The following is a 61,626-nucleotide window of genomic DNA, read 5'->3' on the forward strand; positions in this document are numbered from 1 at the left end:
TTCTGCTGGAGTTTGTAAATCTGTCTGGTGTCTTAAGTCCGCGAACCTAGTCTGCGAACTTGAGAAGGTTATATATCTAAAGATGATCTCTGAACTTAATCTTAAAAGACTAAGGAATGATTTTGAAAACCGTGGCTATTAAAGTTCATGAACCAATTCTTGGGAATCAAAACATATTTGCTTCAATTGTGTCTTGTGTAGTTACATAAGATTTCCTTGCAATTGAACAACTCTCTTAACTAGTTCATTTGAGTCATTTGAACTAGTTATGGTGAAGAAGAACATGGTTGGTATGAAATGCTCTCATGGTTAACCTTTTTGGTAAATTATTGTTGAACCAACAATGTACACGTTTGGGTGCGGTTAACAAACCTAGAAGCGTACAGTCATTTGTGTATGACAAGCTAATTTTTTGATCTAACAATTGAGAAATATTAGCTTGAATCTAAATCAAGTTTTCATCTAACGGTGGATATTGATTGCTTTGTAACTAAGGCAAAACCCTGATTTGAAAGGTTATATAAGGGGACATCTAGCAACTCTGTAAAACTAATCCCCACACTTTACGTGTGCTATTAGTTTGCGTACTAGAGTCGGTTCTCCTTTAACCTTTGGTTTTCTTCTTCTAAAACCGGGTTAACGACTTGAAGACTTCATTGGGATTGTGAAGCCATACCGATACTACTTTTATCGTAGTTGTGTGATCTGATCTTGCATCTTCTATCGTAATAATACAATCATATTGATTGGCTAGAAATTGTTTGATTTCTCCGATAGGCAAGATATAAAAAGTAATCACAAACACCTTCGTCTCATTGTTTGTGATTCCACGACATCTTGTTTCGCTACTATACGATTAAGATTGTTGTGAGGTGATTGATTAATCTAGGATGTTCTTCGGGAATATAAGACTGGATTATCAATTGGTTCCTGTTCACCTTGATTATTATCAAAAGACGGAACAAAAACTTTAGGGTTTTTCTGTGGGAGACAGATTGATCCATTGATAGACTTGTTTGTGTGAGACAGATTTGTTTATTGTTAAAGCCTACGATTTTGGGTCGTAGCAACTCTTAGTTGTGGGTGAGATCAGCTAAGGGAATCAAGTGCGCAGTATCCTGTTGGGATCAGAGGCGTAGGGAGTACAACTGTACCTTGGATCAGTGGGAGACTGATTGGGGTTCAACTATAGTCCAGTCCGAAGTTAGTGGAGTAGGCTAGTGTCTGTAGCGGCTTAATACATTGTGTATTCAATCTGGACTAGGTCCCGTGGATTTTCTGCATTTGCGGTTTCCTTGTTAACACAATTTCTAGTGTCTGTGTTATTTCAGTTTCCGCATAATATTGTTTATCTTTATAATTGAAATAATACAGGTTGTGCGTGAAGATCATCAATTGGTATAATCCAACCTTTGGTTATTTATTGTCATTGATTGATCCTTGGACATTGGTCTTTGGTACCGTCCAAGTTATTCCTTGTGTTTGATTAGGACTCGTTGATTTCTATTAGCTTGAGTAAATCAAAACAAGAGAGAGATATTAATTCCTTGAGATACTTTTACCTAGATTGAGTCTGACTGTCTAGTTGATTCTCTATAAAGTATTTCGGAGTTAGTCCATACAGATTGCTAAGAAAAATATTGGGTGGTGTTGTTAGACCCCCGTTTTTTCAGTTGTTCTTCAGGAATATAAGTCTGGTGTATCAATTGGTTCATATTCACCTTTATTTATCAAAAGACAGAACAAAACTCTTAGGTATTTTTGTGGGAGACAGATTTATCTATTCAATAGACTTTTTTGCATGAGACTGATTGGTTTATCAAGTCTTCGACTTTGAGTCATAGCAACTCTTAGTTGTGGGTGAGATCAGCTAAGGGAATCAAGAATGCGACTGTACCTTGATCAGTGTGAGATTGGTTAGGGCTAAACTACATTCCAGTCTGAAGTTAACTTGGAGTAGTCTATAGTCTGTAGCGGCTTAATACAGTGTGGTGTTCAAATCTGAACTAGGTCCCGAGGTTTTTCTGCTTTTCCGGTTTCCTCGTTAACAAAATTTCTGGTGTTTGTGTTATTTGTTTTCCGCATTATATTTTCTATATAATTGAAATACCATAGGTTGTGCGTAGTTCAATCAATTAGATAATCCAACCTTTGGTTGTTGATATAAATTGATTGACACTTGGATATTGGTTTTTGATCGCCGTCCAAGTTATTTCTTATATTCAATCGGGCTCACAAATTCCTATTTGTTTGATTGCAGATTGAATTGAGAAATTGAGATACAACTTTTGGATATACTTTTCTTAAGATTGAGTCTGATTGTCTAGTAGATTGTCTTGAAAGTATATTGGAGTTAGTCCATACAGATTGCTAAGCGAAATATTAGTTATGGTTGTTAAACTCCCGCTTTTTTAATTGGTATCAGAGCAGGCAAACACGTTTAAGACCTCATAAGTCTGTGTTTGTAGCGATATGACTCTATGGACATAAGTGTTATCTCTATAAACATACCGCCAGTCTTCGATGGCTCGAATTACTTATGGCGGAAAATTGCTATGTGTGCCTTTCTACAAGCGTGTTCTTTTCAATCATGGGTTTATGTTGTTAATGGCTATAATCCTCAAGTTGTTACAGAAGGCGATGTAACTGCTCCAAAGGATATTGATGATTATGGTGATGTCGAGATTCTTGTCGTAAAGCAACATTCTGACGGATTGAATGCAATCATCCATGCCATTACCCCAGATATTCAACACCATGTGACTATGTGCACTCAGTCTAAAGATGCGTGGGATATATTAGAAACCGTAATTGAAGGGAATACCTGTGAAAAAGAAGCTAGACTTCAAAACCTAAATTTTGATTGGGAAAACCTTCGTATGGCAGATGAAGATTCATTTGATGAGTTTAATCACAAAGTGTCTGAAATTGTTAATACATCTTTTGCGTTGTGTAAGAATATTCCTGAAAAGGACATTGTGATGAAAATTCTCAGATTATTTCCATCTAGATACGATTCTAAGAAACATGCCATCGTTGAAGGAAATAACCTTGAAACTCTTTCCAGAAATACTCTTGTTGGGAAGTTAAAGATTTTTGATCATGAGAATGTATCCAAATATGGAAAGGATATTGGTTTCAAAGCACCAAAGAACACTAAATTACTTGATAAAAGGAAAAGTATTGGAATCTCTGGAGATGATCCTACTGAGACTGATTCATCAGATGAAGATCTTGACAAGTCAGTCTCTTTGATCACAAAACAGTTCAGAGATCTTGTTTTGAAGAGAACTAAACGGTTCACTATAGATAAACCTAAGTCATCAGTTGAACCTCATAATTGTGTTCCTCCTAAGAACAGGAATACTGACGATACTGATGATGAGGATATGCCACAGTGCTTCAAGTTTAAAGGGTTTGGTCATTTTGCTAACAATGTCCAAATCGTAGAAAATACATTGGGAACAAGGGTCTTGCTACAACTCTTGATGAGATGTCTGATCATTATGATTTAGATGAAGATGAAAAGCCAAGTGTTGCACTCCTTAGTGAAAATATTGATTTTGATAATTGTATCAATACGTACATCAATCTTGATATTCTTCCTGGAGAAACTTCGTCAACCACATCGGAGGATAAAATGGATTTTTCCTTGAATACTGAAATTTCTATTTCACATGTTTCAGGTACAACTTTTTGTTTAGCAGCATGCTCAGCTATGGTGTCTGAACTGTCCTCCACATTGACATGTTCTTATTGTACTTTTACTGGTCATGAAAACTGTTTATGTGTTACAAGTACAAAAATAAATTAAGATATGTCAACAAACTTCAATGGAGAGCAAATCGATTAGCAAACAAGCTTAAACTTGTTCAGAAGTCATCTGAGGTATGTAAACTCAATTCCTCTCCGAAAAAATTAATTTCCTAAAGAACTAATTAGACCTCTCCGGAAAAGAACAAGGTATAAACATTATATGGAAGAGGTTTTTAGGAACTCTTTCCAAAAAGTTCATGGTGGACAAATTATTATTCACCCCAACACAGCTTAATTGTGTTGGCTGTGCATCTTGTCTCAAGCGCATGATTCCAAAGAGACAAGAGCTAAGCACTCATAGGTTTAAAGAAAAAGAAAAAAGTGTTTTTGTTTGTTTTTCTTTTCTTTTTGTTTTCGGTTGATCTTTTCATATCCTAGATTGGTACTGAAAAGAGGTTTCCATGTTTGATCAATAAAAGAAGGGTTAAAATCGACAATTATGCCTTCTTTAGGGTTGAGAATTGTGCATACGTGAATCTTCTTTTGTATAAAGGTTCTGTAACCCTGCATTCCTTTTTCCTTCTCTGAAAAACTCTTTTTATCACAAGATAGCTTGTTGAGCCTGATTTGTGAATTCCCTTCACAATCACATATATGGAAACTCCAAGCATTACGTCATCTGATGGAAAGATGTTAATATGATTGTTAAGCCATCAATCATAAAGGAAAAAGATAAATCTCCTGCACCTTCAACTTTGATAAGAAAAAGAAGGAATGTGAGAGAACTAAGGGTTGTTCCTTTAAATCTTCAGAAGTTTTCTGGTGTTCTTGAAGAGTTAAAGGAAACAAGAAAGGAGATACAATAAATAAAGGCTATTGTTTTCAGGACTCTTGAAATTTAGAAGGCCCTGGTTCGGCATCAGTCAAGAAGGTTTGTTGGAATTGACTCCTTTCTTCATGAACCTTATGTTCCAATGGCTATCGATGATAAGGAGTTCGTGGACGATAAAGAATTTTTCAAAGGTCTTAATGTCTAGGAAACTTCTTATGAGAATTTATTCTTGCGTTTTAAGAAGGATAATTAGGGTTTAGAATAGAAATTATTGTGAGTACACATAGCTATCGCCAGCGATTTTCATCTTGTAATGTTTTTAGATTTATTTATTTAAATTCTAAAGTTTATTTGGAAGATGATTTTGCAGTATTAATCTTTATTGGTTTTATATATTGCAAAAAATTGTTATGGGATATGTGTATTTACGTCCGTGAACTATGATTTTCCCATATATGTCAAAAGTTAAGCCTATTATGTCATTATGCAAATATTTATGGAAGATAGGATGAACTTTTGATTACAAAGATTAAGTCTATTATATGTCTTTATGCAAATATTGATGAAAAATAGAATGAATCTTTGAATATTCCGCAATATTGATCTTTCCTTGATCCACTTTTATGTGAAAGTACTGTGCGGCTCCGTAAGTTCTCTTATGTTGAGCATTTTCGATTAAATTAATCATGGGTTCTCTTGTGGTTAATTTACTTGAGATTTATGGATACAAATACATGTTTCATGTAATTTTTTAATGTCCAAAGAACCTGATTTTCTTGTAAAAGTAAGGTCGCTCTTGTTGTTCTTTCGGGAATGACATTTTATGGGGGGAGACTTCTTATTTGAACTTGAGCTTAATTGCCAAATCTTTATGGGGAGTGCGGCTGTGGAATATTGTAGGAGTTTTCTTGTATCTTTATAAACTCCTTGATGAGTACACTAAGTTTCAACTATGTGAAATCATAGAAACAAAGTTGATATGTTTTTTTTAGTCATGAAGTATCTCTATGAGAATTTCATTATGATCCCACTAGTTTTTTTACCTTTGGCAATTTATATTGACAAAAAGGGGGAGAATTAATGTGTAGTTCATACTAGAAATACATATGGTTTACGGATAATTATGTAAGGTGGAGTGTTTTTCATATGAGATGAAGTATTGACTAAGGGGGAGCGATACATATCACCATAGTATTGTTTTCAAAGTTGTGATACAATTGGACTTTGATGTTGTGTAATAATACTATGACGTTGTATAACAATGATTGAAAGCTACTGTTTTTTCATTGTTATATCTACGGATCTTCAACAACTATGATGTTGAGTTGAACACGTTCAAAATCATTGGAGTACTTGGAAGTGACGAAGATTTCGAGTAATGTTGAAGAACCAAGGAAATCAAGCATTCGGATGAGAAGCTACAAAGTTTATTCATTTTGTAATCCATATGTATTGATAGTTTTGTCACTAAAATTGACAAAGGGGAGATTGTTAGAGCGCTGCTTGCTCGAACTCGCAAGCGTTGCTATCTCAAGCTTGTTTGTCAAGTTTAGTTGCAAAAACTACAAGTCTTGATTTCTAGTCTACATATAGCTAAGTCTCGGATGATGATAGAAAGTGTAGTTGAGCATTAGACTTCACGGCATTCATCAATTGATGACAAAGAATTGCTAAGGGGAGCTTGTGGAACTTCATCAACAAAAGGTATGTGGAGACTTGAATTCATCTATCACTCAAAAGTCTATCTACTCTATCTCATATTTGAGACAAAAGTCGTATAGCCATATAGACTTCGATTATAAACATTTGATATTCCGAGCTGAGTTTAACTCGCTTACATATTTCTCGAAATATGTGTTGGTAATCTTTCGCGTTAACCAAGTTCATCTTATATTCCTGACGAAAGTCAAAAGATGATCATGTGAAAATCGCCTGGTAACATATTACATGATTTGTGTGAGATAGTCATTTGATATAGACTCGAAATGTTTAGTATTGATCATTCAATCACTAGAAAATTGCTTTAGAGCTAATAGTTTGTGTGAGACAGCTATTGTCGTCTTTCACGAATGTTTCAATGATTGAAATGGGAGTTTAGAAAAATTAACCATGATTAGATATAACACAGTATGCGTACTTGTATGCTAACTGTTGCAAGTTATTCCGAGTCTGGGAACCATAGTATGCATACCCGTATGCGTACTGGTTGGTTAGTTGAAAGTCCGGGAACTTAGTATGCATACCGATATGCGTACTGGCGTGAGTTTCAAGTTCCAGAAATTCAACTGAGTTTAGAAGGTATGCGTGCCCGTTCGCATACTGGCGAACCCAAACTTAATCCGTCCAATTAGATATGCGTACCCATTCGCATACTTGAGTAGGTTATGTTCTAAAATCGGTTTGTTCATGAACTAATATTATAATAAGGAATGCAATATTTTGCAAACCGTGGCTATAATGTTCATGAATTGATTCGAGTGAATCAAAATCGATTTTGCTTCAATTGTGTCTTGTATACTTCTATGAGAATATAAACAATTGAACAACTCTAGAACTAGTTTCATTTGAGTCATTTGAACTAGTTATGGTTAAGATGAATAAGGTTGATATGAAAGTGTTCATATGGATAACTTCGGTTAACTATTGTTGAGCCAAAAAGGTGCACACGTTTAGGTACGGTTACTCATATTTAAATGAAGTCACTTTTCATTTGTGTGTAACAAGCTAAGTTCAATCTAACGGATGAAAGATATTAGCTTGAGTCTAATCAGGTATTCATCTAACTGTGAATATTGAATGCTTTGTTACCAAGGTAGCATTGATTGCAAACCCTGATTTGAAGACTATATAAGGGAGAATTCTAGCAACTTGGAGACCTAATCCTCACACCTCATGTGTGATACTAGTTGCGACTAGAGTCGATTCTTCTTTAAACTTAGGTTTTTTCCAAAACCATGTAGGTTAACGACTCGAAGACTTCATTGGGAGTGTGATGCCAGACCCAACTATTTTCTCTGTAGTTGCATGTTCTGATCTTGCTGTTTTCTATCGTGATTGAGTACTATCTTATCTAAGATTTTCTCGAGATTTAATCTCCGATAGGCAAAATAAAAAGTAGTCACAAACATCTTCGTCTCATCGTTTGTGATTCCACAATATCTTGTTTCGCGACCATACGATCAAGATTATTGTGAGGTGATTGATATTACTAGGTTGTTCTTCAGGAATATAAGTCCAGTGTATCAATTGGTTCTTGTACACCTTGATTTATCAAAGACGGAACAAAACTCTTAGGTATTTCTGTGGGAGACAGATTTATCTATTAAATAGACGTTTTTGTGTGAGACAGATTGGTTTATCAAGTCTTCGACTTTGGGACATAGCAACTCTTAATTGTGGGTGAGATAAGCTAAGGGAATCAATTGCGCAGAATCCGTCGTGGTTCTAGAGGCGTAAGGAACGCGACTGTACCTTGATCAGTGTGAGATTGGTTAGGGCTCAACTAATTCCAGTCTGAAGTTAACTTGGAGTAGGCTAGTGTATGTAGCGGCTTAATACAGTGTGGTGTTCAAATCTGGACTAGGTCCCTGGAATTTTCTGCATTTGCGGTTAACAAAATATCTGGTATCTGTGTTATTTCTTTTCCACAATATATTTTATATATAATTGAAATATCACAGGTTGTGCGTAGTTCAATCAATTCGATAATCCAAACTTTGGTTGTTGATATAAATTGATTGACACTTGGATATTGGTTTTTGATAGAGTCCAAGTTATTTCTTATATTCAATCGGGCTCGCAAATTCCTATTTGTTTGATTGCGGATTGAATTGAGAAACTGAGATACAACTCTTGGATATACTTTTCTTAAGATTGAGTCTGACTGTCTAGTTGATTCTTTTGAAAGTATATTGGAGTTAGTCCACACAGATTGCTAAGAAAAATATTGGGTGTGTTTGTTAGACCCTCGCTTTTTCAACTTCATTTAGTTATGGGTTAACATACCTAAATGTGTACACCTTGTTGGCTCAACAATAGTTGACCGAAGTTAGCCATATGAACACTTTCATATCAACCTTTTTCATCTTAACCCAACTAGTTCAAATGACTCAAATGAAACTAGTTATCGAGTTATTCAATTGTTAATATTCTTGTTAGAGCATAACTCGGTTGAACCCACCAAGCGTTGGTATGTCTAGTTTGGTTGTCATATTTTAGTGAATCAAAACTCATTTAAAAATTCGCTAGATTATAAACTAGAGTCAACTTCGTATAGGTTAGCTTGAAAGTATTAGGATATGAGACATTAAAAGTATTACGAGAAGACTTGAAGAATGTGAAGAAGTAAGGAGCTACAACGACGGCATCATCCTTCCACTTGAGGTTAGTAATATTTGACTTGAATTGTTTCATTCCCTAACGTATCTTTCAAGCCATGTTATGAATCGAAAATGAAATCGCTAGGCTTATTGGTATTGTTATTCATTGCAAATCTTTTGAATTACCAATATGTGTGTTTAGTATATATAACCGCTCATGACTTGCTTATGTTCTTGGTAGAACTATTCACAAGGCTTAACTTTTGTACTGGTATGACTTTTATTAGTGAAATCGATCTTAAGTAATCACCTGAGATGGTATGATCGATTTGTTGTAATAGGTATGACCAACTCTAGGCAAAGGGGAACCGATCCTAGTAAGAGGTGCAAACGATTACAAAAGGGGAATCGATCCTTGTACGAGGTGCAACAAGTTTCTAGTTATTTGGAACCGATCCTATGAACACGTGCAACACATTTTTAGACATTGGGAACCGATCCTATGGACATGTGCACCAAATACAAGTTATATACCATATATATGTGGGAACTGATCCTAGTACCTAGTCAACCAAGTTTTGGTAACTAGCGTGACTAATTCTAGTACCCACATGGAGGTAGAACCGAAACTTGTTTTGGTAGAACCGTGAAACCCATGTTTGGTGATTTGATAGGATAATCAATCACGTACTTCTTGGAAGTCAGATGAACCAATTTTAAACTTTTTTGTAAGTGTGGAAAATCGGTTCCAAGATTGTAAGTATGAAAAAGGACTTACAAAGTAAAGATGTCGACATACTTTGAACATGTGCAGTAACGCTTATCTTTTATTGTTCAAAGATATTCCTTAATAGCTAAAGGAGAATCCTGGATCGAAAATAAATTGAGAATCTTTTAATTAAGGTTTTAATTTTATATTTGGAAAATAAAAATTAGTAATGTGCATTTACTAGTTGGAAATTTTCTAAGAGATTTCGGTCAATATTTGGACAGTGCATTTCCAGGAATTATGGAAACCGAATTTGGTAATATATTGCATATCTTGAGAATATTTTCGGTTTTGGAAATTCCTTGGTGTCCAAACTTCCTTGGTCTATAAATATTCAAATTTTCATTTCGAGCAAACTGATCCTCAGAGCCAGCAAAACTACCTAGTTGTGTTTTTACTTGTGTAGCCGCCTATTCGGAGAGGAAAGTAGCCTAATTAGGAGAAATCTCTTACGGTCGCTCGATTTAAAGAATTCGTTGGGATTGAGAAGCTCTGTTAGTACCGTTGGTGGGAAACTAGATAATTGCAGTTTATCTTTTGTTTTCGATTGATTTGATTGACTAAAAGTTGTGGAACTTTGATTGCACCTAGTTTGTTTATGCTTGAGAATCTTCTATTCTGGTATAAGATTCACTCAAACTAGATCGAAGTTTCGACTGGGATCTTTAGATTGTTTGTAGATCTAAAGACGTCTTGTGATAATCCATTGTTAACAGAATCCGTTCTGTGTGTGATTGATCACAAGAGATTCAAGTTGGAATGTGTGCAGGAGTTTATTAAAGATCTAAGAAGATTTGAAGACGAAAAAGATTTTTGATTTGGGTTCATAATCTTTGGTGTACACAATACTTGTTTCGGGTAAAGAGGATCCAACTATAATCGGTTTATCTTTGTGATAGATCGGATTGATTAGTTGAGTAGATCGACATCAATACAATTCTTTGTGATTAAAAGTATTGATTGCAAAATCTTGACAATTACTTTGGTAGTTGTTATTGGATAGATCTAAGGACCTGACAAAGGAGTTTATTGGGATAAACGGAAGAGCCTTTTGTCGAACTCATATCACTTGGTTGAAAAGAGTTGTTACTGAACAGATTTGTTGTTCCTTTACTGTTTGGAATATGAACCAAAGGAATTGTTCCAAGTGTGCGACTTACTGCAAGTTGGAGGCGCAAGGATACAAACAAAACTAGGTGAACTATAGGTTTAGTTGCTTGGTCTCAACTATACGAAGTTGGTTTGATTTTGTATAGCGGCTTAATCCTGAGAGTATTCACTTCTGGACAAGGTCCCGGGGTTTTTCTGCATTTGCAGTTTCCTCGTTAATAAAATCTTGTTGTGTCATTTACTTTTATTTTCCGCAATTATAATTGTTGTTATTATAATTTAAAGTAAATTACACAAACGTTAATTCCTATTTACTTGATAAGCAATCCTATTGTGTTTGGTTAATTCCGAACCTTTTATCAAGTAAACATAATTTGTTGTTGTATTGTCTCGATCTCGTATCCCTAGACGATCACACGAAGTGTGAACCGATTTGTTGAATTTTCTCGACTCGGTCCATAGACAATCACTTTCGCAGAAAGGACTTATAGGTGGAAAAGTTTTAGATTGAGGTATATTTGGGTACCCTCGTCTTTTCAAGGTATCAGATCAGGCAAACACGAAAAGATCTAACAATCTGTGTTTGGTGCGATCCAACCTATAAGCAATGAATTCGAGTTCTCATGAATCGACTTCAATTAACGTATCGCCAATATTTGACGGAACAAACTATCGATGGTGGAAAGCTGCTATGAGATCTTTTCTTCAATCACGAGACTTTAATACATGGCTATTAGTCGTCGATGGTTATATTCGTCCAAAGATAGAAAATTCGGAAACTGAGTTTAAACACTTAGTAGATTTTTCAAACGAAGAAAAGGCTCTTGCAAAGCAGAATTCAGATGGTTTGAATGCTATAATACATGCTGTAAGTCGTGATCTACAACATCATGTATCAACATGTCAAACTTCGAAAGAAACTTGGGATAATCTTCATATCGTATTCGAAGGAAACACTTCAGAGAAAGAAGCTAGACTTCAAACTCTTACGTCCGATTGGGAAAACCTTTAAATGGATGACAACGACACTTTTGAAGAGTTTCATCTTAAACTCTTTGAGATAATAATGCTTCTTTCTCTCTTGGAAAGACTATTTCTGAAAAAGATATAGTGTGCAAAATTCTCAGATCCTTGCCACCTAGATACGATTCTAAGAAGAATACAATCATAGAAGCAAGTGATTTCTCAACTCTCTCACAAAGCACACTCGTTGGAAAGTTAAAGATCTTTGATCATGAATCACAGTCTATTCAAAGTAAAGGAATCGCTTTTAAAGCTGCAAAAATTCCGAAATCTCCAATGGAGAGGAATAGACAGATGGATGATTCAGATGAACAGATTGCAGAAAATTCTGATGATGAAATTCAATAATCATTATCATTGATTACTAGACAGTTTCGAGATCTCTTAAAGAAACGAAATAAGAGATTCATAAAGGATACTCATCGACCTTCTCGCCCACGTGGTCGAGTTCCTGTCAAAAAGGATCATGAAGAAGATGATGGATATCAGCCGCAATGCTTTAAGTGTAAAGGGTTTGGTCATATTGCTAAAGACTGTCCCAATCTTAAGAAATACACTGGAATCAAGGCTTTGGTTGTAACTTTATATGAGAGCTCTGATTCATATGATTCTGAAGAAGAGGAAACAACTAATATTGCATTAGTTGTCAATCTTATTTGTTCCTCCTCCATTAGTGATTTACCCATTTTAAAAATGGACAATGTCTTCCGATGTTATTAAATCATCTAATGGTCAAGAGAAAAATAAAACAAGATGCAAAAACTGTCTCAAAAATAGAATTGTTAAAAGTTGCATAGGCAACTCAAGTCAATCTCAAGATACTTCGCTAGTTCGAGGTAACGTGAGGAGAATTTCTCATACGATACTAGATCAAGGACACTCTGGTTGTTCAAAATTCCATAATAAGATAAAATATCATACTAATACCACCTGATCGGTATTAGAATTCTTTTCTCACCATGTGTGCCAAATTTTGAGTGAGGAAGAAGAAAAATCGAGGCACTTATGTGTAGATTATGGAAATAAAATCTAGTATTTGAAAATATTTAAGATATTCGTATTTACAGGAATATTATATTTTCGGAAGTATGAAAAATATAAAAAGATGAGTCTCCTTCTTTGGTCATTCCTTGTCCGAACCATGAGTCTGGATCCAACATCTTCTCTTGGTAAGATGCTAGATCAGAAAGATCAACTTAAGAATAAGTCTGCATCTTCTCATGATATTAAGAGTAAAATCAAAAAGAGATATTGGCTTAGCAAGAAGGAAAGAGAGAATATGCTTAAGAAAGATCAGTGTATTGAAGCACTGACACACTTCTGTGTTCAATCAAAGACAGAATTACATGCTCTTGCAGAATCCTTCACGAAAATTTCACAACTGCAAGAAATTATGGTCAAGCAACAAGGTTATCTACTTGAAGAAATTCAGAAGTTGAAGAATGAAAATAATAATCTACCTTCTTTTAGCACTGATATGGAGGATTAAGTTGCAATGAAAATAAATATCAGTTTTTGATTTCTTTTAATAATTGTATAAGGTCTATTATGAATAAAACTATCTTATGAATAAAATTATTATTTTATAATTTTTCTTGTGATAGTTTTCGATTACATAGCATGTGCTTGAATGTTTTATATTGTTGCTATGTATGTTTATGGGATGTTTGGTTTCGGTTTTTCATAACCTTATTATTCGATCTCATATTGTGTGAACCCTTATGGTTTGGGTGACTTTTTGATTTAGTGGGATTAAGTTCTAGCCCATGTTGGTAGGCTTTATCAAAGGATCATGAGGGGTTCTGATTGAAACAATATGTGAAAAAGTCACAATATGTTGAATCGTTTTGTTTAGCATAAAAGCATATGTGTTTCGGGGGTTTCAAATTTTGTTATGCATAAGTTAAAACCGGTTTTCAACCTTTCTCTGGTAAAGGTTGGTTGTTGTTGTTCTTTTGTCTTGCAAGAGGATGACAACATAGTGATATTTTGGTATCAATTCTCCCTGGGAAGATGCAAACATTAATGGAGAAGAGGATGCGGAATTTGAGGTAACGACTTTGTTAGTTAATCGTTTTCCTTTTTAAGAAAAGCCTGATTTTATTGCATATATTTATTGCTTCTGCTTAACAAAATTTCGGTGCAATTGATGTTTTATTCCATTATTTTTGTACGGATGTGTGTGTGATTCAATTGTTTCCTATTAAGAAAAACTATTGTTATCTTGCTTTATTGTCTGGTATCAATTGTTTAGGCTTACAAAATTTCGGTGCAATTGTTGTACTTTAATGTCTATGTTGTTTCAATTGCTTCCGGTTGAGGTAAATAATTATGCAAGTTGATTTACTTGGTTTGTATGAATTGTTTATGGCTTAACAAAAGAGTTTTTGGGATTTGTTTAGTCCAATTCGATTCCGGATAAGAGAAACTAAGTTAATTCTGATCTTAGTTAGACTTACCAAAGTGGAGGTTTCGGTTATTCAAGTCTAATCGAATGCCTTAACAAGAAATGCTAGTTAACTAACCTAGTACTTGTCTTGTTTAAAATTTAAAGGTCTATGCTATTGATGTGAATAACTAGAGCTTGATGAGAAAAATAGATTTAATTCTGATCTTTGGTTGTATTTGTACAATCGGTTTAGCAAAGGAACTAAGTTGCTTAGTCTATTTTTGGTTTGCTAAACTATTAGGGAAAATTGCTTCGGGCAATTGTTTCCTTGGTAACATATCAAAACAAAATTACTTTATAGTTTCGGTTTTGATATTGGTTATCAAAAATGGTGTGTGGAACCCTCGTGCTTTACTCTTATAGGTTTGCAAGTCTATTTTGAGATTTGTAAGATCCTTTCGGTTTGTCCTTTATTTGCTCGTACCTTTGTCATTTTATGACAAAAAGGGGGAGAAATATATGGAGTAAACAAGTGATACTGGTATTGATTTATATTGATTGGTATCACTAAGGGAAAGGACAATGGTGCTTAAACGTTATATCTAACGAAAGAGTAAAGCATAGACTAAGGGGGAGTAACATATCATATGATGATAATAACAAAGACGTGCGGATTAAAAATCTACCTATCTTACCTTTAGGGGGAGTATTATCTTTGTTATTATAATATCAATAGTGGCATTTATGGATTGAATGTATACAGATTATTGTGATGTTGAATTTGGGAATCAAGCGTATGTCTAATGAATTCTTATAATTTGTTTATCCATATGATGTAAGAGTTTTGTTACTAAAATTGACAAAGGGGGAGATTGTTAGAGTATACCTCGATTGAACGCACCAAGCGTTGGTATGTCAAGTTTGGTTGTCATATTTTAGTGAATCAAAACTCATTCAAAAAGTCGCTTGATTATATACTAGAGTCAACTTCGTATAGGTTAGCTTGAAAGTATTATGATATGAGACATTACAAGTATTACTAGAAGACTTGAAGAATGTGAAGAAGTAAGGAGCTACAACGACGACATCATCCTTCCACTTGAGGTTAGTAATATTTGACTTGAACTGTTTCATTCCCTAACGTATCTTTCAAGTCGTGCATCTTGAAAACATAACTGCGAAGCTATGAATGATTATACTCTAGTTAGACATAGTATTAAGGAATACAATACGAAGTATAACACTTATCTTTTGAACTTCGCATAAAAGACACTGACATAATCATATGAATGCTATTGTGATTATAGTATGGGTATGAGGTGAAGATTTCGTCCTAGGAAACAATGTGTTTACATTCGTTTAAAGGAATTACAATTCATAAACTTATTTTATGAAATGAAAGGGAAGTCGCTAGGCTTATTGGTACTGTTAATCATTACAAATCTTTTGAATTACCAATATGTGTGTTTAGTATAACCGCTCAAGACTTGCTTATGTTCTTGGTAAAACAATTCACAAAGCCTGACTTTTGTACTGGTATGACTTTTATTAGTGAAATCGATTTTAATAATCACCTAAGATGGTATGACCGATTTATTGTAATTGGTATGACCAACTCTAGTGAAAAACCCCGAGACCTAGTCCTGATTTGAACACCACACTGTATTAAGCCGCTACAGACACTAACCTACTCCAAGTTAACTTCAGACTAGAATGTAGTTGAGCCCTAACCAATCTCGCACTGATTAAGGTACAGTCACGTTCCTTACACCTCTGAATCCCAACAGGACTCTACGCACTTGATTCCTTTAGCTGATCTCACACACAACTAAGAGTTTCTACGACCCAAAGTCGAAGACTTGATAAACCAATCTGTCTCACACATAAAAGTCTATTGACTAGATAAATATGTCTCCCATAGAAATACCTATGAGTTTTGTTCCCTATTTTGATAAATCAAGGTGAACAAGAACCAATTGATACATCATACTTATATTCCCAAAGAACAGCCTAGTAATATCAATCACCTCATAATAATCTTAATTGTATTGTAGCGAAAAAAGATATTGTGGAATCACAAACGATGAGATGAAGATGTTTGTGATTAATTTTTATATCTTACCTATCAGAGATAAATCTCGAGCAAATCTTAGAGAAGATAGTACTCAATAGGATATAACAAGTAAGATCAGAACACGCAACTACATAGAAAATAGTTGGGTCTGGCTTCACAATCCCAATGAAGTCTTTAAGTCGTTAACCTATAATGATTTTAGAAAAACCTAGGTTAAAGGAGAATCGACTCTAGTCGCAACTAGTATTACACAGGAGGCATGGGGATTAGGTTTCCCATTGCTAGCGTTCTCCCTTATATAGTCTTCAAATCAGGGTTTGCAATCAATGTTACCTTGGTAACAAAACATTCAATATTCACCATTAGATGAAACCTGATTAGACTCAAGCTAATATCTTTCAACCGTTATATTGAAATTAGCTTGTTACACACAAATGAAAAGTGACTTCATTTAGATATGGGTAATTGTACCTAAACGTGTACACCTTGTTGGCTCAAAAATAGTTAACCGAAGTTAGCCATATGAACACTTGCATATCAACCTTATTCATCTTAACCATAACTAGTTCAAATGAAACTAGTTCTAGAGTTGTTCAATTGTTTATATTCTCATAGAAGTATACAAGACACAATTGAAGCAAAATCGATTTTGATTCACTCGAATCAATTCATGAACATTATAGCCACAGTTTGCAAAAGATTGCATTCCTTAATTTATAAATGTATTTGTTCATGAACAAACCGATTTTAGAACATAACCTACTCTAGTGTACAAACGGGTACGCATACCTAAGTGGCCGGACTTGGTTTGGGTTCGCCAGTATGCGAACGGGTACGTATACCACCAAACTCAGTTGATTTCCCGGACTTGAACTTACGCTGGTATGCATACTAAGTTCTCGGACTTTCAACTAACCAACCAGTACGCATACGGGTATGCATACTATAGTTCCCGGACTTGGAATAACTTGCAACAGTTAGCATACAAGTACGCATACTGTGTTATATCCAATCATAGTTAATTGTTCTAAACTCCCAGTTCAATCATTGAAACATTCTTAGAAGACGACAATAGCTGTCTCACACAAACTATTAGCTTCAAAACAATTTTCAAGTGATCGATAGGTCAATACGAAACATTCTGAGTCTACATCAAATGACTGTCTCACACAAATCATGTACGATGTTACCAAGCGATTTTCATATGATCATCTTTTGACTTTCGTGAAGAATATAAGATGAACTTAGTTAAGCGAGTTATACTCAACTCGAAATATCAAATGTGTATAATCGAAGTTTGTACGACTTTTGTTTCAAATAGGAGATAGAGTAGATAGACTTTTGAGTGATAGATGAGTTCAAGTCTCCACATACCTTTTGTTGATGAAGTTCCACAAGATCCCCTTAGTAGTTCTTTGTCTTCAATCGATGAACGACGTGAAGTCTAAAGCTCAACTACACTTTTTGTCCTAATCGAGACTTAGCTATAAGTAGACTAAAAATCAAGACTTATAGTTTTGGAAACTAAACTTGACAAACAAGCTTGAGATAGAAACGCTTGCGAGTTCGACCGAGCAGTGCTCTAACAGATACTAGTTGCGACTAGAATCGATTCTCCTTTAACCTAGGTTTTTCCTAAAACCATTATAGATTAACGACTTTAAGACTTCATTGGGATTCTGAAGCCAGACCCACTTATTTTCTCTGTAGTTACGTGTTCTGATCTTACTTTGTTTTATCGTATTGAGTACTATCTTCTATAAGATTTGCTCGAGATTTAATCTCTGATAGGTAAGATAAAAAGTAATCACAAAACTCTTCGTCTCATTCTTTGTGATCCCACAATATCTTGTTCCGTTTCCATACGGTTAAGATTATTGTGAGGAGATTTATATTACTAGGTTGTTCTTCGGGAATATAAGTCTAGTGTATCAATGGTTCCTGTTCACCTTGATTTATTAAAAGACAGAACAAAAACTCGTAGGTATTTCTGTGTGATAAAGATTTATCTATTCAATAGACTTTTCTGTGTGAGGTAGATTTGTTTATCAAGTCTTCGACTTTGGGTCGTAACAACTCTTAGTTTTGGGTGAGATCAGCTAAGGGAATCAAGTGTGTAAAGTCCTACTGGGATTCAGAGACATAAGGAACACGACTGTACCTTAATCAGTGTGAGATTGGTTAGGGCTCAAATACATTCCAGTCTGAAGTTAACTTGTAGTAGGTTAGAGTTTGTAGCGGCTTAATACATTATGGTATTCAAATCTGGACTAGGTCCCGGGGATTTTCAGCATTTGCATTTTCCTCGTTAACAAAACTTTTGGTGTATGTGTTATTTCTTTTCCGGATTATATTTTCTATATAATTGAAATATCACAGGTTGTGCGTAGTTCAATCAATTTGTGAATCCAACCTTTGGTTATTGATTGAAATTGATTTATGCTTGGATATCGGTCTTTGGTACCATCCAAGTTATTTCTCATATTAATTCGGCTCACAAATTTTGTATCTGTTCGATTACAGATTGATTTGAGAAATTGAGATATAACTCTTGGATATATTTTCCTTGATTGAGTCTGACTGTATAGTTGATTCTTTTGTAATTATATTGGAGTTAGTCCATACAGATTACCGAAATGAAATATTTGGTGTGGTTGTTAGACCCCCACTTTTTCATCTATAAGATCACTATCAAGTATTGTGGAGCTAACGTACAAGTGTAATTTACTTTTAATTATAACGAAAACAATTATAATTGCGGAATAGAAAAGTAAATGACACAACAGGATTTTGTTAACTAGGAAAACTGCAAATGCAGAAAAACCCCGGGACCTAGTCCAGTTTTGAATACTCTCAGAAATAAGACAATATACAAAGTACAATACCAACTTCGTATGGTTGAGACCAAGCAGACTACCCCTAGCTACTTAGTTCCCTAAGTATCCATGCGCCTTCGACTTCTAGATTTACGCATGTGAATTGCAAGTCCTTTGGATCATATTCCAAATAGCAAAGGAAGAATCTGTTTGGTAACCACTCTAATAAATCTTGCTAAAGATATAGATGAGTCGTTGACAAAGGCTCTTCCGTTTAATCTAATAAACTCTTTTGCCTGATTATATCAATCTAACTTTAACTATCGAAATTGTCAAGTATAGATTCGCACTCAATCAACATGGATCTTAAAGAGAAATATAGAGAATGTCGATCTCACACAACTAATCAATTAGATATATCAAAGATAAACTGATTATAGTTGGAACCCAGCCTATTAAGGTTTGTGCTCAAAATTCACAAGATACGAAAACTAATAAGAAATCTTCTCCGTCTTCAAATCTTCTTTTATCTTCAAATATCTGCACAACACCACTTGAATCTCTTATGATCAATCACGCACAGAACGGAGTCTGTTAACACAGGATTATCACAATATGTCTTTAGATCTAACAACAGTTCTAAAGATCCCTTCGATAGTATGATCTAGTTTGAGTGAATCTTATATCAAAAGAGAAGATTCTCAAGCATAAACTAACTAGGTGCAATCAAAGTTTCAACAACCGTTAGTCAATTAAATCAAATTGAAAACTAATAACACTGCAATTATCTAGTTTCTCACCAACAATACTCATAGAGCTTCTTGATCCCACAGAATTCTTTAAAAAAGCGGTCGTAAGAGATTTCACCTAATTAGGATATTTTCCTCTCTGAATAGACGGCTCCCCCATAAAAAACAAGAAATGAAGTTTGCCTGGCTCTTAGGATAGTTTGATAGAAATGAAAATTTAGGTATTTACAGACCAAGGATGTTTGGATACCAAGGAATTTCCAAAACCGAAAATATTCTAAAGATATGCAATGAATGCCAAATTCGGTTTTCCTAATTCCAATAAATGCTTGTCCAATATTTAGGAAATATCTCAATAGAAAATCTCCAATTATTAAATGCACATTACTACTTATTATTTTCTAGAGCTATGCATTAATTGCTGGTAATTAAAGCATATAAAACCAAAAACATTAATTAAAAGATTCTTAATTTATTTCAACACAGGATCACCTTGAGTACCAAGGAGTATCTTTGAACAACAAATGATAAGATCTACTGCTCATGTTCAAAGTATGTTGACATCTTTTCATTGCAAATCCTTATTTCATATTTACATGGATTTGCTTTCTTGGAATTGGTTATACCATACTTTCAAACAAGTTCAGAATTGGTTTGCCAGTATTCCAAGACTACTATGTGATTGGTCATACCAAATCACAATGGTTACTTGTGAACTTATCAAGTCACATACATGGGTTCAGATCGGTTATACCAATCACTAGGATCGGTTATACCTAAATATTGTACCTACTTGTGATCGGTCACACCAATCACTAAGATCGGTAACACCAGTTACAAGGATCAGTTCCATCTACACACGGTATCTACTTGTGATCAGCCACACCAGTTACCAGGACTGATTACACCAATTACAAGGATCGGTCACACAACACTTATGATCGTTCACACCAATTACAAGGATCTGTCATACCATCACATGGTGATTACTTAGGATCGGTTACACCAATTACCAAGATCGGTCATACCAAATCATAAGTCTAGGCATTGTGATCAGTTATACCAAGATACATAACCTGAGTTAAGATCAGTTCTACTAACTCACACATATTGGTCATCCAAAGATTTGCAATGAATAGCCGGACCAATAAGCCTATTGGTTTCCCTTTCGATTCATGAAACAAGTTCATGAATGTACATCCTTTAAACAAATGTAAAACATTGTTTCCTAGGATGAAATCTTCACCATAACACATTCACATAATCATAACACTATATACAAGATTATGTCGATGTCATATCTACGAAGTTCAAAAGATAAGCGTTATACTTCGTAGTCTAATTCCTTAATATTATGATCATACTATTATAATCATGTCACATCATTAGAGTATTATATACAATATGTACAGTATATACAGCTTCGCAGTTATGTTTTCAATATAACACGACTTGAAAGATACGTTAGAAACGAAACAGTTCAAGTCAATATTACTAACCTCAAGTGGAAGGATGATTTCGTCGTTATAGTTCGTTACTTTTTCACATTTTTCAGGTCTTCGGAGTAATACTTGTATGTATCAACATTCCTAGATTTTCTAGTCTAAACTAAACGAAGTTGACTCAAGTATTTAATCAAGCGACTCTAGATGAGTTTTGATACTAAAATATGACAACCAAACTTGACATACTAACGCTTGGTTAGTTCAATCGAGCTATGCTCTAACAAATTTTACACAAGTAGAGAATGCAAGACCTTGCAGAGGGATTCTGTGGAGCAATTGTGTGTATACACAATACTAAAAAGTGGACCTTGATCTAAGAATCTAACTAATAGGTGGTTTAGAAGAATTTAATCTAATAGTCGAGAACTTCGTATCCACTGACATAAGGTTTTTTGGGGATAACACTGATCTAGCTGTTATTCCATGATAGGTAAAAATTTATGATTAAAAACGAGTAGATAAATATAATAATGTATTGATGGTCTAGTAACAAAGAAGGATTCTTCGATCATCTCTCTCTCTATGCTCACAACTCAACTTTAATTGCTTTCTTGTTTACTTTATTTAAAATTCTAAAGCAAAAATCCCTTTGTGACATTTTTTGAAAATTAAAACTCCCCGCTCTTCATAGGAACGACCTTGACTTACATTAATTGAGTGGAAAATAAGATCACTGATCTGATTGCACTAACGACAACCATCATTTGGCGCCAGTGTCGGGTAATAGTTGGTAGCTTTAGTTGTTTCTTTTAGTTTTATTTTATTATTTAGTTTTAGTTTTTGATTTTTGATTTTTGATTTTTGTCTTTTAGATTTCAGGTTTTAGGTACTTAATATCTGGCATCGAAACAGTGAGATTACCCGAGGTGTGAAATTCAAACCCGTAAGGGAACGATACTAAAAGCACACCTGCAGCCACGACAAGAACCATCCACATCAGAGATGGTGAACGACACACCACCACCTGCAGCTCTGGAGAAAAAGTCGTGAGAGTTGACATCTCCATGCCTAGATTCACAACCATTGTGTATTACTCTACCTGACATAGTGTAGCTTAAATCGAATCTCATTCATCATTTATCGAAGTTCAAGTGATTTCCCGGCAAAGATTCAAACCGTTATCTTCAAGTATTTCAGCACAAGATAACAAGTATTAGGCAAGGTAACGAACACAGTGACAGAGTTATACCGCAAGCCTTCCCATATTTATTAATAGGTTTTGAAAAAAATGGTTGTATCACTTTCCTCGAGGGAGTGTTATAACATGGAATGAGATGAAAAAACTATTTCTAGAGAAGTACTTTCCTTCTTCTAAGGCAGTCACTGTTCGTATAAAGATTAGTAGCATTCTACGGATTAATGGTGAGTCTCTTTATGAAAACTAGGATATACAAGAGGTTATTCGCAATATGTCCACACCACAGTATATCCTCAACCCTCATTATTCAATACTTATATGAAGGATTACTTCTAGAACATAGGAACTTGATTGATGTAGCTGTTGGTGGTTCACTTACTGAGAGGACAATATCTTAGGAAACTAGTTTGATTGAGAGTATGGCTTCGAATGCTCAACAGTTTTACACAAGAACGAATCAAGTGTCAGAAAAGTCACAAGGTAGGGGATTTCTCACACATAGAGCAACAGATGGGTATTATGGAAAAGATGTACAATGTATAGCTTTTGCAATTCTTCCTTTATATGAAATTGATGCCTAGGAAAATGATATTTTCCTAATCATAGGCCAAGATATGATCCCTACTCGATACTTATAACCCCGGTTGGAAAGATCATCCTAATTTCAGTTATACCAACAAGCAAGAAGCAATTCCTAATCCTTATGGACAACAAAATGGTCTTCAACAACCACAACTTCAACAACCTCAGAATCAATGATCTAATCTTGAATATTTTCTTAAAACTTACATGTAGAAACAAGATACGATTCTGCAAAGACAGGATAAGGCGATAAAGTACATTCATACACAGATTAGTCAATTAGCTACTTTAACAGGTAAGCTAGAAGCACATGCAGCTGGGAAATTACCGGCTCAAACTTTGGTGAATCCAAGAGAACATGTCAATATTGTAACTCTAAGAAGTGGGAGGCAAGTTGAAGTACCATAACATTAAAAAGAGGTTAATAACGACATCGAAAATGAAGTAGAGGTGGAAATTGTGCCAAAGGACCTCAACCTGTCAACCTAAGGACACGGTTCTCACTTTTAACATACCACCTCCTTTCTCTGGTCGGTTTTCCAAGTCTAAGAAAGAAGTTCAAAACAAGGAGATCATGTATATTTTCAGCAAGATACAAATCAACATTCCATTTATTGAGGCCATCAAAACGATAACCAGATATGCCAAGGTTCTGAAGGATTTTTGTACCAGGAAAGATAGGTTGATTGCTAACGAGATTACTTAGGTAGGAGAAAGTACTTCAGCTATGTTACTGAATAAGATGCCTACAAAGTGTATATATTTGGGTGGTTTCATAATGATTATTGTTGGTAACTGATGATTTGAGCGTGTTTTACTTGATTTAGAAGTATGCATAAGTGTTATGTTAGCTGATATTTATGATTCTTTGAATCTTGGACCTTTAAAGGAGACAACGGTTAATATTCAATTAACAAAAAATTCCAATATATATCCTAAGGAACTCGTAGAGGACGTCTTAGTTCAAGTGAATGAGTTAATTTTCTGGTTGAAATATATATTATGGATATGCAAAATGGTGATAATTGTTCATTTATTTCGTTGCTTATTGGGAGACCGTTTATGAAAACTGCAAAGATGAAGATTGATGTTGATAGTGGTACACTCACTATAGAATTTGATAAGGAGGTAATTCACTTCAACATATTTGAAGTCATGCGTTATCCTAGTGAAGTTCACTTTGCTTTTTCTATCGGTGTTATTGGTTCATTAACACAACACATTCTTGATTTGAACAATGAAGATAAACTTGGAGTTGTGTAACGCAATAAAATCAAATTATACGGTCATGGAAAGCCGAACTTGGATGTTGAAATTTCTAAAGAGACGGTGGAGATGTGTGGTGCTTAGCGATATTACAAGAATCTCAAACGGGTATTATCTCTTGTATTTCTTTACCCATGACTAATGAGGTTCATTTACCTTTTATTATGCAGGAACCTAAACTAGAATTGAATCCTCTTCCTGATCACTTAAATTATGCTTACTTGGCTGATAAATAGGAGCTTCCATTAATTATTTCAAAGAACCTCACTGCTATATAAGAAGAACGTTTACTTTGAGTTCTGAAATAACATAAAACGGCCATTGGTTGGATAATTGATGACATCAAAGGCATTAGTCCATTCATGTGAATGTATAGAATCCTTATAAAAGATGATATCAATTTGGTACATGATGCTCAGCATAGGCTTCACCCCCTAACGATGGAGGTCGGGAAGAAAGAGATCCTCAAATTACTAAGTTTGGGGGTGATTTATCCTATTTCTGGAGAGAAAAAAGGGTTAGTCCGGTACAAGTAGTGCCTAAGAAATCAGGTGTTACTGTTGTTAAAAATAAAGATGATGAACTTTTTCCTACAAGAGTTCGAACAGGATGAAGAGTGTGCATAGACTACGAAAAGCTTAATACGGCAACTAAAAAGGATCATTTTCCTTTACCTTTGATTGATCAAATGCTAGATAGGTTATCGGGACATTCAGGGTATTGTCAGATTGTTATTGCACCGGAAGATCAAGAGAAGACTATTTTTACTTGTCCTTTTGGTACGTTTTCCTATAAATGGATGCCATTTGGTCTTTGCAATGTGCCTGCCACTTTTCAGAGATGTATGGTTAATGTATTTTTTGACTATGTGGAACGCATCATTGAGGTACTTATGGATGATTTTAGTATTTTTGGCAATTCATTTGATATATGTTTAGCAAATCTTTTACTTGTGCTAAAAATATGCATACACATACCTTGTTCTTAAGAGAAATGTCACTTTATGGTAAACCATGGTATAGTGCTAGGTTACATCGTGTCCTCTCGAGGGATCGAAATTGACAAAGAAAAGATAGACTTGATAATAAACTTACAATACCCACTTCAGTGATGGATATTCGCTCGTTTCTTAATTTACATGCGGTTTATCAAAGATTTCTCCAAAATATCAATGCCAATGTAAAAATTATTGCAAAAAGAGGTTGTTTTTAATTTTAACAAGGAGTGCAAGGATGCCTTTGATACATTTAAAGAATTGTTGGAAACCGCACCAATTATCAAGTCACCGGATTGGAGTTTATCATTTGAATTGATGTGTGTTGCAAGTGATTATGCAGTTGGAGCCATTTGAGGTCAGAAAGTGGAAAAACTGTCCCACGTTATCTAATATGCATCTAGGACCCTAAACTATGCACAAATAAATTCTTTTACTACCGAGAAAGATTTGTTGGCTATAGTGTTTGCACTAAATTTTTTTAAATCATATTGTGGTTGTATAATACGATCATGCAACACTTAGGTACCTAATAAAGAAGAAAGAAGCAAAGCCATGACTTTATACGGTGGATACGATTATTGCAAGAATTTGATACGGAAATCAAGGATAAAAAAGGTATTGAGAATACTATTGCTGATTTTTGAGAAGGTAATTTGATATTAGATCTACCCGTCCAGGTCACAACAATGACAACACTTTTTCCAAGAATAGTAAGAGAGACAATTTCCTTTCCATTGTACTTCCTTCCTCCTTTTATAGGCTTTCCTAAAGTTTCCCCTTTCTATGACATCATGCCACACGTCTTTGGAATCTTCTTATTTACAATTATTGCTACCCCTAATATGACCTCTAACTTTCTTTTTTATTCCTTCCTTCATCCTTCCTACTTCATGGACCTTCCCATGGGGATTTGGGCCTTAGTATCAAATTCCCCATTCACCCCATGGGCATATCTTCCTGTTAGGGGCTTCCTAGCACTGTTAAAGGGTAGTTATTTTTCATGTATCAACATTAGTTCCTTGGGTATTGGAATAATTGTCAAATAGCCCGATAGATATTTAGTTTTCATCGTAAAAACCCTTGCTTTCAACAGGACTGGGCGAATTATAATTTGCACATTGTTGACCAATCCAAATTCTGACATGACTCTCATGAAGGGAAAAAATGGAGAGAAACTCTTATGGTCTCCATTTATTGCAGAACTACTTTTACACGCTAAATCTTTGATTAGACGAAAATCATAATTAGTTTTATATGGAAATGAAACTACGAGAGGTGGTATAGAGAACTGTTAGAGCAATGCTCGATTGAACCCCACAAGTTTTGCTATCTCAAGCTTGTTCTAAATGTTATGATCAAAATTATTTTTTGATTTTTAGTTTACTAAGTCAAGTCTCAAACTAGGTTAGAATTTGGTAGTTGAGTATCAGACATCACCCTCGAAGACTGAAGATCGACTAAGACATTTGAAAAAAATGGTATGTGAAAATTATACCATTATATTTTACTCAATATATTACCATTCTATCTATTGATATTGTGTCGTATGACTTCTAGTAGATTTACAAAGAAGAAATTTTGAGTCAAGCTTATCTTGTTAAAAATCTCGAAATATGATTCTTGCATACATGTTCAAAGGTCCTTGACAATATTCATTTGAAACAATTTATTGTTTGAGGGTTCATTTGTGGATCAATTGAAAATAGCCCATACAATTGATTTAATCATTTAGGAATGTTTCAAACATCATAAGAGGGAGTTTCATGAACTTCTGATATCTCTGTCCAGGGTAGGTTGGCAGACACGTTTGCAAATCATAAATATATGATTTTAGAAACACATGATGGTTTTCCAACCTCAAGTTCAGTTTGGAACAGTTCACGAACCAGGTTGGCAAACCTTGGTGAACTAATTTTTTATAAAAGGCTTAAGGTTGGCTAACTCAGTTAGTAAATTATGTCCATCTGAGTTCATTTAGCGGTTGGAGAACCCAGTTCGCAAACTATGTCCATTTGAGTTCTCGAGCCGAGTAATGGTTGGCGAACCCAGTTAACAAACTGTAACTCCCTGACTCGTGCACTAGCCTTACGGTTCACAAACCGCTTCACCAACTGTCCCAGTAAGTTTAGCAGATGTTCAAAGACTTATTTTGTTTAAATATGTTTGGCATTTCTATGACTCTCTTAAAAACTTCTAAGACTTCATTGATCATCTAAACACTTATGTGTGTATATCATGATTAAACTCTTAAGCATTCTATTGAACATTATATTGCTTATTGTTCACATGGCATATTTTCCAAACTGAACGATTCATTATACACTGTTCCGTAACCGGACCACTGTGTATATTCTTCTATTCAATTTTCAAGACCTAAAGTGTTTGCTTGATTCTTAAGTTATCTTAGCTTGAATTCTAAGCAACCCTTAGTCTTGAAAATCTATAAATAGGAATGTTTTTTCACATGGGAAATTCAATCCCTAACACTTTGTGTCCTAGTTGATCTGGAGTCGTCTTGTATGAACCTAGGTTTCTTCTGAGAAACATAATTAGGTTTACGATAAAAATACTTCGCTTTGGGGATTCGTGAAGTCAGGTCCGACTATCTTTTACCTTGATTGTTCGTGTATCCTGATCTTGCTATCTGTTATTGAGGTTTTCGTAATCACTTTCACCCAAGAAAAATGGATATCGCAAAGTTCTTTTCGTCTCAGACTTTGTGATTCCTCAAGATAGATATCTGATAATTGATCTGTTAGAGCATTGCTCGGTCGAACTCGCATGTGTTGCTATCTCAAGCATGTTTGTCAATGTTAGTGATCAAAACTATAAGTCTTGATTTCTAGTCTATTATAGCTAAGGTCTCGGACTAGGATAGAAAGTGTAGTTGAGCTGAAGAACTCCATGGAAATCATCATACAAGACGAAGGACTACTCAAGAAACAGGTGGATCTTCATCGACTAAAAGGTATGTGGAGACTTGAACTTATCTATCACTCAAAAGTCTATTTATCTCCTATCTTGAGAGAAAAGTCGTTTTGCTATATAGACTTAGATTATACACATTTGCTATTTGGAGCCGAGTTTATCCCGCCTATCTATTTCTCAAAATATGTGTTGGTAAGCTTTCGCTTTAACCAAGTTCATCTTTACCTAGTGACGAAATTCATGACAAGTTTCAATCACTTTGAAAATTGCTTACTTTGACGAAAAATAGTTTGTGAATAACAACTATAGAATATCAACGTCCTCTAAGAATGTTTCAATGATTGAAATGATAGTTTAGATTATATAACCATTGGAGGATATAAACGTTGTTGTGGAAACACATATATGTATAAGTCCTTATTCCTTGAACCGAAGTTTGCGAACTTTTTTGATCAAGAGAACCGGCATGGTGGCGTGAGCCAACTCCACGAACTCAATCCACGAACTGGCGGAAGTTCTCATTCCGAGAAATGCTGCTAGAGTTTGTGAACTCCGTCCGGGAACTTAAGTCCGCTAACCCAGTCCGCGAACTTGAGTAGGCTATATCTAAAAACGATGTTTGTGAACTTATTCTTATATAAACTAAGGAATGCAAATTTCAAACCATGGCTATATAATTCATGAACCGATTCGAGTGAATCAAATCGTTTTTGCTTCAATTATGTCTTGTGTAGTTACATAAGATTTCCTTGCAATTAAACAATTCTCTAACTAGTTCATTTGAGTCACTTGAACTAGTTATGGTGAAGAAGAATATGGTTGATATGAAAGTGATCATATGGTTAACTATTTGGTTGTATATTGTTGAACCAACAAATATACAAGTTTGGGTACGGTTACACAAGCCTCGAAACGTGCATTTCATTTGTGTGTAACAAGCTAGTTTTCGATCTAACGGTTGAAAGATATTAGCTTGAATCTAATCAGGTTTCATCTAACGGTGAATATTGAATGCTTTGTTACCAAGCTAACATTGATTGCAAATCCTGATTTGAAAGACTATATAAGGGAGAACTCTAGCAACTGGGAAACCTAATCCCACACCTTCTGTGTGATACTAGTTGTGCTAAGCTAGAGTCGATTCTCCTTTAACCTTTGGTTTCTTCTTTTAAACCAGGTTAACGACTTAAAGACTTCATCGGGATTGTGAAGCCATACCGATACTACTTTCTCGTAGTTGTGTGATCTGATCTTGTTGTTTCTATCGTACGAGTACAATTGTAATAACTGTCTTGAGATTGATATCTCCGATTGGAAAGATGTAAAAGTAATCACAAACACTTTGTCTCATCGTTTGTGATTCCACAATATCTTTTTTTGCTGCGTCAATTAGGATTATTGTGAGGTGATTGATAATAATAGGTTGTTCTTCGGGAATATAAGTCCGGTTTATCAATTGGTTCATGTTCACCTTGATTTATCAAAATACGGAAGAAAACTCGTAGGTATATTCGTGGGAGACGGGTTTATCTATTACCTAGACTTTTATGTGTGATACAAATTTGTTTATTAAAGTCTTCGACTTTGGGTCGTAGCAACTCTTAGTTGTGGATGAGATCATCTAAGGGAATCAAGCACGTAGTATCCTGCTGGGATCAGAGATGTAGGAGCATAACTGTACCTTGGATCAGTGTGAGATTGATTGGGGTTCAACTACAATCCAGACCGAAGTTAATTTGGAGTAGTCTAGTGTCTGTAGCGTCTTAATACAGTGTGTGTTCAATCTGGACTAGGTACCAGGGTTTTTCTGCATTTTCGGTTTCTTCGTTAACAAAATTCTGGTGTCTGTGTTATTTCTCTTCCGCATTATATTTTGTTATATAATTGAAATATCACAGGTTGTGCGTTGTTCAATCAATTAGAATATCCGACCTTTTGGTCGTTGATTTAAATTGATTGACACTTGGATATTGGTTTTTGGTACCATCCAAGTTATCTCTCTAGTATTTGATAAAGACTCGCAGATTTCTATTTGCTTGAGTATATATCAAATCGAGAGATTGAGATATAAACTCTTTGATATAATTTTGATCTAGATTGAGTCTGACTGTCTAGTTGATTCTCTGAAAAGTATATTGGAGTTTGTCCATACAGATTGCTAAGAGAAATATTAGGTGTGGTTGTTGTACCCCCGCTTTTTCATGATCTTTTGACGATTGTTCTTGAGAGGTGGTTAAGTATCTACGCTGCTCTTCGGGAGTCGTAAGTTCTGGATTTATGACATTTGCTATCTTCTCTATTGCGAGCAGATTTTCACACCTTGATCCATCGGTTTAAATGGAAATCAAATAAGCTTATCTGTTAGAGGAAAATTGGTATCAAAAGTCTTCACTGCGTCCGAGACAACTCTTAGATGGTAAAGGACGACAACTAAGGGAGTCAAGTGTGTAAAGCTTGCGAGGTTCAAGAGACATAAGGAGTGCGGTTGTAGCTGAATTGTTTGGAGAGATGATTCGGTCTCATCTACATTTCAGTCTGAAGTCTGATAGTGGGCTAGTGTCTGCAGTTGGTTAATACAGCTATTCAAGGACAACAATTTATCCTTCGTTTACAGAAAAATTATCTAGAGAGTTCAAGATAACAAGCACTTATTGCGGAACTTATGAATAGGCCATCCGTCTTCTTCCACCCCCAAATCATCTTTCCATCTTGTTCTGTTTTCTTTAACTCCTTTTCTATTAGCTTGGAATAAGTTCCAATATCAGGTCCATCTCTTTTATAATCCAACACCAATTCATCCAGAGTTTAAGTACAACTATTCTCTATATAATAACCGAGTTTTTTCGAGCGCTCTCATTCACTGGAGCTCCTGGTTAATTCTCGCTCTTGGTTGATTCTCGCTTCTGGTGAATTCTGGCCTCACTTTTATTATTATTTTGGTAATGTTTTAATATTTTCGCTAATAATATTTCAGGAAAATATCTTTTTGCCCAACAATATATTTTTCGCCGATTAATCCAACAAAAATATTTCCCTGAATCTAATAAAATCTTATAAAACTACCAAAAATACAAAAAAAAAATGTCTATAATATATCTAATTCTAAAGCAATTATCTCAAAGACTATAATGTTGCCAAAAATACATTAAATCAAAAACAATCAATTTCATCATAAAAATCAAAAAGTTAAATCAATCATACATCATAATCAATCACATAATTAATGAATGTAAAAAATGTTAAAAAAATGTCCACTGTCCAGTTACAGCTTTCAGAATCATTCTTTTTTTTAATTACAACTCTATTGTATCAATTAAAATTAAAGAATAAAATTATACTGAATTACTTAAAATAAAACAGATCGTGGGTACTGACCTCTTAAACGACGTTGCGTCTTTCTTGCGAATATTTATTTTCGGTGATGTTGTCTAAAAGCAAAAAATCACGGAATCGTTAGAATCTGAAACAAAAGACTAAAACAAGATTAAAATCTAAAGCGAGCCAATACAAAAACGATCATACAAAAATTTAATTAATGACAAAATAATAAACCTCATTTCCATATTATTTTTCTTAATTTTGTTCATACCATAATTTAAAAAAAATCTAAAATATTTTTTTTTTAATAAAGCCAATTTCCTAATTCTGTTATGTTTTGATATGTAATATATTTACAAAAATATTTGCAACCACTAAATATGGTGATATGAGAATAATTTTGTTATCCAAACAATTATATTACTAACAATAATAATAATCTTATCCAAACTATCCAAAAATAAAATATTATAGATATTTTCATTTCATATCATTTAAAAGAAAAAAACCTAGATTAATCAAGTTCCTAAACAGTGTGTGATACTCAAAAATATGAAATATTTCTTTCATACAAAAATATTTGTTACCACTAATTATGGTGGTATACAAGAATAATTTAGCTATCCAAAATTAAAAAATAGTCGTATTTTTTGGGATATTGTTTCCTAAAAAGAAAAACTTCAACAGCCAATAGAAAAATGAAAGCTTCCTTTTTCTATTGAAATAAAAATACTTATAAAATAAAAAAAATAATAAAGTCAATTTCTAATTTTTTTTGTGTATGAAAGAAAAAAAAGCCAATTTCCAATTTCTAATAATAAATCCAATTTCTAATTTTTATATGTAATAAATTTTTTATAGAGAAAATATTTGCAACCATTAATTACGGTGATATTAGAATAATATTGCTAACCGAAATTGCATTTTAGGAGAATTCAATAACAATATTATAGATATTATATTCTAAAAATAATGTATAAACATTTTCTATCTTTGCCTGTAAAAAGATCCACAAGATTTTTCCTTCCTAATATGAATTTGCAGCTTGGTCGCTCCTTATATAAAGCACTCAAGCCAACCCCGTCAAAGTTCGAGAATTTTTTTTTGAATTTTTCCTTCTTAATATGAAATTGCAGCTTGGTCGCTCCCTATATAAAGCACTCGAGCCAACCCCGACAAAGTTCGAGATTTTTTTTTGCTAGGGTTTGGTTGTTTTTGATTTTATATTTCTTCTTTCGGTTGTTTCGTTTTTTAAAATTTTTTCTTTTTGTTTTGCATGAAGCTCTAATGGCGCGACGCTTTTGGTTATGCACGAAGCTCCAATGTGTGATCAATGGCTGCTAAGCTCCAAGGTGTGGTCGATTGCTGCGACAACTAAGCTAAAAGATAAGATATCGGCTATTTTATAGCAAACTCATTCAAGGTATATATAATGATGAAGTCATTTTTCTTCACAATATTCTTGGTATTTTTTTTGGTATTTACGAAGAGTCGGGGTTATAGGATGACCCTAAACCATTCATTTTTAATGATACAAATTCAAAGGTTGATTCAATTGTTAAACCCTAGCTTAGGATTTTCTTCCTTCTTATTGTAGTGAAAATATAACTTCATGTATTCTAAATCTTCTTTGGTTAGAATTTTACATGTTAATCATCCCATTCTCATTAATTCTTGACATATTTGCTTAAAGTTGTTAAAAACCAAAAACTTCAATCTTTGCATTGATAATCACGATTTTCTTTGTCGATTATATTTTTGGCCAGATTCATTTAATTTCGTATCGAGTAGTTTTTTTTTTTTTGTGGATTGGAAAATTCAATTTTGAGGGTCATATTTTTATATGAGATGAGCTAAATGAATGACTGCTAATACTGACAACAAGTGAGTTTTTTTTTGTTTCTTAAGTAATTATATGTTTGAATTGTTTTCAGACGTGGTTTCTGATTTACTTTTGTTATGTTTAAAGTTTGCAGTTTAAGAGAGCTAAGTAAACCAGGTGAAACTCCAAAACTCATGTCTTAGATTTTGTATTTGGAGTAATTTTTATTTTATTTTTAATGCTGATGTGGTTCAAAAGAAATGGTTTTCTTTATTTTTTGGTTTCTCTTACTAATGAAGTTTTTCATTTAAATGCAGTGTTTATAAAGAAAGATCAACAAATCTTAATTCCTTAGAATAATTAAGTTTACAGAAGAAAGTTATGTTTCTTTTGTTTGATATGATACTTTACTTTACTGTCTTGACTTAATAATTTCTCGATGCAAATAAGAGTTCATGATTAGCTTCTTTTTAGTTATTTTGTGACTCAATTTTTTTCCCCATCTGTTTGTACCAGCGGTACCTGTTGCGGATATAGAGAGGTTCATCTTTTCTTTTACCCTTTTCGGTTGGTGTTTGTTTGTTGTTAGATGGCTTGGTATGCTCTTTTAGCAGTCTCAGTGTCGGGACTATGAATCCTACATTGATCACCGATGAGGAGTGGATGTGAAATAAAAAAAAAGAACTACACGATGTGGGATCAACGACACTTTAGTAGTTTGAAAATATTAATAGGATGCAATATGAAATTTATTGAAATTCGATTTTATTATATGAGAGTGTTCTAAAATACGTTTTTTTATTGTTTGTTACATATTTTTTGGGATGCAAATATATTTTTCTTTGATACGCTTGCCTGTTTGGATAGGGACAACATCTCCCTTTTTTAAATATGGTGGACTGAAATCGAGATCGATGGAAAAATCAGTATGGTGAATACATGCGAGACAACAAGTGTTAAAACGCACTTAGATAAGTGCCATTGAATTTGGTTCGAGTATATAAAAAAAGTAAAAAAAAATTGATGGTTCAAAACGTTATAGACAAATATAGGACATTCTTAAATTAATAAGGGACGTAATATGATAGGAAATTTGGTAAGTATCATCATGAACTAATAATGTATTAAAAATTGACAGCCAATTGGGAGTAATCTAAAGTGGCCCAGATGTTATTTATTTATTGCATATATGTAAGAAACAAACCCGTGCATGGCACAAGTGATAAACTAGTCTCGGTAATAAGAGTTCCTTCTTCGTTGGTGGAAGGGAAAAATACGGTTTAGTCCAAAATCCCATCCAAATATACTAGTTAGTCCTAACCCATTTAACTAGGTACAAATTAGTCTTTTTTTATGGAAAGTACACAAATAAACTTCCTGGTTTATAATTTAGTCCAAATATTTGCATTTTAGTCCAAAGTGACTCATGATGATGTCAGCAGTTTTAAATAGTATAAAAAATAATTAAAATCAATTTATCTTTCGAACCGTTTGTCCAAAATTCGCAAACTTTATATATTCGGAAAGCTCTTTCAGAAAGCTACAAAAAGAGTACCCATATGACTATATAATTCTCATTATATAAAAAACTTAGTTTACATTGGTGGCCAAACATGTAAACATCTACAAAAATACAACCTGTTTACAACCCAAACTCATTACCAACATCAGCTCCAACGCTCAACCACTCTTAACCTACTGCTTCAAACAACTACAACACCTCAACCATTCAACTCAAATTTTTTATCCGTTTCTGTAGCTTTCCAATCTTAGCTGCACTTCTCTGCAGCAGTACTACCCATCCAACAACAACATAAATTCCTGCTCCTCAGTACCACCAACATCACACATTTAAGATTTTATCTTTGCAATTTTATCGGCATTTCATATTTATTCACTAGATCACCACTTCAGAGTTCTACCATCTCAATAGAACCAGTTATTCAACTTGAAAAAAAAGTGATAACCTTTCACCACCAACCACATAAGAAACAAAGGCAAAAAAAAGAAAGAGATGAAAACGAAAATTTAGGCAGCTATTAAATTAAAGAGACACAGTTCATTTGGGCCTAACTGCACAAACCCAAAGTTTCCATTCTTGACAAATCAGTCACATGATGCAAACCAAATTGAAACATATTAGAATTCAATACAACTTCCACAGAAAAACATAACTTTCAAAACATGCATAAAGCCGATCATTCACTATCACATACAAACCTATTTTTTCATGAAAATTAAATAGGTGCACCAATATGTACAGCGCTGTAAAACACGACAAACCTACCTTTTCATGGAATATACACAGGTACACAAATGTGTTAACCACACACAAACCTACTTTTTCATGGAAAATATATACACAGTTGCACCAATATGTACACCACTACAAACATGCATAAAGACGATCATTCATAACCACATACAAATCCACATTTTCTTGGGAATTTCACTAATGCACTAATATGTACACCCCTCCAAATTATGTATAAAACCTGATTTTCAGCTAACATATCATAATGCATAAAATCATATTATCAACTGAGACCAACATTAAGGTGGGCATTAAAAAGAGAACTAAGTATAAATTAGCGACCAAATACCTATCACCATGTTGCAACATCTTGGGGTGCAAGCATAGAAGCATGAGGCGAGGACCCATCTTTATCATCTTTAACCTTCATTCCCCCTGCAATTAAGAGAAACAAAAAGTTTGAGAATTTGAGACACCCATATCTTACTAATGATCTAATGCCTAAACAATCATTTGATCCCCATTCGCCTCAAAAAATTTAAGATATGAGATAAGAAAAAGACAAGCATAGAAAGAAGGCTCTAATATTTCTTGGTGAACATATATCTCATAATAACAACATAAACATAACTACATGCATAACACTCAAAACTACTAGATAAATCAAGTAAAATTGTGAAATAATTAGCTAAAACAAATTCATACCAGAAATAAGAATCGTAGTTTCCCTTCCTACCAAATCTGTCACATGCTGCAAACCAAATTGATACATATTAGAGCTCAATACATGTGTACAACTATGTTAACACTAAAATCAATGTGTGAAAATATGTGCACAATAATGATCAATAGATGTACAACTATGTACACATTAACTAGAAGGTGTACAACAGTGTGCGCATAAAATTCAACATATGTACAATAGTTGAAAGTAGTTGCACAGATAAAAATTAGCAACTACTTTCAAAATTCAAAATTCAAAATTCGACATATGTACAATAGTTGCATAGTTGCATAAAATTCAACATATGTACAATAGTTTAAAGTAGTTGCACAGATAAAAATTCAAAATTCGACACGTGTACAACTATGTACACATTAACAATTCAATATAAAAATAGTTGAAAGTCAGATTTACGTGAGATTTCCACTCAAAACACATATTTGGACACACCAAACTTGTATATTATATAATTGCATATATAACAGTATCTTGTTAGAGCATGCATACAAGTATAAGTTTAGGAGTAAGAAACCACGTAGTACTTTTCATTGCACGGATAAAAATCATCCTTTCAAGTATAAGTTTGCACTAGTTTGTACACCTTAGTTGTACAAGAACTACATAGTTATACACAAGTCATATATATTATCGATATTATACAGTGGTGTACAACTTATGTACGCACATATGAAAATCCTTGGTCATAAAATCATGAGAGAACATCTGGTGTACAACAATGTACGCCTACAAAAATCCAACATTTATTCCAAAAACACATGCATATATTATTGAGATAGCACAATGGTGTACAACTATGTACGTACTTATAAAAAATCCAACATCTGTACACCTTAGTGTTTTTCCAAATTTTTGGTTTGTATACATAAAATATAGTTATGCAGGTGTACAACTATTTACACCTAAATAATCAACATGTGGAAAACTATGTACACCTAAATAAGATAACATGTATGTACAACTATGTATACATTAGTGTTTTCACTAATTTCTTAGACTTATAAATGAATAACATGTGTAGAACTATGTACACCTAAATAATCAGGGGATGCTTATGCACTACATGCCAAATGCGTTGTTAAGCCGTTTGATGCTTAAAAATTAGTGAAATTAAGGGTGGTACCTCTGGATACGACGCTCATCAATTCCACTATATCTTCCCCTTCATTATGATCTACAACCTCATCAACGCCGCTATATCCTCCTCTTCCTTGTGATCTACCAAAGCTACTGCCTATATCATTTCTCCGATACGGTAGAGGTGCAGGAGTCGGTGCACGAGGACGTTGTATATGCCAAATGCACCATGAAAAGAATCAATACAAACATAAGAAAAAAAATTAAGGCAATCCAAATTAAACTATTTATAGTAATGAAGACAACTTAAAAGAAAACACCTCTAACTCAGCCATCTGGCAGACCCATTGACACCATTTCCATTCTTGCTAGCGTTAGTCTTCTACCATTTATCATAGGCTGCGCTACATATCAAACCCATTCCATGAAATTTTACTAGATTTGTTTGTACATACTTTGACGAGGAACAAGTGTACAACTAAGTACACATTAACGATCAACAAGTGTACAATTATGTGCAAATTAACAATCAAAAGGTGTATAATTATGTACACATTAATGATAAATAGGTGTATAACAATGTACACATTAAAAAGCGACATGTGTACAACTACGTGCTTTACCCATGATAAACCTGATCGGAACTAGCCTACCTGGTATCTCAGATACTAGCATATCTTCATCTTAAATAACAATAACACTAAACCAACGTCTAGTAACTGTATCAACCAAAATTACGTTATCACTACTATCAAAAATGAAAATAGCTTTGTTTATCGAAATATCCAGGATAAATTCTGAATCAATAACTTCATGTTGATAGTCAGTAATCATTCCTAAAAATGTTGGGATATATATGTATCGGAATCCAATATACACGCTCTAATCATCAAGTTGAATCCAAATAGGACAAATTTTTTAGTCATAATTCAAACCAAATTAAATCAGCAATAGTGTTTCGTGAATTAGGTAAGGCTTTCGTCTACTAAAAAAATAAGACCATTTAAATAGAAAAGGCTGAAAGGTTGTATCCATTCAAAATTGATTCATAATACTCCAGATCATCAGTTTCTCCAAAAGAGTAGTTGGACTACTTCGTAAGAAAGTTCATGACCAAAATTTTGAAGTAATGAGTCACTATTTCCTCTCAGATAGCTCTACAAGATGAGACCAGACACAGAAAACCTGATACCATCATCTATAATGCACTAAAAACCGAAGTATAAATGGATGCATAAGATAGTGACAAATTAACTTAAACTTTGATGACAAACTAACCACGACTACCTGGTTGATCAAGGATGTACAAAATTTTTTGTAGAGTATATATAATACGGGCTGGCCTACCTTAACAAAGAGTGAGCCATGAAATCATTTTTTTATTTCCATGTATGGTATTAGAAAATTGTACGAGAAGTGTTTAAAAACGGTGTTCTACAATTAAAAAAGAGTATATGAAAGGAAGTATGAAAATGGTTCACATCATGCTCTTAAATTTTATGTTAACCCACTTGAGTGGCAAACAAAGAAGTATAACTGGCTCGACTTGACAAATTAGCAATTTCTAATATCCAGAAATGAAAGGTTCGCATGTTGAATACCAACAAATCAGTCTATATAAGATCATTCAATACTAAACAGATTATATGGGGGATAATACTCTAACTCCTTTTCATGGCGATGTAAAGAATCATTAGCTACCCCTATAACTTAAGTTTTCTGGAAATGATAGGTGTACAATTATGTACACGTCAAGAATGAACAGGTGCACGACTATGTCCACATTAACAACTCGATAACAAAAGGTGATTGCTGAAGTTCAATCACTATATAATTTGAGAAAATGAAAAACACAAGAAATAAAACAAGCATACACAACCATATACAAATTATAAACTTGCAAATAAAATAATTGCTTCAAAATGGAAGAACAGGAGCATAAAATGTCACTCAACACCATTCTTAAACAACAGTTCATGACTAAATTGTTTGAGAATGTGTTTTGATATTCTAGTACTCATGACTAAATTTGTCAAAAAATAGTGAGTAATCAACACCAAACTAAAAAGAAACCCCACCACTTGAAAAGTGTATATTCAAACGAAAGTGAAGTTGATCATTATTACTTCCACTACTAAAACTATCATATAATCATCTTTACCATTCTTTAAATATTTTTACTGTTCTATATCACTTTTCAAAGTTCTGTGTCCCTATGACACCTATTAAAAAACATGCAATTCAATGGCAAACGGGAGAATATGAGGTATAAAATGCGAAAGTAAAGTTGCAGACCCAATCCAAGATAGAATCAATGGGTGACGATAAATACCATACAATGGAAAATGAGAGAATATGAGGTATAAAATTTCACCCGGTTGTTATATCGATAATCAAATGCTAAATTTCCTCATTGAATGCAATCACTAAATGTTGCTACTACTACCTTATCAAGGGGATCAAATCGGGATATTTTGGAACAAAGAAAAGTTATATGAACACTAGTATTTGCTTCTCCATGCATTCTGTTCAGTGACCCTGTTCCTTAATCTCATCATGTCATTTTTGAATTTGTTCCTTATGAATTCTCTATAGCAAAATTAATATTTGAAAAGAAATCTCAAAATTCAAAACCACTAAAAGAGCTCTCTCTTAATCTTTGAATTTCTTCAAATTCGTTACGAAGATCTTTGAAAAGTATCTTTGTCTTCTTTAAGCATCTATAAAACCTAGGGAGAAATTGAACGGAAATGACTTAAAAACATCTAAATAACAAAAAATTAGGGCATAATTATATGAAAAAACAAGCGAAAAAAGACCATTACTACTACCTGTTGAGTCAATCGCTCAATTTTTTAAGAATTCCGTTGATAAGCTTTTCCGTCTCTTGAGATCCTGCTACAAAAGTTTCAGCTTCTTCCATTACTAAATTGTCTTTATTTTTCCTCCTCTTCTACCATCTAGCCCCTAAATAAGATTTGGAATAAGAAAATCAAACTAAGATTCTTCCTCAATAGATCGATGGAGACGAGAAGTAGAGAGATGTGAGAAAATATTTGATCACTATCATTTCTAATCACAAATCAAACACCCACAATCGTTAAGAAATCGAATAAAATACAAAATCGAATGAAAAATAAATGAATAAAGAGTAATCAAAGTGGAAATACTAACCTGAAATCTAATAGATGAAATGAAAATTCTTCTCATATAGGGGTTCCGAATCTCCTATTATTGTTGCAGAGATCTGTTGGTGGAGAAATGGAATGAAAAACTGGTTTGCGAACAAATCAAGATACGTTTCTGTATGTGGGGTTATTTTAGTCAGCCAAAAATACAATTTGGACCGAATCGTTAACATTTAGACCAACTCGTTATGGATTTGGCAAATTAGGACCTCCTATTATTAGGCTTGAAGGGACAGGACTAGAGCGTCCAAAGTCCATTAACTTTGGAACTAAATGTCAATTTCTACTTGGGGGAATTGGACATAGGTCCGCTGGAAAAAAATTTGGGCCGATAAGGAAATCCGGAAGCGGAACATACACCCCGTTTATTAGGGGTGCCCAAGTTTGGAGTTTGGACTCCAAAAATATACCCCAACCGTTGCATAATCCGAAGTTCGAATCCAACCATAGCTGGCGACTGGTTTGAAAGGAATATCAATATGTCGCTTCTTTATTCTAATTCTTTTCTATGTTTCATAATTGTACTATGACTCTTGTCTTCTGTTTGGGATGCCACAATCTCTCTGGCTTATGTTACAGGACTATAAACTGTCAGTGTTTTTGGAGATGTACAATGTTTAACTTCTTCGTTTCAAACTGTACGATGTTCACTAATTTACCCACATTTTTAAATCTGTATCCTTTCTGGACTACATCAATTATCAAATATCAATACCATATACGTAAATGCCAAATACACCGTGATTGCATTGTGTGATAGGGAAGGGTGGGGCTTACTTAGCCCTTCTCAATCTCGATGCTAAGCACGCGGCTTTCTGTTCGTGTGATTCTCTCGATGCACATTTTCGGTGTATTTGTTCGGTGTGTCTAGCAAAGCCCTACCATATAACCATTCCTATTATCATTACACGGCGTAGTTGCCTTAATTAACAACTGATAACTATGTGGCGAAAAATGTCGTGGTTATCTGTCCCTGCAAAGTGATCGAGCCCGAACGAAGAAAAGTGCTCCACGAGGCCCCACAATTTGACGTAGTACCACTTGTTACTGCGGAGGTAGAATTATTGTAGTAGTACCATTTCGCATCCATATCTGGATTCTAGCCAAATTTGGTATCTCAAGTAACATGGTCCTCATTAAAGCCTAGTTAGTAGCTTCCGTCGTAGCATCGCTAGCACTTGGCTCGGTTACTATATCCGATGTCACACATGCCTTTTTCTCTGCAAGTATCAAGAATTACCTAAAAAACTACATATATAATGCACGTAGACTTTGTTTGAGTTAAATACATCACAACCAACTTACCCACATCACAAAGATAATCAACTTCTTGGTATAGTTGTTAAAGAATTAAAAAAAAAAAAAAAATCATTTGAGAAATCCTAAATTCCATTTCATATTGTCCGCTCTGGTTTCAAAATACTACAAACTTGTGTCCACTTTCATGAAACTTGCCTCCCCTCCATCCATGCTATCTCTATAGTCACCTACATAATATGTCGCTTAAAAAATTCTCAAACGTTAATCACAATTAATGATTTACACGACTTTCCTAATATTGAATTTGAAATGTCCAAACACTTGGATAATGTGATCCACATTTAGTTACCACAAGTGGCAAATCTCGAGGTGGTACGCCTGATTTCATCATCAAAACGGGTTTAGGTACAATGTATTTTAGATTTTTAACCATGATAATAATTGGCCATTTAGAATGAATTTAATGGAAAAAAAATTAATGAATGAATTACCTAAAACAATTACCATGAAAATCTCACCCAATCCAAAATCCACGTCACCTCCGTTATATGAGAGGTACCAGACCCCCACCGTTACTTTTTATACAAAGTCACACTCATCGTCACTTCTCTCTCTTATTTTCTTCTGTTCCATTCCATTCTTCTTTAAAATCGTGTTAGATTGAGAGACTGAGTGAAAAAAAAAAGATAGATAAAGATAGACATGGGAGAAAGCCATGGATCATCATCAACACCATCATCGTTTTCAAGTTTGCGATCATATGGAAAAGCAATAATTGAGATCCCGAAAAGATTACACCGAAGGGCCGGTTCGGTAACAACAACATTTGAAGAGATGAGCCGAGTTAAAGCACGATCCGGCTCAGACATGCATAAAAGTTTAAGATGGTATGATTTAGTTGGGTTTGGAATTGGTGGTATGGTCGGTGCTGGTGTTTTTGTTACTACCGGTAGAGCGACTAGACTTTATGCTGGTCCGGCTGTGATTATTTCTTATGCCATTGCTGGTCTTTGTGCTCTTCTCTCTGCTTTTTGCTATACTGAATTTGCTGTTGATATGCCTGTTGCTGGTGGTGCTTTTAGTTATCTCAGGATCACCTTCGGTATGTACATTTTTATTTCAGTTTTCTTTTCTTTTTCTATTAATATATTCCGCCGGTTTTAGTGATTTATTTGGGTTTTGGGGGTTTTTTACAGGGGAATTTGCAGCGTTTTTAACTGGTGCAAATTTGGTAATGGAGTATGTTTTTTCTAATGCTGCTGTCGCTAGAAGCTTTACTGCCTATTTAGGAGCAACTTTTGGGATATCTGCAACAGAGAAATGGAGAATTACTGTTTCTGGACTTCCTGATGGGTTTAATCAACTTGATTTCATCGCTGTTGCCGTCATTTTGATCATTTCACTCATCATTTGTCACAGGTAATTCATGCAAAACTTGGGTTTCAACAATTTCTCGAAAGAATTCAGAGAATTTATTCAATTTGAAACTTACTCTGTTTGTTTTGTTTTTGTTTTACAGTACAAGAGAAAGTTCAGTGATGAATATGGTGTTGACAGCTTTGCACATACTGTTTATAGGATTCATTATAGTGATGGGATTTTGGAAAGGAGATTCAAAGAATTTTACAGAACCAGCGAATCCAGATAAAAACCCAAGTGGGTTTTTCCCATACGGAATATCAGGAGTTTTTAATGGAGCGGCAATGGTTTATCTAAGTTATATCGGGTATGATGCTGTTTCAACAATGGCTGAAGAAGTTAGAAACCCAATAAAAGACATCCCAATTGGTGTTTCTGGTTCTGTCTTCCTTGTCACCATACTTTACTGTTTGATGGCTGCATCAATGTCTAAACTTGTGCCTTATGATGCAGTAAGTAACTAAACAACCCTACTTTCTATCTTCCTTCATCACTTTAGAAGAAAAAGGAAGAAAACGCCATTAATGTCTATGTTATCTCTTCTTATAACCTACACTACATAAGCAGGCTAATCCTAGCTAGGTTTCAAAAAACATTTAATTTTTCAGAACGGTTACACAGTCCTATGTTATATGGGGTCAATGCAAAAGACAATTTTACCCTTAGTCATACAATTGTGGAAGGAAATCCTTATTTGTTGGTTTGATGTGAAATGTGCAGATAGATACTGAAGCTCCATTTTCATCAGCATTCAAAGGATCAGACGGCTGGGGATGGGTTTCAAATGTAATAGGTGGTGGGGCTAGTTTTGGTATATTAACATCTTTGATGGTTTCGATGTTGGGCCAAGCTCGTTATCTATGTGTAATCGGGCGGTCTAATATCGTTCCATCTTGGTTCGCGAGGGTCCACCCTAAAACGTCAACTCCTGTCAACGCTTCGGCTTTTCTAGGTAAAGATGACGTTTGCGAAAAACACTCCGTACGCCTCTTTTACGCTTTATCTTTTCTTTATCTAACGTAAGCGTACCGTAGTTCCCCACATCTTTTGTCCACATAAGCTAAGGCCGTTTGGCCGTTACGCGTGGGCCCCACCTTTCTTTTGTTACTTTCACTTTCTTCTGGGAACAGTGAAATGAAATCGAATAGAATCGTAGGATTACTCGTAGAATATTTTCGAATATTTTTTTTTTGGATTAGTCACTAATCAAAGGAAATCCTAATGAGCTGTGACCCGTATTATTAAATTAACATGTGTAAATAATATGGCCACTTTCTATAAATTGGTTATATTATGATTGAATGTTTGATTAAGCGAATAAATATCTCTGGAATTTGCATGTCATTGTCAAAAGTTTCTATGAAGAATTCAATCTAACGAATAAAATAGGCTTAAGCATTTCCTTTAAATTTTGATTGCATTTTGTTTCTTTTTTCAATTGGATTTATTTGTGTTTTATTAAGATAATTTTTTTTTAATGTGGTATCATTTTCATTATTTTTGCAGGGCTTTTGACAGCAGTGATATCCCTGTTTACGGACCTCAATGTCCTCCTAAATCTAGTATCGATCGGTACACTATTTGTCTTCTACATGGTAGCCAATGCAGTAATATATCGACGATATGTTTCAATTGGAACGACAAATCCGTGGCCGACATTTTCGTTTCTTTTCTCCTTTTCTTTCATTGCCATTTTATTCACTTTCCTTTGGCAATTTGCTTCACCGGGGAAGACAAAGTCAGTCATACTTGGTACTTGTATGGGTATCTTGGTTGGGATTTTACTAGCTTTTAACATGCTTGTTCCTCAAACCCGTAAACCTGAGTATTGGGGTGTTCCTCTGATGCCATGGATTCCTTCTATTTCCATCTTCTTGAATGTTTTCTTGCTGGGTTGTCAAGATGGTCCCTCTTATATCAGATTTGGGGTTTTTTCGGGCGTCGTCATTCTTTTCTATGTCTTTTACAGCGTTCATGCAAGCTTTGATGCAGAAGGACAGTGTTGTGCCCAAAACTATAAGGAACTCGAAAGAAATCCAGAAAATATTACTGAAAATGGAAGTATCAGTAAGGTGTAAAAATGTAGATTCTCAGTAGATTTGAAGGGTGAGATAACCAAACTTGGGCAGATGAGTTACATCATTTAAGCTAAGCTAGATTGATGTATTTTGTAAGTGAAAAATGTACATTTTCTAACGAGTAATTAATCTGCAAATTAATTCATTTTCAATTAATAAAAGAAACTAGCATATTACTCTCTGATATTTATTTGAGTATAAATTCCAATAAAAGAAATGAGTTTGAGTATAAATTCCAAAAAAAAAAATGCTTTCATTGAGAGTTGAACTCAAGACCTCCCGCTTACTAAACGGGTGCTCTAACCAACTGAGCTATGAAAGCTGCCTGCCTGATAAAACAGTTTTTTCAATCTCGTTATTCTTTCCTACCAAATAAATGAGTTCCTCGTTACTCTTGCCTAGCAAATATCAAATGAGTTCTTTATGCCAATGGACAAAATTGCGAACTCCACTCTAATTATTTTTTTTGAAACAACTACACTCAAATTATTATTCAAATGACTCAAAATCAGAAAGTACAAAAATCTGAGTTTACGTTTATATAATTTTGGAAAAGGCAAAATCCGATTTGAAAGTGTTGAGCTGCTTTTTAAAATAACCATACAAAACCACCAATAGGTACGTTCTTTTTGCTCTTTGCTCACCTGTTTAGATACATTCTAATTACACTAACTTCTTCACTAACTTAACATCCTATTGTGTTTCGCATATATATAATTCAAAGTGTGGAGGGTATATTCTCTAAATATGCAGTGTTCTTCATTGTTAATTATAACTCTTAGGTTCTTAATCAAGCTACTAGTTCAATGACCTTGACACAAAATGATAAAAAAAAAATTATAATTAAAGATTGTTTCTAAATTTAGGACGAAGAATCTCTTTCTAAAAACCAGTAGTTGTTATTTGGGGGTAAGTGACTCCTCCCTTCATAAAACATGGATTTAATAACACTTGGGTCAAGGATTCAATGCCAGGCAGCCAGGGTACCCCCAATGCGATGCAATATACAATAGCTAATTGGCCCTCTTGCAATAAAAACAGCGATGCCCATTCCGGGACCTTAACCAGTATTGGCCATTGGGCTAAGTAGTGGTACCATGGAATATCCATCAGTTTGATACTTCGATAAGAAGGGACCACGGAGGGGCTAGTTATATTTTAATACAAAAATGTTATGTTGGTCGTGGATTGAATCCCGCGGTTTATCTCACCCCTTATTTAGTAGTGACCCGTATTATAAACTTCTTCGGATTAATTTACGGTTTGGGAAAAAGTTAAATAAATAGTTTGGTCCATTTTAATAAGGGCAATAATTGCCTTTAAATTTGGTGGTGCTACTAAAATCCCAAACACCTCCTGATTCTCCTCTTTATCCCGAGGATATCCAAGGTCTTTCTAAGGACTTCAATTTAGTTACAAACTCTTACATGGAACGAGATGCCAACGGCATGGCCCATAATCTCGCACAACACGTAGTGCTAAACCATATCCAAACTGTGTGATCTTCGTCCAATCTCCCTTCGTGTATTACTTCCATCACAAGATTTTAGCTCTTAGCTTTTTGCTTGTTTTATTATTTACTTTCTCAGTTACTTTTTAATAGGCCAGTTCTTTTTTGTTGAGAAAATTAAGGAAATTAAGAGAATCATTTTCGAAGATCATTTTGTAGTTGAATATTAGTTTTTTCACCCTTAAAATCTAAATCACAGCCCATTGATTTATTCAATGTACAAAGACTGGGTCAAGTTATATTTAACTATTTGAATCTCATTGTAGGCTGATATATATCATGCTTTTTTGCACAGTCGAAATTTGATTCGAATCGATGCATTAATCCATGACTTGGGGTAAAACTGAAACACTGAGTTCCCCCTGTTGGTTAAACTTCAACATAGAAGTCACTAACAAGCTGGTTAGGACAAGATTAGGAAATTGATGTAATCCTAAGGGAATTAGAAGTCATCTAGTTCTAAGAAAAGGAAAGACATGTAATAAGGTAATAGGACTAGGAAAAGGAATTCATAGTTCTATATATATATGATCACCAAAGTTGTGGTTGATCATATGAGCAAGATTAGAGCTTGTGTTTAGTTTTGAGAGATTTTCTAAACATCAATAAAGAGAGTTGTCTTTATATATGCTAAGTTTCATCTTGCAGTTGTCATTAATTGGTATCACAGCTTGTTTCTGAGCCATGGAAAACGAAACCACCATTGTGGGTGCAAAACAGTTCACGCCACCATCAATACAAGTTCCAATCCCAACGCCACAAACTACACAGTATGGGCCATGAGAATGAAGGTACTGATGAAAATCTACAAAGTTTGGGAAACAATTGATCCTGGTACATTGGACCCAGACAAAAACAATGTTGCCATTGGATTACTCTTTCAAGCAATACCAGAATGTCTTGTTCTACAAGTTGGTGAACAGGAAACTTCAAAGAAAATTTGGGATGCAATAAAGGCACGTAATCTCGGAGCTGATCGAGTTAAAGAAGCCCGTCTGCAAACCTTAATGTCTGAATTTGAAAGAGTGAAGATGAAAGACATTGATATTATTGATAGCTTTGCAGGAAAGCTATCAGAGATAGCCTCAAAAGCTGTGTCACTTGGACAATCCATTGATGAAGATAAACTGGTAAAGAAGTTTCTCAATAGTTTACCAAGATCCAAGTATATTCATATCATAGCTTCTCTCGAACAAGTCTTAGATTTAAAGAAGACTAGCTATGAAGATATAATTGGAAGATTGAAAGCATATGAATAAAGAATCCTTGATGAAGAAAACAATGGAGAAACTCAAGGAAAACTCTTGTACACAAACTCTTACCAACAAAACTCTGCGACAAGAGGAAGAGGTCGTGGAAGAGGTGGTAGAGGAAACAAAGGCCGAGGAAGGGAAGGAAGGTTTAACTCACAAGATAGAACAACAAGTCAGAATGATCAAAACCAAGGGAAAGAAAAGAAGGATATATCAAACATTATTTGTTACAGATGTGATAAACCAGGACACTTCTCCTCTGTATGCCCTGAAAGAATACAAAAGATGGAAGAAGCAAACAAGAATGAAACAAGGGAAGCAGATACAACTCTTTTCATGCACGAAGTTGTATTCTTAAACGAAGGGAAACTAATACCAAAGAACTACGAATCAAAGGATGGTGAAGAAGGAATCTGGTATTTAGATAATGGAGCCAGCAATCACATGACTGGTAAGAGACACTACTTTTCTGAACTCAATGAGAAAATCAAAGGACAAGTGAAGTTTGGGGATGGATCTTCTGTAGAAATTGAAGGGAAAGGATCAATTCTATTTCAGAGCAAGATCGGAGAACAGAAGCTTGTCACAAACATCTACTTCATCCCAAACTTACAAAGCAACATTCTAAGTTTAGGACAAGCTACAAAAGTTGGATGTGATGTTAGAATGCGACAAGATTATCTAACAGTTCATGACCCAAGTGGAAGACTTTTAGTTAGAGTCTCACGCTCACAGAATAGACTCTACAAGATAAGTCTCATGATTGGAAGGCCATTGTGCCTGAATATGAGACTGGAAGATCAGACATGGAAGTGGAACGCAAGGTTAGGACACATAAGCCTTAGAACTTTAAAGGAAATTTCTCATAACAAGATGGTTCGAGGACTACCACAGATAAATGATGACGCAAAAATCTGTGAATCATGTTTAGTTGGGAAACAAACTCGTCAAGGTTTCCCAAAAGCAACAACATTCAGAGCCTCAAAGTCATTAGAGCTTCTTCATGCTGATTTATGTGGTCCTATTACACCACAAACCCTTGCAAATAACAAATGCATATTTGTTATTATAAATGACTTCTCAAGATATATGTGGTTTATTCTTATGAAAGAAAAGAGTGAAGTATTTGACAGATTCAAAGCTTTCAGAAATCTGATAGAAAAGGAGTTAAAAGAGGAGGTCAAAATGCTTAGAACTGATAGAGGAGGAGAGTTCACTTCCGTAAAGTTCAACAAGTTCTGTGAGTCAAATGGAATCAAAAGGCAACTCACATCATCATACACACCACAACAAAACGGAGTGGTGGAGAGGAGAAACATGACTCTAATGGAGATGACAAGAAGTTCTTTAAAGGCTATGCAGATATCTAATTATCTATGGGGAGAAGCTGTACGACACTCCACATACCTAATAAACAGGATACCTACGAAAGCTCTGAAAGACATGACTCCATATGAAAGTTTGCAAAAGAGAAAACCAAACATAGATCATTTAAGAGTGTTTGGTTGCAAAGCATACACAAAAGTTGATTATGCAACTCTTAAGAAACTAGATGATCGATCTCAGACTCTTGTGCATCTAGGAATTGAGCCTGGATCCAAAGCTTACAGATTATTCAATCCAATAACGGAAAGAGTAATAGTGAGTCAAGATGTGGTATTCGATGAAAAAGCAAACTGGAACTGGAAAGAAACTAATGATGGACCAAGTAGGGATCCAGGAATGTTTCACATGAGATGGGGTCAAGTAATTGATGAAGGCGAAGGACCCATAATCATCAATACCAATGGAAACAATGATGTTAATCAAGAAGAAGAAGAGAATAATGAAAACACTGAGAATAACGAAGAAGAAGAAGAAGAAGAGATCGCTGAAATAACTCAACCCATTCCACTGCGAAAATCAACAAGACAGATACAAAAGCCACAGTATCCGGAGGATTATGTTCTTCAAGCTGCAGAAGAATGTGAGATTATGCCACTTTCTGTTAATGATGAACCAAGGAATTTTCAGGAAGCAAAGGTCTCGACTAAATGGACACAAGCATATAGAGAAGAAATTATTTCAATCAACAGAAACAAGACTTGGTTTCTAGTTGATAAGCCAGGTGGCGTAAAAGTGATTGGTCTTAAGTGGATCTTCAAAATAAAACGGAATGATGATGGTATTGTCAACAAATATAAGGCAAGACTTGTAGCTAAGGGATACGTTCAAGAATCAGGCATAGACTTTGATGAAGTTTTCGCACCAGTTGCTAGACTAGAGACAATTCGTCTCTTAATAGCAGAAGCAGCATCAAACTCATGGGAAATTCACCACTTAGACGTTAAGACAACATTCTTACATGGTTAATTGCAAGAAGATGTGTATGTTGAACAACCAGAAGGTTTTGAAGTAAAAGGACAAGAGCATAAGGTTTATAAGTTATCAAAAGCTCTATATGGTCTAAGACAAGCTCCTCGAGCCTGGAATACAAAGTTAGATCAAATCTTAAGAGAAATCAGATTTGTTAAGTGCTCTAAAGAAACATCATTATACAGAAGAGAAGAAAAGGGAACGCTTCTTGTGATTGCAGTCTATGTAGATGATTTATTTTTGACTGGCAACTCCTTTAAGGTGATCAATGAGTTCAAGAGATAAATGTCATCAAAGTTTGAGATGTCAGACCTCGGAAAACTCACTTATTACCTTGTCATAGAAGTCCATCAAGGAGTAGATGGGATTCATATTAAACAAGAAGCTTATGCAAGGAGAATTCTGAAAGAAGCAGGACTTGAAACTTGTAATCCAACTAAGATACCAATGGAGTTTGGACTTAAAGTTTCAAAGGCACAAAAAGAAGAAGAGATTGATTCAACGAGTTATAGAAGAAATGTTGGATGCCTAAGATACTTATCACACACAAGCCAGATTTGGCTTTCTCTGTGGGAGTAGCAAGCCGTTATATGCAGAGTCCACGCAAGTCTCATGGTAATGTAATAACACAGATATTGAGATATCTAAGAGGAACAATCAGCTGTGGATTGAAGTATGGTCGAGGAGGATTAAAAGGAATTTTTGGGTATAGTAACAACAATCATAATATTGACCAAGACGATGGAAGGAGTACGACAGGTCATATCTTTTACCTAGGAGATGCACCTATCACATGGTGCTCATAGAAGCAAGACACAGTAGCTCTCTCATCCTGTGAAGCTGAGTTTATGGCTGCAACAGAAGCAGCTAAACAATCAATATGGCTTCAAGAATTGTTGGGTGAAATCAAGGGAAGAGAACCTGAAAAAGTTTTCATCAAGATTGATAATAAGTCTGCAATTGCACTCACTAAAAATGCAGTGTTTCATGGGAAGACGAAACACATTCACAAAAGGTATCATTTCATACAAGAATGCATCGAGAAGGAGGTCATTAACGTTGAACACATACCAGGAACTGAGCAGAAAGCAGATATATTGACAAAGGCATTAGCTCGGATCAAGTTTGAAGAAATGAGACAATTGATTGGAGTACAAGATATGTCACGGGTAAGGTTGAAGCTTAACAGGGAGAATGTTGGTTAAACTTCAACATAGAAGTCACTAACAAGCTGGTTAGGACAAGATTAGGAAATTGATGTAATCCTAAGGGAATTAGAAGTCATCTAGTTCTAAGAAAAGGAAAGACATGTAATAAGGTAATAGGACTAGGAAAAGGAATTCATAGTTCTATATATATATGATCACCAAAGTTGTGGTTGATCATATGAGCAAGATTATAGCTTGTGTTTAGTTTTGAGAGATTTTATAAACATCAACAAAGAGAGTTGTCTTTATATAAGCTAAGTTTCATCTTGCAGTTGTCATTACCCCCTTCTTTGAACGTAGATTAAAATGATCTGGTTCGATTAGATTGTAGCTCATTAGTGTGACTTTGAAAAACTCATCTCAAATTTAAGTGCTTTGCAAACAGTTGCAACTTTAGGTATTTTTTGTCGTGATCTTATGCTAAAAATAAGTTTAGATACCAATCAAGGATTCACAACAACATATACGAGGAAGATATTCAAGGACAAACACCTCATATACGACATAATAAATGTTGTTAACACTTACAACATCCCACATTCCCACCTGAAATGTTAGCATTTACAATAACTTGTACGTGAAAGATATCCAAGCACAAAAACCTAAATTGTCTGAATAAATGTTGTCAACATTTACGGCGCACTCTGCGTGAAATGAAAAAACCAATTTTAAGAAGAAACTCCTTTGGTCTTCTTTCAAGCAATTTATCGAATAATTAAGATGTACTTTTTTGCTGCTTTCGAGATGTGTTCTTGCTAATTTTGCAGCCATTTTTATGACTTAACCTCCTTGCATATTCAAAATTCATACACACTCAACATTCCCAGTCATACCGAAACTTTAAAAACTAATTTAACACCCACCTTTCATCACCCTAAAATTGCGGCAAACACTTTGAGGTTGTGTTATGCTGAATTTTAGGCTAAAAACTTTACTCCAAATTCAAGTCAAACTCAATAAATTTGAAAAATCATTCTTCTGGCAATTGTTTCAAGGTTAACCGCCCATCTTAAATTAATCTTAAGTTTTTTCTTTATTTTCTCCCTTAAAAATAAAGCATAAAAATAAAAAGAAAAAAAAGAAAGAATAAAACCCCTAACTCTATAGTTTGATCCATTTGTGGATTGTATGGAATTGTTAATATATGCGCTGCTAATTCTGATGTGCAAATAATGTGGGGATTGAATGAAGAGGGGTGTACATTTAGATTTACGGGATGGGAAAAAGAATTTCCTTTTAATTTAATAACGAGATAATAAATTATTAAAATCAAAATGCATGGATTTCAAATTATGTCGATCACATTCAAAGCAATTTTTCATTTTAAACTAGATTGTTATGGTGAAGAATTTGCACAATCTTAGTGGGCAAACATGTACTGCGGTAGGCCTTGGTTGTATTGTTCGAGTGGTAGAAGATACTGATTCTCTGTCATCAGATGGTTTTCATCCCGGCCTGCATGAAAGTAAGAAAAATATGCTAAGTCTTTTTTTCCTTTTCCTTTTTTTTTTTTGAGCAAAGAAGGAGATTTATTGATAAAACTAAGACAGAAATACAAACTCAAGACAGACACAGTGAAAAAGAGGGGGTATAACAACCACACCCAATATTTCGATTAGCAATCTGTATGCACTAACTCCAATATACTTTCAAGAGAATCAACTAGACTCAATCTTAATAAAGTATATCAAAGAGTTATATCTCTCTTTCTTGATTCAATTCTTACTCAAGCAAATTTAAATCTGCGAGTCTAATTGAATACAAGAGCAATCACTTGAATGGTACCAAAGACCAATGTTCAAGTATCAATCAATTTCAATCAACAACGAAAGGTCGGATTTCCCAATTGATTGATTCAAACGCACAACCTGTGCGGAAAAGAAATAACACAGATACCAGAAGTTTTGTTAACGAGGAAACCGCAAATGCAGAAAAACCGCGGGACCTAGTCCAGATTCAACACACACTGAATTAAGCCGCTACAGACACTATCCTACTACAAACTAACTTCGGTCTGGACTGTAGTTGAACCCTAATCAATCTCACACTGATCCAAGGTACAGTTATGCTCCTACGTCTCTGATCCCAGCAGGATACTACACACTTGATTCCCTTAGCTGATCTCACCCACAACTAAGCGTTGCTACGACCCAAAGTCAAAGACTTCAATAAACAAATCTGTATCACACAGAAAAGTCTACGGTAATAGATAAATCTGTCTCCCACAGAAATACCTACGAGTTTTGTTCCGTCTTTTGATAAATCAAGGTGAACATGAACCAATTGATAACCCAGACTTATATTCGCGAAGAACAGCCTAGTATTATCAATCACCTCACAATAATCTTAATCGACGCGGAGAAAGAAGATATTGTGGAATCACCAACGATGAGACGAAGATGTTTGTGATTACTTTTATATCTTGCCTATCGGAGATATCAATCTCAAGCCAATCGTTACGATTGTACTTAATACGATAGAAACAACAAGATCAGATCACACAACTACAAGAAAGTAGTATCGGTCTGGCTTCACAATCCCAATGAAGTCTTCAAGTCGTTAACCTACAGGGTCTCAGTAGAAACCTAAGGTTAAAGGAGAATCAATTCTAGCTTATACAACTAGTATCGCACAGGAGGCGTGGGGATTAGGTTTCCCAGTTGCTATAGTTCTCCTTTATATAGTCTTTCAAATCAGGGTTTGCAATCAATGTTAGCTTAGTAACAAAGCATTCAATATTCACCGTTACATGAAAACCTGATTAGATTCAAGCTAATATCTTTCAACCGTTAGATCGAAAATTTAGCTTGTTACACACAAATGAAATGCACGTTTTAGGTTTGTGTAACCGTACCCAAACATGTACATTCGTTGGTTCAACAGTAGTTAACCAAATGGTTAGCCATATGAGCACTTTCATATCAACCGTATTCTTCTTTACCATAACTAGTTCAAATGACTCAAATGAACTAGTTAGAAAGTTGTTCAATTGCTTAGATCTTATAGAACTATATAAGACACAATCGAAGCAAAAACGATTTGATTCACTCGAATCGATTCATGAACTTTATAGCCACGGTTTGCAAACTTGCATTCCTTAGTTAATATAAGTATAAGTTCACGAATAATCGTTTTTAGAAAATAACCAACCTAAGTACGCGGACCAGGTACGCGGAATTAAGTACCCGGAATAAGTTTATAAATATTTCACAAACTCCAGCAGATTTTCTCGGGAAGAGAACCTCCGACAGTACGCGGACTGGGTTCGCGGACTCTGTTCCGGTTTCCTGAGCAGAAAAGTACGCATACTTTGGTTCAAGGAATAAGGACTTATACATGTATGTGTTTCCACAAAATGCTTATATCCAACAATTGTTATATAATCTAAACTCTCATTTCAATCATTGAAACATTCTTAGAGGACGTTATATAGTTGTTATTCACAAACCATTTTTCGTCAAAGCCATTTTCAAGTGATTGAAACATAACATGACTTTCGTCACTAGGTAAAGATGAACTTAGCCAAAGCGAAAGCTTGCCAACACATATTTAGATAAATAGATAAGCGAGATAAACTCGGCTCGAAATAGCAAATGTGTATAATCAAAGTCTATATAGCAAAACGACTTTTGTCTCAAGATAGGAGATAGAGTAGATAGACTTTTGAGTGATAGATAAGTTCAAGTATCCACATACCTTTTAGTCGATGAAGTTCCACCAGTTCCTTGAGTAGTTCTTCGTCTTGTATGATGATCGCCATGGAGTTCTTGAGCTCAACTACACTTTCTATCCTAGTCCGAGACTTAGCTATAGTAGACTAGAAATCAAGACTTATAGTTTTGATCACTAACATTGACAAACATGCTTGAGATAGCAACGCATGCGAGTTCGACCGAGCAGTGCTCTAACACACAACCAACAGGCAGACTCAGCTCCTACTTTCTAATTCTAAGACATTTGCAATGATACTTGGTGGAGCACCAAACCAAGTTTGATTCCTAATAATAGTTCTAGCCAACTTTGCAAGCTTATCAGCTGCAATGTTACAAGTTCTTTTCTGAAGAGTAACCTTACAAGACTCTAGACCAACTAGGATTTTCTAACAATCTGAAATGATGTTCTGATATTCCCAATGAAAATCCTTTACTCTACCATTACAACAGTTAACAACAGACCTATTATCTCCTTCAACAATCACATCTGGTACTTCATTAGTTTGATCCATTGAAGAGCTTTAAGAAGTATCAGAGATTCTGCTTGATTCACATCTCTGACTCTTGCTGAGTAGGCCATTGCTGCCACAAGTCTCCCTGCATGATTACGAACAATCAAAGAAAAACCTGCATTAGAGTTGTGAGAATAAAATGAAGCATCAATATTAATTTTCAGCCAATTTTCAGGAGGTTTTTTCCAATTCTCAGCTGGAGCAATGTAGTTTCTAATGTGATTTTTATGATGGGTTCCTGAGCTATTCAAACCAATGCAGTTAGTGTAGGCAATTATTTTTTGCACAATACTTCTAGGATGATAAGACTTCTTCTCAGAGATTTTTTCACATCGAGCTTTCCAAATGTGCTATAAAGAGCAGGCTGCTATATTAGCAAGATGTTTATTATTTGCTTCAAGGGAGCCATCTTCAGAGAACCAAGAGCTTATCCAATCCTTGAGAGAAGAATGAGCCTGTTTTGACTGATGTAAGGCAGCAGAGATGCCAAACCAAATTGTGTCTATATAACTGCAATTTCATAGTAGGTGAGTGGCAGTTTCTTCTTCTCTACTGCAGAAAGTGCATAAACTGCTTATATCCTGTTTGTACTTGCTTATCTTTTTGTTGACAGGCAGTATTTCATGACATCACTTCCACAGGAATTGTTGGATCTTATAAGGAACTTCCATGTGCTATAACTTTAGCCATTGGTGCTCCTCAAGAAGATTATTTTGTTGATGCAGACCTTGAGCTTTTATTAACTCTATGTAAAGGGAATTAGTTGTGAATCTCATACTTCTGGTTAAAGGCCATCTTATTTTATCTTTGCTTGAATCAGGAATTCTGATGTGTACTATCTGTTGAATTTGATTGTTATTGTAATGCTCACTCAGTTTATCCATATTCCAAGTCCTGACTTCAGTGTTTATATAATCTGAAACTTTTGAAGTATTATCCATATGAGCTTGAGTTGAGGCTGAGGAATGATACTTTCTTTCTTCAGTTGTATGGAACCAAAAGTATTTATGAGCCAGAATTGAACTGCCATCTCCTACTTCCCATATATAATGTTTCTTTATAAGTTGTAGACCAGTTTGGATGCTTTGCCAGATCCAAGAGAATTTCTTCTTTGAAGTGTCATCAACCAGCAAATATTTCCCCTTGAAGTATCTAGCTTCTAGCACTTTGTACCACATAGCTTGATCTTCATTAACCAACCTCCATGCTAGTTTTTCCAGCAAAGAAATATTAACCAGCTTTAAATTTCTTATCCCTAATCCTCCATATCTTTTTGGCATATTAATCTTTACCCAAGAGATGGGATTGCCTCCTCTTTCATTCTTTTTGCACCAGAAATTTTTCTTTTGAATTATATTCATTCTTGAGATAGTTTTTTCTGGGACTTCAAACATGCTCATTTGATAGTTTGCAGTAGTGCTCAAAGATGCTTGAATCTGAGTGGTTCTTCCTTCCTGTGAAGTCAGCTTGCCTGCCCGAGTTTGTAGTTTATTCTCCATTGTGGTTATAAAAGGATCAAAGAACTTATCTCTGCTTCTAGTAACTTGAAGAAAGGCTCTTAAGTACTTCTCATCTTCTTTCATTTGAAGTATTTGAAGAATATTAGTACAAGTTTCTTGTTTTAATCTCTTGCTGAACAAGACACTGGATTTCTCTAAATTGACCATCTGACCTGATGAAGATGTAAACTTGTATATGATATCCTTCAAATTTGTTATTGACTTTGTTGTAGCTTTAGAGAATAGAATGCAGTCATCTGCAAATAAGAGATGAGAGATTGCATGGCATGTTTTGGCTGGAATGACTGGTTCAATAATTTTTTCATTAGCTGCATTGGTGAGAAGTCTGCTGAATGCTTCCATACACAAAATGAATATGTAAGGTGAGTCAGCTTGTCTAAGTCCTCTTGAGGGAGAGAAAATTTTTTTTGGTGAGCCATTGATGAGAATTGATATTTTAGCTGTACTGAGGAAATGTTGAATCAGTTGGCACCATTTTTGAGAGAAACCCAGATGAGTCATGACTTGTTGCGGAAAATCCCGCTCTATCCTATCAAATGCTTTGGCCATATCTAGTTTAATACCCACTACACCCTGGATAGCTTTTGTATACTTCATGTAATGCATCATTTCATGGTCTATTGTCACATTGTCCTGTATATTTCTTCCCGGTACATATGCAGCTTGTCAGGGAGAGATAATCTTGTGAAGAATTGGCTTCAATCTTGATGCTAGGATCTTTGTGATAATCTTGTAAGTGATGTTGCATAAGCTTATAGGTCTTAACTCACTTGGCTTAGTCACCATTTATTTTTTTGGTATCAGCACTTGATAGGTTTCATTCAGCTGAGCAGGAAACTGACCATTTTTGAAAAAGTCTTCAACCAATTTGATTATGTCTTCACCCATAATACTCCAAGCATGCATATAAAAAGCATCTTGATATCCATCTGGTCCTGGAGCAGCCCAATCATTGATACTGGATATGGTTTTTTTGATTTCTTCTTCTGAAGGAATTTGAATTAATTTTTGGTTTTCTTCCTCAGATATGCAAGGATTTATCAGCTGCAAAATGCTTGAGTCAATATTGTGATATGTTGAAGTATAAGTTTTGCTGAAGTGCTGTGTAAGAAGTAGTTTGATGTCCTCCTTTTTTGAGACCCAGGTTCCATCATCATTTATGAGGGTGTCAATTTGGTTTCTTCTTCTTCTATAGTTGGCTTTAGCATGGAAGTATCTGTTGTTCCTAAATTCTGTTTTTATGAGATTTTCCCTTGCTTGTTGGAAGATGATGTCTGTTTTCTTGTTGTACCATCCATTCAGTTCTTCTTCAATGGCTTTAATCTTTCTTGTATTCTGCTTGCTTCTGTTTCTCTCCCTCTGAAGTTCTTGTTGGACCTTTCTAAATTCTGTGTTAACATGTCCAAAGACAAACCGAGAAATTTACTTGACACCTCCTCAAAAAAAACTTCCTAAAAAATCGTTTTACATGAGCTTGCTGATGTAGTTTTTCGTTGCCCAGCTCCTTTTATTTTATTTATCTTTTTCTTTTCAGCTTCTCTGTCAAGAAGATTATGATTTTATGACCCTTCCTATTTATGTTTGTCTTTTATTTTATTAAAATAATGAAAAAAAGAATAATTTAAACACACAACTCATTTTATTTTTATATTTTTCTTTTAAAAGAAGATGTATCTAGTCTCCAGTAATTTTATCCGAACTAACTAGTTCTGTAGTTTTAAAAAAATTTATGGTTATTTAAAATTATAAATACCTTGAATTTATTTTCACTTTTTAAGGAGTCAAATTTTCAGGTCATATTCACAAATTTCACAGTAAATTTTGATCTTCAAAACTGATTAATAATTCTCGTACTGGAAAAACAAGAGTAAAAATTTCGAGCCCTTAATCTTCGTATTAAACCGACCCTTATCATGTTCCAAACTCAAGATTCAAGTTGACCCCATGTCAGCTTGAATCTATCCTTAAACACTACGGTAATTCAAGTTAATGCGTCCAGTGCTTTGGCGCAAATAAATAAACCGTTAGATTTTAATTCTTAAAACTAGTTCTGACAGTTGAGGTTTGATGTGTCTAATTAAGTAAAATATATATGCATCCAATTAATGAGCGCTCTAAACTTAATTCTACACTATATTAGTGCCTTGCTAAGCACAAGGCATTTTCCCCCCCTCTTTTAACCTAATTTGGTGTGCGCGGGGGATGCATTTTTAAATTAGTGTCGCCCCGTCTCATCTCGAAGAATTAAATAGGTGGGCAAAAGTTATGAAGTATGTGCGGATTTTATTTATTTTTTTCCTTCTATTTTCGCCAAAAATATATGAAATATGTGAGTTTTTTCCCTTTATATATTAATTTGAAAAAAAAGAGGTGGTAGGTACTCGACTTCCGAATTGAATTTGAACTTCTATAAAATTCAAAAGACAGAAAGTTAAGTTTCCCTTTTGCTTTTGCCTCTTGGATCCGAGCTTTCTGATTGTCTTGCTCGTCCTCCTTCGCAATTTCATGTGTCTCCTCTTTTTGCTTTGGGCCAAAGAGAAGGGGATTCAAAATTTCAGTATTGAAGGGGACTATGAAAGTATTTTTAACTACATTAACGATCACAACTCTAAGATTTCTTGGCGTGCTAAAGCCTGTATAAATGAGGCAAACTGAATAACTCATCTCTGTACTAATTTTTTGGGTTTTTATTTTGTTCCTAAATTAGGAAATCAAGTTTCCGATATCTTAGCCAAGTTTGTTAGGACTTTAAACTCAATACTGGAATAGGAAAATTCTCTTCCCTTATGTAGTTTGAAACAACTTCTAGTAGATAAATCTAATATTGGGAACTCTCATAATCCCAGATTAGATGGCTCTACTCCTATTGTAACGGTGACTCAAGTTGAGTCTTAGTCCTTTTAATGAAATGTCTTATTTACAAAAGAAAAAAAAAGTTTCCCTTTGAGTTTGTACTTGTTAAACCAATCATACTTTGCCAAATTTCCTCACCAAAACTCCTGTTTCACAAAAACAATAAAAAACAAGCTTACAGATTTTTATCTCTATACTCTCGCTACTCCTTCTTCTTCCACAGAAAACCCTAACCGCCTCCTTCCTCCACTGCTCAGTTTTGGTACGTCTTTGGACTAAATCCGAGCAGTGATTTTCGATTTTCATCTAGCTTTATCTGTAGTAAGAGTAGTTTGTGTTAATTTGCTAGTTTTTAGTTAGCTCCCTAGTTTTCTAGGGTTCTATATTATGCTTTGTCTGTACTTTCATGGCACTTCTATCTACACTACCTTTGTAGTGTCTTTTTCTGGTCTTTATGGCCTTCTTTTGATTCTGTTACTATGGGTTTTCAAGTACATCACATTTCTTCTTCGATTTGGGTTAGATTTAGCTTTCAATTGCAGGTTCTACATGGATTGGAAGGTTCAAAGTTGTTATCAAGTTTCTGGGCTTATTACTTCATTATTGAAGCATCTCTTTTTCAGGAAGACTAAAATTCAAAATGGTTGAATGTTAATTCGAAAACCAATTCTCCCGATTCTAACGAATCTCTCTCTTTTATACAAGTGTTGATGGTGGTTTTTAGACAAGGGGTAAAATCGTGAAACCTTACACATAGCATGACGTCACCGGTGACGCTAAACACATTTATTAGAACATTTAATGCACTTATATAAAAAATTACCAGGATATCTTTTTTCAAATGCTAAACTAGGGTTTTGACGCACAAAACCCTAAGCCGCACAATCGCTGCGCATCATGGCAACTATGCCAAAACCTAAGCCGCACAATCGTTGGGCATCGTGGCAACCATGCCAAAACTAAGCCGCACAATCGTTACGCATCATGGAAACCATGCCAAAACCAAGCCGCACGATCGCTGCGCATCATGGTAACTATGCCAAAACCAAAGCCGCACAATCGCTGCGCACCATGCCAAAACCAAGCCGCACGATCGCGACGCATCATGGAAACTATGCCAAAACCAAAGCCGCACAATCATTGCGCTTCACGGCAACCGTGCCAAATCCAAGCCGTACAATCATTGCGCCACACGCGCCATAGGCACATGCCAAGCGACGCTTGCGACCTAGCATGCCAAGCCGTGCAAACCTAGGGCCAAGCTGCCACACGCGCCATTGGCACATGCCAA

General features: G+C 34.8%; 1 protein-coding gene and 1 non-coding gene across 2 annotated transcripts; one reads left to right on the forward strand and one right to left on the reverse strand.

Annotated features, from left to right (window-relative positions):
* The first annotated feature begins 42,514 nt into the window (after window positions 1-42,514).
* Window positions 42,515-45,575, forward strand: LOC113313634 (cationic amino acid transporter 7, chloroplastic-like). The gene is made up of 5 exons (XM_026562428.1): window positions 42,515-43,016; window positions 43,111-43,333; window positions 43,434-43,785; window positions 44,054-44,285; window positions 44,840-45,575. The coding sequence occupies exons 1-5, from the start codon at window positions 42,617-42,619 to the stop codon at window positions 45,409-45,411; spliced, it is 1,779 nt and encodes a 592-aa protein (XP_026418213.1). The 5' UTR covers window positions 42,515-42,616; the 3' UTR covers window positions 45,412-45,575.
* Window positions 45,576-45,659: 84 nt separating this feature from the next.
* Window positions 45,660-45,733, reverse strand: TRNAT-AGU. The gene has a single exon. It is a non-coding gene; the product is annotated as a tRNA-Thr (tRNA).
* Between the last annotated feature and the right edge of the window lie 15,893 nt (window positions 45,734-61,626).

The sequence above is a fragment of the Papaver somniferum genome, chromosome 9, assembly GCF_003573695.1.
Source record: "Papaver somniferum cultivar HN1 chromosome 9, ASM357369v1, whole genome shotgun sequence".
Lineage (NCBI taxonomy): Eukaryota > Viridiplantae > Streptophyta > Magnoliopsida > Ranunculales > Papaveraceae > Papaver > Papaver somniferum.

What these genes read in the sequence shown, in the direction of transcription:
- LOC113313634 (XM_026562428.1), top strand. Translation starts at nt 42,617, where the DNA reads ATGGGAGAAAGCCATGGATCATCATCAACACCATCATCGTTTTCAAGT. An exon ending in TTATCTCAGGATCACCTTCG is followed by an intron (nt 43,017 to 43,110) that starts GTATGTACATTT and finishes GGTTTTTTACAG; the next exon opens with GGGAATTTGCAGCGTTTTTA. An exon ending in TCACTCATCATTTGTCACAG is followed by an intron (nt 43,334 to 43,433) that starts GTAATTCATGCA and finishes TTTGTTTTACAG; the next exon opens with TACAAGAGAAAGTTCAGTGA.